Below are 72,089 nucleotides of genomic sequence, written 5' to 3' on the forward strand. Positions count from 1 at the left end.
GTCTCTTTCAATTCTGGTTTCCTCGGTGTGTATGCCCAGCAGTGGGATTGCTGGGTCATAAGGCAGTTCTCAGTTTAATATTTAAAGAATCATGAAAAGAAAGAGAAAAATCCACACACTTCTGTCTCATGTTTTATGTATGAAATAATAAACACGTGTGAGGATACTGAAGATCTGAAAAAAGCAGAGAAATCAACTAACTTGGCCAAATAGAACCATATTCTGCTCAACTGCCATCTCTTCTGAGATTTTTCCAGCACCATAAGATTCCCCAACTTGCACACCTCAGGAGGAGATGCCAAAGGTGAGCAGTGGGGTCCATGACATGGAGATGTGTGAAAATCCTAAAGAAAAGTGTGGTTGTATGAATGCTTACTGATGATTAGTTATGCATAGTCAAGTGCTCATTACAATATTTTCTACTTCTGACTGTGAGGAGTTCATAATAATAAAAAAAAATAGTAAAAACACAGTATCAGTTTTAAAGTGGAAAGCATATTGGTAAAACAACAAACAAAAGTCAAAATAAATAAGTTTTTAAAAAACCTAAAGGAAATTTGGGATTTCTCTCAAAAGTTTTATGACTGAGGATTCCATTACACTAATACTAATATCTACATATATTTCTTAGAATAATAACTTAAGATACCCAATGATCTTAACTGATATATAAGGTGAACAAAGGAAAAAACAACCAAAAGAATCAAAGAAAGGAAAACATTTCTTCCTGATATGGTTGACAGGTTTTGATAAATAGTTTGCAAATTATTAAGCCCTCCAAATCAAACAAATTGTCATTTGGTAAATCTGTCTTTCATAAATTTCTACCATTATGAGTACTATGGGTAGAATTATCTGACATATATTAATTTTACAGAGCAATAGCAATGCTTTATGAATTTCAGCATGGTAGGTGGTGATGGTTTAGTCACTAAGTCCTGTCAAACTCTTGAGACCCCATGGACTGTAGCCTGCCAGGCTCCTCTGTCCATGTGATTCTCCAGGCAACAATACTGGAGTGGGTTGCCATTTCTTTATCCATTCAAGGTTGTAGTCATTTTAATACAGTAAATTAACACAAGCTAATGACTGGAAACATTCTTTCCAGTCTCATAGGTGAATTATAAAAGACAAAGACAAGTCAATCGGAAAAAGTGACTTATTATTTGAAAATTTTCTCTAATTGGTCAAAGAATACAATTATATTACATACCTCTGACTAAATGTGTACCTGATTTGACAAATAATTTCTCTTGAAACACTTTCCTTATTGCTCTTTTAACATCTTTGTTCTGAAGGCTGTAGATCAAAGGGTTTAGCATAGGACTCACAAAGACATAAAAAACAGCTGAATTTTTGGTCTGTTCTACAGATGCCTCAGAAGGCGGCCTCAGATACATCCAGAACAGTGTCCCATAAAACATAGTGACAACTGTCAGATGAGACCCACAAGTAGAGACGGACTTGCACCTCCCTTCTGGAGAAAGACCTTGCAGAATGGCTGTAAAGATGACAATGTAGGAGATGAGGATGATGGTGAGAGCAAACATGAGGTTGGAACCAGCCACCACAAACGTGGCAGTTTCATTGACATAAGTATCTGAGCAGGCCAGGACTAGGAAAAGTGGGTCCATACAGTAAAAGTGGTTGATTTCATTGTGTCCACAGTAGGAGAGGCGGAGCATCAGGATGGTCTGGGTAAGACCATTTGCAAAGCTGCAAGTATAAGTAGCAGCAATGAGAGAGAGGCAGACACCTCAGGACATTTTGCTGCCATATAACAAGGGTTTTTAGTTGGCCATGTAGCAGTCATAAGCCATTGCTTTGAGCCTATAGCTATCTGTGAGCCCCAAGAAAATGGAAAAGTCAAATTGTATAAAGCAACCAAGGAAGGAAATGGTTTTTTTCTTAGATGAGAGATTAACCAGCATCTGAGGAGTGACATTCGTGGTACAACAGAGATCTACAAAGGAGAGGTGGCTGAGGAAGAAATACATTGGAGTGTGAAACTTTGAGTCAGTTTGATTAACAAAATCATGCTCACATTGCCGATGACTGTGATCTGATAGATGACTAGTGAGCGAGTGAGTGAGTGAAGTCGCTCAGTCGTGTCCAACTCTTTGCGACCCATGGACTATCAGGCTTCTCTGTCCACGGGATTTTCCAGGCAAGAGTACTGGAGTGAGTTGCCATTTCCTTCTCCAGGGTATCTTCCCAACCCAGGGATCGAACCTAGGAAGACCACAAAAAGGACAGGCTGCAACTCAGCTCGATCTGTCAGTCCCAGGAGGATAAATTCAGTCACGTCTGTGTAGTTTTCCTTTAACTTTGTGTTTGCTCAGCTTCCAATGATTTTGAAAAGAAAGGAAATAAAAATTAATTGGTCCTTTGTCTTTTTTCCATTACTCACATGGTGTCATCTGATGCTTACCTCTCTCAAACTTCTAAATACATGTCATATAAATGGTTGATTCATGTCAATGTATGGCAAAAACCAGTACAATATTGTAAAGTAATTAGTCTCCAATTAAAATAAGTAAATTAATTTCTTTTAAAGTAACCTAAGAGACATCTCTGGGAATCCAGTGGTGCTACAATGCAAGGGGTGAGAGTTTGATCTCCAGATAGGAAGCTAAGATCCCACATGCCTCATTGACATATTCTATATATAGAACAGAAGCCATATTATCAGAAATTCAGTAAGTACTTTAAAAATTGTCCACATAGAAAAATTCTTTTAAAAAAGCACAGAAATATCCTAGTAAACATGTATTTGATGTTTTCAATAGTTAACTTAATGTAGAATTCCTTTACATAAAATTAGTTATATTTTCCAATGCTTTTGCACAAGTCTTTCCTATATGAAAATCTTTTATCTTTTCTCCAATTCATTCTCATAAATTGGTCACTGACATTTCCTCTTAAACATTGCTTTTCTTTGAAATTTTGATGTTTGTTTTCAGTATAATTTTGGTGCAGTGTCTAAAAAATCAGTCAATAAAGCTCAAGCATTTTCTGAGCTGAATGGACTTAAGGAAGTAGAACAGATACATACTTACAGAAAGAGTGTCTGTCTATCTGCCACTCTAACCTCAGGGACATTTTAAGTTAATCCCTCACATCACAACATAAAGTGATGCCTGTTCACTTCATCCATTCTTGCCTGCCTAAGGTGGCCCTCACATCACCAAAACTTGTTTCACTTTTAAGACATCTCAGGATATCCTTCAGTTCAGTTCAGTCACTCAGTCATGTACAACTCTTTGCAAACCCATGAATCACAGCACGCCAGGCCTCCCTGTCCATCACCAATTCCCGGAGTTCACTCAGAATCATGTCCATCAAGTCACTGATGCCATCCAGCCATCTCATCCTCTGTCATCCCCTTCTCCTCCTGTCCCCATTCGCTCCCAGCATCAGGGTCTTTTCCAATGAGTCAACTCTTCATTGAGGTGATCAAAGTACTGGAGTTTCAGCTTTAGCATCATTCTTTCCAAAGAAATCCCAGGGCTGATCTCCTTTAGAATGGACTGATTGGATCTCCTTGCAGTCCAAGGGACTCTCAAGAGTCTTCTCCAACACCACAGTTCAAAAGCATCAATTCTTTGGCACTCAGCCTTCTTCACAGTCCAACTCTCACATCCATACATGACCACAGGAAAAGGCTTGACTAGACCGATGTTTGTTGGCAAAGTAACATCTCTGATTTTCAATATGCTATCCAGGTTGGTCATAACTTTCCTTCCAAGGAGTAAGTGTCTTTTGATTTCATGGCTGCAGTCATCATCTGCAGTGATTTTGGAGCCCAAAAAAATAAAGTCTGACACTGTTTCCACTGTTTCCCCATCTATTTCCCATGAAGTGATGGAACCAGAAGGCATGATCTTCGTTTTCTGAATGTTGAGCTTTAAGCCAACTTTTTCACTCTCCACTTTCACTTTCATCAAGAGGCTTTTTCGTTCCTCTTCACTTTCTGCCATAAGGGTGGTGTCATCTGCATATCTGAGGTTATTGATATGTCTCCTGGCAATCTTGATTCCAGCTTGTGCTTCTTCTAGTCCAGCATTTCTCATGATGTACTCTGCATATAAGTTAAATAAGCAGGATGGCAATATACAGCCTTGACGTCCTCCTTTTCCTATTTGGATCCAGTCTGTTGTTCCATGTCCAGTTCTAACTGTTGCTTCCTGACCTGCATATAGGTTTCTCAAGAAGCAGGTCAGGTGGTCTGGTATTCCCATCTCTTTCAGAATTTTCCACAGTTGATTGTGATCCACACAGTCAAAGGCTTTGGCATAGTCAATAAAGCAGAAATAGGTGTTTTTCTGGAACTCTATTGCTTTTTCCATGATCCAGCAGATGTTGGCAATTTGATCTCTGGTTCCTCTGCCTTTTCTAAAACCAGCTTGAACATCAGAAAGTTCATGATTCATGTATTGCTGAAGCCTGGCTTTGAGAATTTTGATCATCACTTTACTAGTGTGTGAGATGAGTGCAATTGTGCAGTAGTTTGAGCATTTTTTGGCATTGCCTTTCTTTGGGATCGGAATGAAAACTGACCTTTTGCAGTCCTGTGGCCACTGCTGAGTTTTCCACATTTGCTGGCGTAAGGAGTGCAACAGAATAATCTTTCAGGATTTGAAACAGCTCAACTGGAATTCCATCACCTCCACTAGCTTTGTTTGTAGTGATGCTTTCTAAGGCCCACTTGACTTCACATTCCAGGATGTCTGGCTCTAGGTCAGTGATCACATCATCATAATTATCTGGGTTGTGAAGATGTTTTTTGTACAGTTCTTCTGTGTATTCTTGCCACCTCTTCTTAATATTGCTTATTAATATTGCTTCTGTTAGATCCATACCACTTCTGTCTTTTATCGAGCCCATCTTTGCATGAAATGTTCCCTTGGTATCTGTAATTTTCTTGAAGAGATCTCTAGTCTTTCCCATTCTGTTGTTTTCCTCTATTTCTTTCCATTGATCTCTGAGGATGTCTTTCTTTCTCTCCTTGCTATTCTTTGGAACTCTGCATTCAGATGTTTATATCTTTCCTCTTCTCCTTTGCTTTTTGCTTCTCTTCTTTTCACAGCTATTTGTAAGGCCTCCCCAGACAGCCATTTTGCTTTTTTGCATTTCTTTTCCATGGGGATGGTCTTGATCCCTGTCTCCTGTACAATGTAACGAACCTCATTCCATAGTTCATCAGGCACTGTATCTATCAGATCAAGGCCCTTAAATCTATTTCTCACTTTGGCCTTGAAATACGGAATGAAGCAGGGCAAAGACTAATAGAGTTTTGCCAAGAAAATGCACTGGTCATAGCAAAGATCCCCTTCCAACAACACAAGAGGAGACTCTACACATGGACATCACCAGATGGTCAACACCAAAATCAGATTGATTATATTCTTTGCAGCCAAAGATGGAGAAGCTCTATACAGTCAGCAAAAACAAGACCGGGAGCTGACTGTGGCTCAGATCATGAGCTCCTTATTGCCAAATCCAGACTTAAATTGAAGATAGTAGGGAAAACCCCTATACCATTCAGGATATCCTTAGTTTTGTTTATTATAGCCAAATATTGAGGGCATAATTTGGTACATGGGACACAAAAGTAAGTCAGTTCTTTTTTCTATAAAAATAAGTATACATTACACAAAAATATGTGTAGCTTTTTATACAAACACACATATGTATATAATTGATATTAAATAATAAAGGAGGGCCTAATTAGGGGAAATATTGTATGAAAAGTTTTCTCTTCGGGGAGGAGACAATTATTTTAAAATGATTGTCAGACACATCCCCAAACTGTAATGATTTTGCTGAAACTACCCCTCATTTTAACTCTTACAGAGGGTAAGAATAAATTAGATGATAAAAATTTGTTTCAAGTTTTTTAAAACATGTAAATGGTCACACTGATAATAATAATCATATTACCTACAAAATTGTGATATTATGTGAAAAATCATAAGGTTCACTTTTCAACTTTTGTGAATGATAAAGGAAACCATAAAGGCAGTGCTGGAAGAATCTATATTTTTGTTCAGTAGCAGGAAATGACCAGGTAGGTCATTGTTATAACAACTCTTATTAAAAGCTACAGTACAGGGATGGACACAGATCATGTTTAAAACACTTTGTAAATGAAGAACCACGCCTGCTTTCTCACCCATTTACACTAGTTCATTATCCTACTGAGATATTTGAATTTATTGACCAGGGTGGTAAATTGAAAGTGAAAGTGAAAGTCACTCAGTCGTGTCCAACTGTTTGTGACCCAATGAACTACACAGTCCATGGAATTCTCCTGGCCAGAGTTCTCGAGTAGGTAGCTTTTACCTTCTCCAGGGGATCTTCCCAACCCAGGGATCAAACCCAGGTCTCCTACGTTGCAGGCAGATTATTTACCAGCTGAGCCACAAGGGAAGCCCATGCCAAAGTCATCTAAATCAATGAAATCACAATCATTTGGTTTCCTTTTATAAACACCTATGCTACAATAAACTGTGGGAAATTCTGAAAGAGATGGGGATACCAGACCACCTGACCTGGCTCTTGAGAAATCTATATGCAGGTCAGGAAGCAACAGTTAGAACTGGACATGGAACAACAGACTGGTTCCAAATAGGAAAAGGAGGACGTCAAGGCTGTATATCATCATCCTGCTTATTTAACTTATATGTAGAGTACATCATGAGAAATGCTGGACTGGAAGAAGCACAAGCTGGAATCAAGATTGCCGGGCAAAGTATCAATAACCTCAGATATGCAGATGACACCACCCTTATGGCAGAAAGTGAAGAGGAACTAAAAAGCCTCTTGATGAAAGTGAAAGTGGAGAGTGAAAAAGTTAGCTTACAGCTCAACATTCAGAAAACGAAGATCATGCCTTCTGGTCCCATCACTTCATGGGAAATAGATGGGGAAACAGTGGAAACAGTGTCAGACTTTATTTTGGGGGGTTCAAAAATCACTGCAGATGGTGATTGCAACCATGAAATTAAAAGATGCTTACTCCTTGGAAGGAAAGTTATGACCAACCTAGATAACATATTCAAAAGCAGAGACATTACCTTGCCAACAAAGGTCCGTCTAGTCAAGGCTATGGTTTTTCCTGTGGTCATGTATGGATGTGACAGTTGGACTGTGAAGAAAGCTGAGCGCCGAAGTATTGATGCTTTTGAACTGTGGTGTTGGAGAAGACTCTTGAGAGTCCCTTGGACTGCAAGGAGATCCAACCAGTCCATTCTAAAGAGATCAGTCCTGGGTGTTCTTTGGAAGGAATGATGCTAAAGCTGAAACTCCAGTACTTTGGCCACCTCATGCGAAGAGTTGACTCATTGGAAAAGACTCTGATGCTGGGAGGGATTGGGGGCAGGAGGAAAAGGGGACTACAGAGGATGAGATGGCTGGATGGCATCACTGACTCGATGGACGTGAGTCTTAGTGAACTCCGGGAGTTGGTGATGGACAGGGAGGCCTGGCGTGCTGCAATTCATGGGTTCGCAAAGAGTTGGACACGACTGAGAGACTGAACTGAACTGAATTGATGCTTATATTTATTGTCATAACAAGCAAACATTATTTTTTTTCTGGATTGTTTCTTTAATCTCTATATTTATTAAATCATCAATAAGACCCCCAAATAATTAACATCTCCATTCCATATTTACTGTGAAGAATTGAGATAGTGCAAACAGTCAACATGTTAGATAATTTACTTGAATACTTCATGGTTATGACGTTTCTTCACAAAAACAGAGCACAACATCCTACATGATGGGGCAAGGAAAACTCAGAGAGAAGTGGGCAGAGATGGCTCTGGAGTCTAACAAGCTTTGTACTCTGGACAATCACCCTCATGCTGAGCTCTGCCATGTGGTCTTTGATCTATTTTTCTTTTTCCATTATGATACCACTCCAAGGTACATTTATAAACATTTGTACTATGAGAAAATAGAAAAAAATGTAAACCTGCTTATTTTTTTCATCTGTATGTTAATGAGGGTGGTAATTTTCACTTAATGAGTTCTCACACTTACCTGTCTGAGGTAAGTGTCCAAAACAATTTGTCCAGTACTTAGAAATGACTCCTGAATCTGAGAGTCACATTTTAGCATTTGTCAAACTGAATTGTATCTTACATATGATGTGTGTGCTTATGGCATCCTGTTTTGTGGGGGAAACATAGCATATCACTTGCATCAGGTGAAAGTTAGTGGCAATTAGAGGGGGCAACATAGGAGAATGTGGACTTCACTGGTCGCCCAGATGGTTAAGAAATGCCTGCAATGCAGGTGACATGGGTTCAATCCCTGGTTCAGGAAGACACTCTCCACTCCAGTATTCTTACCTCAATAAGTCATGGACAGAGGAGCCTGGTGAGCTTTGGTCCATGCAAAGATTTGCACATGACTGAGTGATGAGCACATTCACTTTTTTTTTTTCACTTTCATAGTAGAAAGTACTCAATAACAGTAATTACTTAGCTGATGATCTAGGTACCACTAATACATTTTTACCCACATTGCAGAGAAAGAGAAGAAAACTTTTAAAAAAGAACATTGCCTAATTTATAAAATAATAATGATTTTCATACAACTTTCAATGAAGAATGTTTCTCACATTGTATTTATTATAAATATGTGCTGTTATTTTTTATGCAAACTCAGATTTTTTTATTGATTCATTTTATAATTGTTTATAAAAGCATTTTCTAATTTATGAGAGTAGATTTCAGGCCACAATTTTATTTTTATTGATTAAAGTATCTATTTCTAATATCCAAAATATATTTTAACAATACCAAGTCCTACCTGTGAAAGGAGAATGATTTCCAAGGGACAGCACTGATGTGAAGACTCTGAGAAGTTTATACCAGAATGTCACAGAAGAACCAGCTCCTTAAGGTTCAACTATTTTTCATAGAAAACAATTCAGGCTATGAACAAACATAAGTGTTTCACTATTTTTTTAATCTTAAGTTCAGTGAAGACATGAATTCTTGCCATACCCCAATATTATCAAGGAATCAAATCCCGTGAAATGGTAAAGCAATGGGACTCATTGTTTGTTTGAACTTAAGCCTAAATGTCTTGACATTTTGAGCTGATTGGGGGATATATTAAGTTATCCATATTTTGTACATATTCAGTTCAGTTCAGTTCAGTTCAGTCACTCAATCGTGGCCGATTCTTTGCAACCCCAGAATCACAGCACACCAGGCCTCCCTGTCCATCACCAACTCCCGGAGTTAACCCAAACCCATGCCCATCGAGTCGGTGATGCCATCCAGCCATCTCATCCTCTGCAATCCCCTTCTCCCCCTACCCCCAATCCCTCTCAGCATCAGGGTCTTTTCCAATGAGTCAACTCTTCGCATGAGGTGGCCAAAGTACTGGAGCTTCAGCTTTAGCATTAGTCCATCCATTGAACACTCAGGACTGATCTCCTTTAGAATGGACTGGTTGGATCTCCTTGCAGTCCAAGGGACTCTCAAGAGTCTTCTCCAGCACCACAGTTCAAAAGCATCATTCCTCAGTTCTCAGCTTTCCTCACATTCCAACTCTCACATCCATACATTACCACCGGAAAAACCATAGCCTTGACTAGATGGAGCTTTGTGGGCAAAGTAATGTCTTTGCTTTTCAATATGCTATCTAGGTTGGTCATAACTTTCCTTCCAAGGAGTAAGCGTCTTTTAATTTCATGGCTGCAGTCACCATCTGCAGTGATTTTGGAGCCCCCGAAAATATAAAGTCTGACACTGTTTCCACTGTTTCCCCATCTATTTCCCATGAAGTGATGGGACTAGATGCTATGATCTTAGTTTTCTGAATATTGAGCTTTAGGTCAACTTTTTCACTCTCCTCTTTCACTTTCATCAAGAGGCTTTTGAGTTCCTCTTCACTTTCTGCCATAAGGGTGGTGTCATCTGCATATCTGAGGTTACTGATATTTCTCCTGGCAATCTTAATTCAGCTTGTGCTTCTTCTATTCTAGCATTTCTCATGATGTACTCTGCATATAAGTTAAATAAGCAGGGTGACAATATACAGCCTTATACTCCTTTTCCTACTTGGAACCAGTCTGTTGTTCCATGTCCAGTTCTATCTGTTGCTTCCTGACCTGCATATAGGTTTCTCAAGAGGCAGGTCAGGTGATCTGGTATCCCCATCTCTTAAAATTTTCTACAGTTTATTGTGATCCACAGAGTCAAAGGCTTTGGGATAGTCAATAAAGCAGAAATAGATGTTTTTCTGGAACTCTCTTGCTTTTTTCATGGTCCTGCAGTTGTTGGCAATTTGATCTCTGGTTCCTCTGCCTTTTCTAAAACCAGCTTGAACATCTGGAAGTTCGTGTTTCACGTATTGCTGAAGCCTGGCTTGAAGAATTTTGAGCATTACTTTACTAGCATGTGAGATGAGTGCAATTGTATGGTAGTTTGAGCATTCTTTGGCATTGCCTTTCTTTGGGATTGCCTTTCTTTGAGACCTTTTCCAGTCCTGTAGCCACCGCTGAGTTTTCCAAATATGCTGGCATATTGAGTGCAGCACTTTCACAGCATCATCTTTCAGGATTTGAAATAGCTCAACTGAAATTCCATCACCTCCACTAGCTTTGTTCGTAGTGATGCTTTCTAAGGCCCACTTGACTTCACATTCCAGGATGTCTGGCTCTAGATGAGTGATCACACCATCATTTTTATCTGAGTCATGAAGATCTTTTTTTGTACAGTTCTTCTGTGTATTCTTGCCGCCTCTTCTTAATGTCTTCTGCTTCTGTTAGGTCCATACCACTTCTGTCTTTTATTGAGCCCATCTTTGCATGAAATGTTCCCTTGGTATCTCTAATTTTCTTGAAGAGATCTCTAGTCTTTCCCATTCTGTTGTTTTCCTCTATTTCTTTCCATTGATAGCTGAGGAAGGCTTTCTTATCTAGTCTTGCCATTCTTTGAAACTCTGCATCAGATGCTTATATCTTTCCTTTTCTCCTTTGCTTTTCACTTCTCTCCTTTTCACAGCTATTTGTAAGGCCTCCCCAGACAGCCATTTTGCTTTTTTGCATTTCTTTTCCATGGGGATGGTCTTGATCCCTGTCTCCTGTACAATGTAATGAACCTCATTCCATAGTTCATCAGGCACTGTATCTATCAGATCAAGGCCCTTAAATCTATTTCTACCTGAATGGTCTAGTGGTTTTCCATACTTTCTTCAATTTAAGTCTGAATTTGGTAATAAGGAATACATTATCTGAGCCACAGTGAACTCCTGGTCTTGTTTTTGTTGACTGTATAGAGCTTCTCCATCTTTGGCTGCAAAGGATATAATCAATCTGATTTCGGTGTTGACCATCTGGTGATGTCCATGTGTAGAGTCTTCTCTTGTGTTGTTGAAAGAGGGTGTTTGCTCTGACCAGTGCATTTTCTTGGCAAAACTCTATTAGTTTTTGCCCCGCTTCATTCTGTATTCCAAGGCCAACTTTGCCTGTTATTCCAGGTGTTTCTTGACTTCCTACTTTTGCATTCCTGTCCCCCATAATGAAAAGGACATCTTTTTGTGGTGTTTGTTCTAAAAGGTCCTGTAGGTCTTCATAGAACCATTCAACTTCAGCTTCTTCCACATTAGTGGTTGGGGCATAGACTTGGATTACTGTGATATTGAATGGTTTGCCTTGGAAACAAACAGAGATCATTCTGTCGTTCTTGAGATTGCATCCAAATACTGCATTTTGTACCCTTGTGTTGACCATGATGGCTACTCCATTTCTTCTGAGGGATTCCTGCCTGCAGTAGTAGATATAATGGTCATCTGAGTTAAATTCACCCATTCCAGTCCATTTGAGTTCACTGATTCCTAGAATGTCGACATTCACTCTTGCCATCTCTTGTTTGACCACTTCCAATTTGCCTTGATCATGGACCTGACATTCCAGGTTCCTATGCAATATTGCTCTTTACAGCATCGGACCTTGCTTCTATCACCAGTCACATCCACAACTGGGTATCGTTTTTGCTTTGGCTCCATCCTTTCATTCTTTCTGGAGTTATTTCTCCACTGATCTCCAGTAGCATATTGGGTACCTACCGACCTGGGGAGTTCCTCTTTCAGTATCCTATCATTTTGCTTTTTCATACTGTTCATGGGGTTCTCAAGGCAAGAATACTGAAGTGGTTTGCCATTCCCTTCTCCAGGGAAACAAATAGAGGTTAATTAACTTTCCCTGGAACCTACAGTTAATAAACTGTGAGGCTGGGATCCAACAGATTATTAGTCAATATCGTGTTGCTTAGAATAGAAATGTGGCATGTTCACACAATGCTGCACATTATCTGGTTATAAAGGCATTCACTTATCAATTAATCTGTTCATTCATACCATCCACATAGTTGTCAAATATTCAGAGAAAATCTTCTGTTTGCCACTGTGTGGTCAATGCAAAAAGTGTAAGAAAAACATAAAGATAGTTTTTTTCCTTCAAATATTTCTGTTTCATGGTAGAAGCCATGAGGAATGGAAACTGTACAGTAAGATTCTAAATAATTTAGATTGAATAAAAATTATGTTGAAAAGTGAAAGAGAGTAGATCTTTTCACTACTCAAAGAACTATAATGCAAAGGACGTAGTGATAGTTTATTAACTCACGTGATATTTATTCTGAATATCTCTATTCTAGGTTTTGTGATTAATAATCTGACTTTAAATTACTGAGCAAAGCTAGACAAGGATCTTAGACGTGGTCCTCATGACACTGAGAATACTGGGAATAATATGATCATGAGTCAGTTACAATGATAATATTAAATATGCAACTTTAAAATTTCTATGAATTAAAGTTATATGATACTGTAAGAATATATGCTTATAAGAAATGAACCGCCAGTCCCGGTTCGACTCAGGATACAGGAAGCTTGGAGCTGGTGCACTGGGATGACCCAGAGGGATGGTATGGGAAGGGAAGTGGGAGGGGTGTTCAGGGTGGGGAACATATGTACACCCGTGGTGGATGCATGTTGATATATGGCAAAACCGATACAATATTGTAAAGTAAAAAATATATAATAATAATAGTTTTTAAAAAGACACACAAAAAAAGAATATATATCTTAAGAGTATATGACTTTAAGAAATCAGCGAAGATGCACTGAAAATACAAAAACATAAATATAACTAAATCCCAACAAACACTGAAACTGAATATTAGAAATTGAAAAAGATAGTATCTTATCCACAGAGAAATAACAAATAATCTGGTAATACATCCATCTGCATAGCCAAACAAAAAGAAGCCAGAATATAAGATATTTTAAATACTGAAAGCAAGTATCTGTCTTTATACATTCATACACAAATAAAATTCCCTTTGAGAATGGACAAGTGATATTCTCAGATAAGTGGATATAGAGACAGACTTTCAAAGAACTGATGAAGGATATATGTCACACAGGAGAAAACTAAACCAGAAATGAAGAGTGGGTGCCATATAATAGTCAGAAAAAAATTGATAAATGTCACAAAAGTTAAAGGAACACAAACATTGAATCACCAGTTAAAATAATTATAACTGTAATAATATACAATATCAGTTCAGTTCAGTTCAGTCGCTCAGTCATGTCCAACTCTTTGCGACCCCATGAGTAACAGCACACCAGGCCTCCCTGTCCATCAGCAACTCCCGGAGTTAACCCAAACCCATGCCCATCGAGTCAGTGATGCCATCCAGCTATCTCATCCTCTGTTGTCCCCTTCTCCTCCTGCCCCCAATCCCTCCCAGCATCAGGGTCTTTTCCAATGAGTCAACTCTTCACATGAGGTGAATGAAGTATTAGAGTTTCAGCCTCAGCATCAGTCCTTCCAATGAACACCCAGGACTGGTCTCCTTTAGGATGAACTGGTTGGATATCCTTGCAGTCCAAGGGACTCTCAAGAGTCTTCTCCAACACCACAGTTCAAAAGCATCAATTCTTTGGCACTCAGCTTTCTTCACAGTCCAACTCTCACATCCATACATGACCACTGGGAAAACCATAGCCTTGACTAGACGGACCTTTGTTGGCAAAGTAATATCTCTGCTTTTGAATATGCTATCTAGGTTGGTCATAACTTTTCTTCCAAGGAGTAAGAGTCTTTTAATTTTATGGCTGCAATCACCATCTGCAATGATTTTGGAGTCCCCCAAAATAAAGTCAACCACTGTTTCCCCATCTACTTCCCATGAAGTGATGGGACCAGATGCCATGATCTTAGATTTCTGAAAGTTGAGCTTTAAGCCAACTTTTTCACTCTTCTCTTTCACTTATAGATATTTAAAGTTCATTAATAAATAATTTAATATTAATGATTTTTTTTTATACCTGCAAATGAAAGTTTACAAGTTAGAAACAGGATAAATTCATAATTAAAATGTTGTATGTTCCTTTTATTATTTAATAGCAAAGTAGATATACTGATTAATGAAGACTAAGTTAAGACAAATATGCATACACAATTTAAGGGAACTTATTAATAATAGAAAATAGAATGCATCATAATCAAACAAGGATTAAAAAGGAGGGAAAGTTGCAAAATATGATTTAATTCACAGTAGTTAAAGAGGAGAAAAAGCATAAAGAAGTTTATGAAAAGCACAAAGTTGTCAGAAATATTCAAAAGTGTAAATATCCACAATAAAATAAGAAATAGTGATCAAAAGGACTTCAAGCCTGAAAGTAAAAATGTCAAAATAAGCATACTAGACATAACCAACTAAAAACAAACAAAAAGCATCCAAGTATATGTGAATATCAGACAAATCACACTTGTAGACTTTATACATCATAGAAGGGATAGAAAGTATAAATGATAAAAGGAAGAATACTAGTTTAGTACTTGATAAGACCTAATAATATAGTCTCAAGAGTTTTAAAAACTACAAAAGAAAATAAGCAAATCCACATCATCTCTCTCCATTTTCATGTATGAAAATTCAAACATCTGTAAGGACACTGAAGATCTGATAAAAGAAAATTCACTAGACAGACTTGATGGGACCCTGGTCTGCTCAGTTCCCATCTCTTCTAAGCATGTTTCAGTGTCATAATCTCCCCCAGATATGCATCAGGAGGAGATGCCAAATGTCTATGATATGCAGAGATGCAGGATCTGAGTTGCTAAAACAATGAAATAAAAGGATCTGCTGTTATAGCACAGGGAAGGCTGTTCAATATTCTATATTAATTTAAATGGGAAAACAATTTGAAAAATATAGATACATGTATATGTATGACTAAGTCACTTTGCTGTTCAGTTCAGTCGCTCAGTCATGTCCTACTCTTTGCAACCCCATGAATCGCAGCATGCCAAGCCTCCCTGTCCATCACCAACTCCCGGAGTTCACTCAGACTCACATCCATCGAGTCAGTGATGCCATCCAGCCATCTCATCCTCTGTTGTCCCCTTCTCCTGCTGCACCCAATCCCTCCCAGCATCAGAGTCTTTTCCAATGAGTCAACTCTTCACATGAAGTGAACAAAATATTGGAGTTTCAGCTTTAGCATCATTCCTTCCAAATAAATCCCAGGGCTGATCTCCTTCAGAATGGACTGGTTGGATCTCCTTGCAGTCCAAAGTCACTTTGCTGTACACCTGAAACTAACACAATATTGTTAAACAACTATGCTCCAAGATGAAATAAAAATTTAAAAAATGAAGAATGTGGCATTGTGTATTATATTAATTGCTAGTTATCCTGGAACTGGTAGCCTTTATGTTGGTTTATATTTTGTATGTGTACTGGAAATCATTCATAATAACAACAAAAAAATGAAACCTCAAACCTAGTTTTCTGATAGGGATATAAATAGCTTAAAACACTTAAAAGAAATAATAAAAATATTCTCTAGTATATTTAGGATTTACATCAACAATCTTATGAATGAGGATTCTATTGGACCAGTACTAATACCTAAAGATACATCTTGGAGTAATAACCTGAGATTCCTAAAAATCTTCATTCCTATATAATTTGAATGGAAAATACAAAAGAAACAATCCAACAAACAAGTTCACATGTTTGGTGACTATAGGTAATGTAGATAGAATAATCCGTCTTTTGCTAAGTTTATAGAACAATGACAGTGCTGTTTGGTCTCATGTCTTAATATATGTGTGGTATTATTTTAATATACTGAGTCAAAATTAACAATTTGATAACATTCTTCTAAGTCTCATAGGTGATTTACAAAAGGAAAAGAATAGTCAATAGCCAAAATGATTTGTTAATTTAAAGTGCTCACTGATTGATCAGAGAATATGGATATGTTACATACCTGTGACCAAAATGTCTATGCTATTTGGCAAATAATTTATTTTGAATCGCTCTTCTTACTGCTTTTTAAACATTTCCTCTGCCAGTGGATCTTCTCAACCCAGTTCTGAAACCTGTATTTTCTGAGTCGCCAACACTGCAAGCAGATCCTTTATCACTGAGCCACTGGAGAAGCCTCTTTAACAGTTCTAAAAATTGTAAATCACTATGCTGAACACCCAGCTTTCCTGGTGGCTCAGACACCAAGTAATCTGCCCGCAATGCAGGAGACCTGGGTTCAATCCCTGAGTCTGAAAGATCCCCTAGAGAGGGGCAAGTCAACCCACTTGAGTATTCTTGCCTGGAGAATCCCCATGGACAGAGGAGCCTGGCAGGCTACAGTTCATGGGATCACAAAGAGTCGGACATGATTGAGTGACTCTCAAATGTTGTATACCTGAAACTTAAAATTGCAAATCAGTTATAAATCAGTTTAAAAAAAAATCAACTCGATTGACCTAACACAACCAAGTTCTGTTCAACTCTTCTCTCTTCTGAGGAGTTTTCTAGCACTGTGATCTTCCCCAACCTGTACATCCCAGGGGGAGATGCCAAAGGTGTGCAGTCAGGTCCGTGACATGGAGATTTGTGCAAATTTGAAACAAAGTGTCATTGTGTGAAAACTTCATGATGATAAAGTATGCTTCAAAAAGCGCTCTTTATATTATTCACTATTTTTGTCTGTGAGCTGTTAACAGTGCATACTAAAAAAAAAAGTGAAAGCCAATATAAGTTAATGCCAGAGGTATATTGGTAAAAAAAAAAGAAAAGAAATATCTTTTAAAATCTAAAGGAAATTTGGCTTTTCTGTCAAACATTTAATCAATGAGGATTCTGTTTGACCAGTACTAATAAGTAAATATAGTTCTTAGAGTAATAATTTAAGATACCCAAAAAGCTTCTTGGATATGTAACGTGAACAAAGGAAAAAACCAACCATCTAAGCAAAAAACATTCCTCCTTATACTATTGACAAGTTTTGGAAAATAATTTGGAAAATTTTAAACCCCTCAAATCAAACAAATTGGCATTGTCTTAGCATCATTGGTAATTCTGTCTCTTATAACTTTCTACCTTTATGAATACTGTGCACAGAATTATCTGTCCTTTACTAATATTACAAAAATAACAATGCTGTTTGGTCTTGTCATTGAATTTCCATATGGTATTCATTTTATTTTATTTATTTATTTATTTATTGAGTAGTTTTTTGTTTGTTTGTTTAATTTTACTTGGGGCTGGTGCACTGGGATGACCCAGAGGGATAGTATTCATTTTAAATACACTGAAATGACACAAGCTAATGATCTGACAGATTCTTCCACATTTCATAAGTGAATTGCAAAAGGAAAAAAATAAGTCAATGACAAAAAGTGACTCGTTAATTTAAAATTCTCTCTTAAATATATTACATACCTCTGGCCAAATGTGTACCTAATTTGACAAAAATTTTCTCTTGAATCACTCTCCTTATTGCTCTTTTAACATCTTTGTTCTGAAGGCTGTAGATCAAAAGGTTTAGCATAGGACTCAGAAAGATATAAAAAACAGCTGCAATTTTGGTCTGTTCTACAGATGCCTCAGAAGGCAGCCTCAGATACATCAAAGAACAGTGTCCCATTAAAACATAGTGACAACTGTCAGATGAGACCCACAAGTGGAGAAGGACTTGCACCTCCCTTCTTGAGAACGATCTTGCAGAATGGCTGTAAAGATGACAACGTAGGAGATGAGGATGATGGTGAGAGCAAACATGAGGTTGGAACCAGCCACCACAAACATGGCAGTTTCATTGACATAAGTATCTGAGCAGGCCAGGACTAAGAGCAGTGAGTCTGCACCGTAAAAGTGGTTTAATTCATTGGGTCCACAGAAGGAGTGGCCATCAGGATGGTCTGTGCAAGACCATTTGCAAAGCCATAAATATAAGATGTAGCAGTGAGAAAGGCAGACACCTCGGGACATTTTGCTGCCATATAACAAGGGTTTTTAGTTGGCCATGTAGCAGTCATAAGCCATTGCTATGAGCACATAGCTATCGGTGAGCCCCAAGAAAATGAAAAAGTCAAACTGTATAAAGGGGTAGGATTTAAACTGGATCTCAACTTTTCTATGATGTTCTAGGATTTGCTGAGAAACCAAATGACAGAATGATCTCTGTTTGTTTCCAAGGCAAACCATTCAGTATCACAGTAATCCAAGTCTAACTAACTCTGCTAGCCTTTGCCCTGCTTCATTTTGTACACCAGTATTCTTGCTTTGAGAACTGAAAGATGATCTCCCAGGTTGGTAGGTACCTGATATAATACTGGAGAAGAGTGGAGAAATAACTCCAGCAAGAATGAAGAGTTTGAGCCAAAGTGAAAACAACGTCGAGCTATGGATGTGACAGGTGGTGGAAGTAAAGTCTGATGCTATAAAAACTGGTACTGCATAAGAACCTGGAATGTTAGGTCCATGAATCAAGGCGAATTGGAATTGATCAAACAGGAGATGACAAGAGTGAACATCGACATTTTAGGAATCAGTGAACTAAAATGGACCAGAATGGGCAAATTTAATTCAGATGACCATTATATCTACTACTGTGGGCAAAAAATCCCTTAGAAGAAATGGAGTAGCCTTTATAATCAATGAAAGAGTCTGAAATGCAGTACTTGGATGCAATCTCAAAAATGAAAGAATGACCTCTGTTTGTTTCCAAGGCAAACCATTCAGTGTCATGGTAAACCAAGTCTATGCCCCAAACACTAAGGCCAAAGAAGTGGAAGTTGAATGGTTCTATGAAGACCTACAAGACCTTCAAAACTAACACCAAAAAAAAAAAAAAAAAAGATGCCCTTTTTATTATAGGGGAGTGGAATGCAAATGTAGGAAGTCAAGAAACACCTGGGGTAACAGGCAAATTTGGCCTTGGAGTACAGAATGAAGCAGGGCAAAGGTCAACAGAATTTTGCCAAGAGAACACACTGGTCACAGCAAATACCTTCTTCCAACTTTGCTACTCCTGTATATACTCAAAATATTTTCATTTTAACATGAAAGAAATATAAAAATTATTAATATGTTTTAAATTTCTTTTTTTTTTCTTGTTCTGAGGCTTTGAATATAGTATGTATTATATATTTATATAGCCCGCCTCCATTTGACTGGTCACATAGTAAGTGCTCAGTGGCCACACATACATAATGGCTACTCTATTGAGTACTGCAGATCTAAAATATCTATTAATCAATTTTTGAGAGATGTCAAATATGCAATAAAAACTATGACTATTGTTTGTTCTTCTATAAATGATTAACGTGATAGGGGAAGGGAAGATAAATTGAATATCTCAATATGCCAGCATTCTACATACAGGATCTCATGTCTCCTCAAACAACCCATGGAGGCAAATGTCATTATATTACACTATATTTACTGAAGATGAAATTGAACATCAAAAGGTAGATAATTTCCCCAAAGCACACAGAAGCATTTATACATCCAGTGGATGCAACAAAGTTGATGTGCTTCCAAATCTTTTTCTCTGTTAAAACCTTCAGATTTTCACAAAAAAAGGGAAAATCCTAAACAACTTAATCAGAGATGATATGAACTCAGCATCAGCTAAAATACTTTTATTCTCATTTATATTTAATGAGATCATCGAATCTTTAATATATGATGATCAGAGGCAAGCCCCCATAGGAGATGACTTCAGATCTATGACTCTTTAAAATATTAATTGAAGTAGGAACCCTGGGGCCATCCCCCCCAGAACTAAATAGTTTTAGAGCTGAAGTGTTTTTATTTATAAAATAAGTATACTATCTGCCCTACCTATTTCTTATTTTTTTAAAGGAGGACAATAAAAAGAAAGATGGAAAAACATTTCATTTCAATGGCTTTTATTCTTCTTCATTATCATGAGTTGTTTTAGCCTGGAATTTGTGTTCCTGGATAAGATAATTATTTGCTTGTAGGCTTTTAGAACCTCTATCCAATGAATCATTCTGTGACCCAGGAATGGGGTTGGCATGTTCCAGGAATCCATATCTTAATTAAACTTTGGAGATGTAGGCAGAAAACTCTGATTGTTACTATTCAGACGTTAGTCACGTCCAATTCATTGCGACCCCATGAACACAGCACTGCAGCCATGAAATTAAAAGATGCTTAATTCTTGGAAGGAAAGTTATGACCCACCTAGACAGCATATTAAAAAACAGAGACATTACTTTGTTAACAAAGGTCCATCTAGTCAATGCTATGGTTTTTTCCAGGAGTCATGTATGGATGCGAGAGTTGAGCACCAAAGAATTGATGCTTTTGAGCTGTGGTGTTGGAAAAGACTCTTAAGAGTCCCTTGGACTGCAAGAAGATCAAAGCAGTCCACCCTAAAGGAGATCAGTCCTGAGTGTTCATTGGGAGGACTGATGTTGAAGCTGGAACTCCAGTACTTTGGCCACCTGATAAGAAGAGCTGACCCATTTGAAAAGACCCTGATGCTGGGAAAGACTGAGGACAGGAAGAGAAGGGAACAACAGATAATGAGATGCTTGGATGGCATTACCGACTCAATGGACATGAGTTTGGGTAAACTCCAGGAGTTGGTGATGGACAGGGAAGCCAAGTGTGCTGCAGTCTGTGGGGATGCAGAGAGTCGGACACGACTGAGTGACTGAACTCAACACAGCATATCAGGCTTCCCTGTCCTTCACTGGTTCATAAAGTTTGCTCAGACTCAAGTCCATTGAATCGGTGATGCCATCCAACCATCTCATCCTCTGTCATCCCCTTTTCCTCCTGCCCTGAATCTTTCTCAGAATCAGGGTCTTTTCCAGTGAGCTGGTTCTTTGCCTCAGGTGGACAATATTGGAGCTTTGGCTTCAGCCTCAGTCCTTCCAGTGAATATTCAGGGTTGATTTTCTTTAGTTTTAGAAAACTCTGATAATGAAGGATATTTCAGGAGAGAAATCTTGCAGCTAATGAATGTTCTCTTCTCCTCAGGGCCAATGGTGGAATAACCAGCACTTCTCACACCATGTAAAAACAAACATCTACTCCCAAAGACCTAGATATTGATGGAGGCCCACTTTTTGTTACTGGAGATTTACAACCTGTCAAGGTGTGTTTAGAAATCCTAAGCACTAGAGAAATATTCCAGGAACTGGTTCTTGGAAAGGTCTACACCTTTCCAAGGTGTAGAGGAGATCAGGAGATCAGGTGTGAGGAGATCAGGCTGGAAATTCTGGCTTCAAGCATGTTTTCAGATCGTCTCTTCTTCTTTTAAGTCCAGGATATAGATTTGAAATAAGTGAAATTGGTGTTGTAAGAAAAGAAGAAAATATGGAATTAATGACTCCATGATCTTGAAAGTCATTCAGGCTAAACCACTCATAGAAGGCATGGCAGTACATTCAACAAGTGCTAAATCAGGAAACATCTATATATCTAGTTATGTCAACAAATTCTAGCTGTTGGAAGAAACTAAGCTGTTATTTTTAGTTTAGGTTCATTTTGGTTCATTTATACATGAAACTCAGCTCAAATGCCTCATAATACACTTAGGACCTCACCTCTAATTCAGACTTCTTAAGCAACAGAAAAAGGAAGGCAAACTCCAGAATGTCTCAGCTGTTGACTTTCTAAAACTTCAGCTTAAAAACCAGCATGTAAGGATTATTACCAAGATGTTTAGAGTCTGCTTTCAACATAGAAGGTATAAGGATAACCACAGAAAGGTATTTTCCCTCAAGAGGAAATGATGGATCCTGATAATTAAATGCTTAGGAAGAGGCTCTATCTCCTTCTGAAAGAATTTAGGAGCTTTCTAAAAACAAAGGAGTGTAGCTTGGTCAGTTGCTGCTTGGACTTTGTGGTAACCAAAATTGTGCAACTTTCTCAAAATAAGTTTTCCCAGTTTTGGAAGACAACCTTCTTTAAATTAGGGAAAAAAAGTCTCCTGTCTTGATTTAAAGAAAAAAGAAAGAAACTTTGATTGTAGTCTTTAGTCAGTTGTTCTTCACAATGACTCCACAAACAAGTCAGAGCTCTCCAAAGTTTGTGAACTCCTAAATTGAAGTCACTCAGTCATGTCTGACTCTTTGCAACGCTATGGACTGTAGCCCACCAGGCTCCTCCATCCATGGGATTTTCCAGGCAAGAATACTGGAGTGGGTTTTTATTTCCTTCTCCAGGGATTGAACCTGGGTCTCCCATGTTGCAGGCAGACTCTTTACAGTGTGAACCATCCCTGTGAACTCCTAGGCTGATCACTAAACTTATGACATTTTGACTTCTCTCCCTATTCCCTCACAGCAATGGAGCTTTGTCTCACTGGAGTTCATGAGGCAGCCTGGCCCCCTCCAGAAGTGCTTCTATAGAACTGTGTCTAGTTCACATGCTGCCTCTTCACAGAGGATGGAGACATCATCACTTCTCCATCATTCTAGAGACATATCCCTCAAGCCTTAGGTTCCTGTATACTTTAATTTCAAAGCAACTGCACAACACATTACTTAAAATAATTTAATCTCTAAAATTCAGTTGTTTCACAACAAAACTAATCCTGATAAGCCCTAAGCATTTCTGTTCTTCCCATTTTACTGTCAGTCTTTCTACCACTTTCTTCAAACATTTATTCCTTTAACAAGTATTAATTAAATCCTCTAGGGCAAGGTCCTATTCTCATACTATGGAAAAGTTAGACTTCTCTTTTGGAGGCAATACTCAAAAATCAATCCTTCACCTACATTTGCCAACTGTCCAAAGTTTCCCACTGATTCCCTCTTTCAAGTTTCTGACCACTTAAATATCCAGAAGCTTGGGAGTAAGTATCATAATTAATTATGATAACTAATTATCATAACTAAATATCATAAATAATTATCATAAATAATTATCATAACTTTAACACCATGACATATATTTTTATTTATGATAGTAAGAGAAAGAAGGGTCAAGTTTAATATCCAAATAACAGAAGAAATATGTAGAAGTGATGGTATAAAAAGAATGGGAAAAACAAAAAATCAAACACAGCTCACAGTGTTTTAACTGACTGAACATATGGTAAAATTATAGAAGAGGTTTGAATTATCATTCATTCACTAATTCCTTCAACTAAATGTTTATTAAATGCCTCTTAGGAAATAAATATAAACCATTACTTCTATGCCTTCTCTCAAGATATTTGCTGCCTTTGTGCATTTGGGCATAGACTAAATTAATTAAGAAGACCCCTAGGAAATGACTCAAATTCCCAGTGGAAAGATTATATATTATCATGCCTTAAAATGAGTAAATCACAGCATGAGATCCACGATGGAAATAATGGAGAAAAGATGAAGTAGATACTAGAGGTTATGACTATGTGTTTTATAACATAACCATTCAAAAAATATCTGTTAAATGGATGAATGGATACAAACAGACTGGGCTTCAAGCTGAATTCTAAGCACATAGGTTGAAGAAGACCTTGAAAACTTATCAGAAGTATTTCTCTTCCATCATCATTCCAATCCACACCAGGACAAAAAATTCAAAATGGCTCCCATGGGAAGAATAATAAACGATCACAATCTCTGAAGTCAAATGAAATAAACCATCCCTGCAAGAATTGCCCACAATTAAATAAAGAAAAAGACACCACAATATTTCCTCCCTCTTCAATTCTGGTTCTTCAGTGCCTTCAGTTTGACAGTAAATGAACTCTGACCAGATGGCTCTTTCTATAGAGATTCTACACACACACACACACACACACACACACACACACACACACCCTTGAGTATAATAACAGAAGTGTATATTGTTCTTAGTTTTATTCTCTCTTTATTCAGTATGGCAAGAACAAAACAAATACCTCGACTACGAGAAGCAGCACCTGTACTTCCACATGGGTGAGTCACCAGGGAGCCACAATCCTTATCATCCCATTTCCTTGAAGCAAACAGTTGTCAAGCCAGAAGGCATGATTGAAATCCTCCCACAGAGAGACGATCTGATCATGTCTTGTTGTGCCTCAAAAAAGCAGCATGTTTTATTTCAGACTTACTTGGGTGAAATCTGAAAAGGAAAATAGAAGAACAATTAGGCATTCTTAATGGGCATCTCATCATTCTGGCTACTGTACAAGGAAGGAGATGTTCCAAGAAGGATGGGAGGCAGGATGCCAATCAAGGGGTCTGGTAACTCTTGTCCTGGATAAGCTAAATACAATACTTATCAAGAAGAAAAGAATAGTGGTATATGGATAGGAAGGAAAAATAGGAAAAGAATGCTCAAGTACTGATAGTAGGTGCCAGAAAAAGCAGAGTCTCATGAATAAAAGTCACCTGTAGAGCTTCTGTGTGGAAGAAAGTTGACTGTTTCCACAGCTTACATACAACTGTAGAAGATATTTTAGTGGATACACACACACACACACACACATATATATAAAATAAGATAGGTCTGGATATGTTCTAGGCTTGAGAGAAAATAAGGTAGCTGAATAAGGCTAATACCAATAAAAATACTAGAAGCAAAAATGTTTTGCTCTTAATGAAGTCCAACAAAGAAGTCCAACTTCTTTGTTAATGAAGTTCACAAAGAAAAGTTTAGGACCCCAAAATATGCTCATCTAAAACATGCTTACTCATTTGCAAAAGAAATCCAAATTAAGGAAGATTTCAAACATTTCCTATAGATCAGTGGTTCTCACCTAGGAGCATTGTTGCCCCCAGTGGGACATTTGACACCATGCAGATACTTTTTTTGATTATCACAACAAAGAGGGGTAATGGTACTGACATCCATGGGGCACATGCCAGGGATGTTATGAAATGTCTTATAGTACACAGAACAGCCCTGGACAATAAAGAATTATCTGACACTAAAATGCCAACAGTGTTAAGATTGAGAAACTGTTGCAGATGATCTGGTTTGCCCAAACATTGGCCACCAGTGATCATCTGTCTCATGCCTGACCAAGATGGCCTGTGAGTCCATTTTCTGTGACATGGGGATCAACCACCACTGTAGCCTCTTCCAGTGCTAGAATTCTGAGGACTTATCCTAATGTAGTTACCCTCTTTCATGACCAAAAAGGGTGTGGAGGACATTGGTGCCCCAGTTTGAAAGTTAACTATTCCAGCCCAGACAGATGTGTATTCACATAAGAAAAAACTATTGGAGTCTCTTGTCTGAATTCTCCTCCTGTGTGTAGTAAAACAAGACAGCCTTAGCTTATGAGGAATGGATGAATATTGTAGCTTCACTGAAGAATGTTCAGGTTACAAACCACATTGTCCTGAGGAGCTGTTTCATTTTGTCATTTTATTTCAAATGTCTTCAACTTAGTAAGACAGGTACAAATGAGTCATACTCAACCTGTCAAAGAGAAATTAGGCTTGACATTTCATAAAGGTGGAGAGACAGCTTTCATTCAGATTTCTGTAGTAGGGAAAGGTACTTCAGTATAAACTGAGCTCAACTCTCCAGAACACTGGGACATGCTAAAGGAAATTAGGGAAAGAGGATAAAGGGAGGGGAAGCTGGTCCTGTGGTTAAGCCATGTGTGTCATCTAACTGGTGCTTATCAAAGTCAAACTCATACCCTCCCAGAGGCTGCAGGACAGAGCCTGATCTTCAAAGATTGTACTTCAGAGGGATGACTCCCAAGTCCTTGAGAAAGACATTTCTGGGTCAGGGAAGATCCATCCCAGAGGGACAGAGTAAGAATTTTATAATTGTAAGTTTTCTAACAAATGATTGAAGAAAAAGGATGTCAGGAGCCTACTGAACATGCAGTAATTTCTTTGGACAGTCTTGAAATTTCTCAAGAATTTTAAGGGGGCTGGAGTCATCCCAGGAACATAGCCTTAAACTGTTCTTAGAAACTATTTCTAGCATTTGTGTGACTCTTAGCATGTAGGGTGGGCAAAATCATTTGTCCTGACTGTTCGCAGACTTTGAAAGCTTACAGGTCAAGTATGAAGCCTAGTCAGGAAGGGGGCTCCAGAGCATCTAACTAAAATTTGATCAAAAAGGGAGCTGTCAAAATATGAAGGGTCTCCATATGACTCCTACATGCTCCAGGCAACTTCACTTGTCCTGGGGGAGAAGCAGGTAAATAAATATCTGGCCAGACTCAGTATGCCTGCTGTATATCTGCCACCTCAACATATTGTGACAGGGCCCAACACAAAGGATCGTGAAGAACTGAAGGATTCCAGAGACCTTGAGAAAACTTGAAAACTCACAGCAGAAGCTCTTCCAGGATGCTTTCATCAAAAATGACTCAGATCTGCAAAGCTTCCCTAGTCTCCTTAAGGGATCTTGAACCAAAGTCCTGGTTCAGCCTCAGAGACTCTAAAAGCCCAGCAGCATCCAGGATGTGGTTGTGGATCTCCACCTTGCATCCCTTCTCAGGGACAATATTGCAGGAGTAGCATGTTAACGAGATCAACTCTCAATAGCTTCCACAGGAATCATATCAGCTCATTTGTTCACCATCTTTTTTTTTTTTTCTTCAGTCTGGCCCCTCCTTTTCATTCCAGTATATCTGAACCTGCAATCCATTAAAGAGATGTATCACAGAAGGTACTGGGAGGTGAGTAACTCGATTCCTTCTCTAAAACTAGATCAGGCTGGTAGAAAAGGGGAAATGTAAATGCTTGGTCCTTTCCAAATTCAGTTTCCTTCCAGTACTAGGATATACAATTTAGCCAGTTTTATTTCCACTAGCTTAACTTTCAAGCACTTCTACCAGCAGGACATCACCTGGGCCAGCAGCTTTTATATCCACTATTTCATCGCATTTGGTCCTTTCTATGGAATCTTCAGAACCATGGTACTCATATATTTAGTCAAGTAAGGAAACAATAATATTCTCCTACCCTTATTACCTGGATGGTCCTCTTACCTTTCTTATCTGATCTGTTTATGATTAGCAATGATTAGCAGATTATGACGGCTGGCTGCATTCTTGTAACTGAAACATTTCCCCCAAAAAATGTGGTATCAAACATCTGAAATAATTGAATGAGTTTCTTGGAAACTGAATTTGCCCAATTTTGCCTTTTTTCCCACGTGATTCATTCTCAATTGCAGTATAGTAGTCCCTCAGCATCTGAGGAGGATTAGTCCCTGGACCCACCTCAGTTTCCGAAATCCAAAGATATTCAAGTCATCTATCCATATATGTAGTTCCACAACTGTGGATTCAAGCAACCACTAATCTTGTGGTATAGTGTGTTTACTTAAAAATATCCACATTTAACTGGACTTGAGTGTTTCTCAAAGGTCACCTGTATTCTGCCTGATCACCAAGTCCTTCAAACAGTAATCCAGCTGGACATCATAATTCTTACCAAAGATAATAGGAGGCCAGTTTTTTAAAAAGTTATTTTATGATTAGAAATTTTCCCTGAATCAAAATGACTTTAAACTGAATAACCCTCTTCAACTTCCCAGTGTATTCCTTCCTCATTCATTTGCATTACTATTCATGACAATAATGGTAGCTACTATGCATCAGGCAATTTGCTAAAGGCTTTACATTGTGGGCTTCCCTGATGGCTCAGACAGTAAAGCACCTGCCTGCCTTGTGGGAGACCTGGGTTCAATCCCTAGGTCAGAAGCTCCCCTGGAGAAGGAAATGGCAACCCACTCCGGTACTCTTGCTTGGAAAATTCCATGGATGGAGAAGCTGGTGGGCTACAGTCCATGGGGTCGCAAAGAGTTGGACACAACTGAACTACTTCACTCACTTTACATGCATTATCTTATTTGATGTAATAAAACTTGCAAAACCAGACAATGCAGATAGTATCAATTTCATTTTTCTGGTAAGAGAACTAAAGTTCAGAAACATTAAATCACTCATTCAAGAGCAAATAAGGGCCAGTGGCAGTGCCAAATCAGAACTTGTACCCATTTCTATTTGATGACAATAGCCAACTTGTTAATCACATTGCATATATCCTTAAGTTGTTGTTGCTTTAGTCACTAAGTCATGTCTGACTCTTTTGCAATTCCATGGACAGTAGCCTGCCAGGCTCCTCTGCTCTGGGGGTTTCACAGGCAAGAATCCTGGAGTTGGTTGCCACTTCTTTGTCCAGGGGATCTTCATGGCTCAGGAATCAAACCCACGTCTCCTGCATTAGTAGATGGAATCTTTACCACTGAGACACCAGAGAAGCCTGACCTTCAGTTATCTAGGTATCTTCTGAGCCTTGCACCAATGACTAAGGAAAATACTGGGGACACTGCTCTTGTACATTAGGCTGCAAGACAGGTAGTATGACTGAATACCTAGTGTGTCATCTTTAGATACAAAAGGTCTGCAAAGATGAAAAACAAATAACCACCACTATATTGGAGCCTTTGAGTCATTGCCATTTCCTCTAATGCTCAGCCATATCTGCCAGTGGTTATGCAAGCCCAGTAACTGGAACTGAAGCTCCCCAAGGAGTGATCATGTCTTCCTTTTATTCTCTTAAAGTTTGCTTGAAAGTCCCTGGATTGCTTATGTTACCCGGATGAGCCGCATACCAATGAAAAGGAGCAAAGAGAGGAACCAGGACTGGTTCAGCACTCAGGTAATAATGCTGTTCTTGGGAAAGCATCCATCAAATCCATCTGCTTATCTCAAATAATAATTATTGGACGCTTGCCAGGGGCCAGGCACTGTCAACTGTTTTGCATGTTAGACATTTTCATTCCAATCACAAAGAAAGGCAATGTCAAAGAGTGTTCAAAATACTGCACAATTGCACTCTACTCACAAGCTAGTAAAGTAATGCTAAAAATTCTCCAAGCCAGACTTCAGCAATATGTGAACAATGAACTTCCAGACGTTCAAGCTGGTTTTAGAAAGGGCAGAAAAAAGAGAGATCAAATTGCCAACATTGGCTGGATCATCAAAAAAGCAAGAGAGTTCCAGAAAAACATCTATTTCTGCTTTATTGACTATGCCAAAGCCTTTGACTGTGTGGAGCACAATCAACTGTGGAAAATTCTGAAAGAGATGGAAATACCAGACCACCTGACCTGCCTCCTAAGAAACCTGCGTGCAGGTCAGGAAGCAACAGTTAGAACTGGGCTTGGAACAACAGACTGGTTCCAAATAGGAAAAAGAGTATGTCAAGGCTGTATATTGTCACCCTGCTGATTTAACTTATATGCTGAGTACATCACGAGAAATGCTGGGCTGGAGGAAGCACAAGCTGGAATCAAGATTGCTGGGAGAAATCAATAACCTCAGATATGCAGATGACACCACCCTTATGGCAGAAAGTAAAGAATAACTAAAGAGCCTCTTGACGAAAGTGAAAGAGGAGAGTGAAAAAGTTGGCTTAAAGCTCAACATTCAGAAAACTAAGATCATGGCATCTGGTCCCAGCACTTTATGGGAAATAGATGGGGAAACAGTGGAAACAGTGGCTGACTTTTTTTTTTTAAGGCTCCAAAATCACTGCAGATGGTGATTGCAGCCATGAAATTAAAAGATGCTTAGTCCTTGGAAGGAAGGTTATGACCAACCTAGGCAGCATATTAAAAAGCAGAGACATTACTATGCCAACAAAGGTCTGTCTAGTCAAGGCTATGATTTTTCCAGTGTTCATATATGGATGTGAGAGTTGGACTATAAAAAAAAGCTGAGCACTGAAGAATTGATGCTTTTGAACTGTGGTGTTGGAGAAGACCCAGAGTCCCTTGGACTCCACGGAGATCCAACCAGTCCATCTTAAAGGAGATCAGTCCTAGGTCTTCATTGGAAGGACTGATATTGACGCTGAAACTCCAGTACTTTGGCCACCTAATGTGAAGAGCTGATTCATTTGAAAAGTTTCTGATGCTTAGAAAGATTGGGGGCAGGAGGATAAGGGGATGACAGAGGGTGAGATGGTTGGGCAACATCACCAACTCAATGGACATGGGTTTGGGTAGACTCCAGGAGTTAGTGATGGACAGAGAGGCCTGGTGTGCTGTGGTTCATGGGGTCACAAAGAATCAGACACGACTGAGCGACTGAACTGAAGTGAACTGATGAAACTGAAGGAGTACAGTTAAAAAGTTGGCTTAAAGCTCAACATTCAGAAATCTAAGATCATGGTATCCAGTCCCATCACTTCATGGCAAATAGATGGAGAAACAGTGGAAACAGTGGCTGACTTTATTTTGAGGGCTCCAAAAATCACTGCAGATAGTGATTGCAGCCATGAAATTAAAAGGTGCTTACTCCTTGGAAGAAAAGTTATGACCAACCTAGACAGTGTATTAGATCTTCCCTAGTGGCTCAGACGGTAAAGCCTCTGCCTACAATGCAGGAGACCTGGGTTCAATCCCTGGGTCGGGAAGATCTCCTGGAGAAGGAAATGGAAACCAACTCCAGTATTCTTGCCTGGAAAATCCCATGGACGAAGGAACCTGGCCAGGCTACAATCCATGGGGTCTCAAAGAGTCGGACATGACTGAGCTACTTCACTCACTCACTCAGACAGCATATTAAGAAGCAGAGACATTACTTTGTCAATAAAGGTCCATCTAGTCGAAGCTATGGTTTTTCCAGTAGTCATGTATGGATGTGAGAGTTGGACTATAAAGAAAGCTGAGCACTGAAGAATTGATGCTTTGGAACTGTGATGTTGGAGAAGACTCTTGAGAGTCCCTTGGACTGCAAGGAGATCCAATCAGTCCATCCTAAAGGAAATCAGTCCTGGGTCTTCATTGGAAGGACTGATGTTGAAGTTGAAACTCCAATACTTTGGCCACCTGATGTGAAGAGCTGACTCATTTCAAAGGATCTTGATTCTGGGAAAGATTGAGGGCATGAGGAGAAGAGGACGAGAGGGTGAGGTGGTTGGATGGCATCACCAACTTAATGGACATGAGTTTGGGTAAACTCCGGGAGTTAGTGATGGATAGGGAGGTCTGGCGTGCTGCGATCCATGGAGTCGCAAAGAGTCGGACATGACTGAGTGACTGAACTGAACTGACATGGGATGTAGCTACATGCTCAGAGTATTCCCACTTCACAAATGATAAAATTGAAGTATGAAGAAGTTATATAACTTGTATAAGATCACACAGCTAATAAGTTGTAGAAGCAGGTTTTATTTATTTGGTCACACTGTGTGGCATGCAGGTTGTTAGTTCTCCTATTAGGGATCAAACCTGTGTTAAGCACACAGTCTTAACCAGTGGACCACGTAGGAGTTCCCTAGAAGCAGGTTTTAAACCAACAGTTTGATTTAAGAAACTTTTCCCTTAATCAAGGCTAATAAACTATAGTCCAAGGGCCAATCTATCCCAGTCTGTTTTTGTAGTTTTATTGGAACACAGCCACACTCATACATTACATATTCTCTATGATAGCTTTCATCCTAAAACAGCAGAATCGAGTAGCTGTGATGCAGAATTAAAACATTTACTGTGTGGCACTTTACAGGCAAGGTTTACTAAACCTGCCCCAACATGATACAGTCTTCCAACGAATCTCACACTCCTAGAATAACAGAAGGAAGAACCCTGGAATCCCCCTCATTTCATCGTATAGATAGTGGGGCCCGAGAGGAGACTCAGCATTCTCGGCTACAATGCCGTGAACGATTAAAAGATTTGTGACCCATGCAGAATACCACTGCTCCTAAGACTGACACTGGTGTGCCATGATTAACTGGAGAATCCAGTCATCGTACTGCTTCCTTCTCCATGCTCATTTCCAAATTCAGTGGACATTCCACACAGTAGTGGTTCTCAATCTTTTTTGTCAAGAAACCACTCTTAAAACGTATTGAGGACATCAAAGAGCTTTCATTTGTAGAGGTTATATCCACTGATACTTATTGTATTTGAAATTGAAACTGAGAGCTTTAAAATATCTATTAATTAATTTTAAAATAACAAGATAAAGCCAGTAAAAGTTAACATCAGAGTGATGACAGCATCCCATGTTTAATAGCCTCTGGGAAAACCCATGCTATACGCATGCATGAATGAAAATGAAAAAGGCAAATACTGTCTCAGAAGTATTATGGGAATCATTTTGACCTTGAATACCCCCTGAAAGTGTCCTAGGGAACCCTAGGTGCTCTAAAGTACACTTCGAGAAACTTCTGACATAGAGAAACTGCAAAAATAACATTCAAAATGGCAACAACACTAACAAGAATTAAATCTTATAAAGACACTGAATAAAATCACGTCCATAAGCATTGTAAGTAGTCTGGAGAATCCCATGAACCTCTTACCTGTCTGTCTTTGTATAAAATAAAATACATTAGATTAAAAAGGAAGCTACTTGTATATATTAATAAATGTATTTCTATGCACAAAACCCTTGATTAAAGACTTTGTATGCTTTATTCCACATTTAGAAGTCCTTTAAGTCTATTCTGTGGTAATATTATTCAAACTCCTATCATTTCTACCAGAGTCCTACAATCCCATTTCCATCTGCCAAAGTCCTTACTCATGACACCTTAGTCTTCTGATTTTGAGGGCTGATAATGACTTGGTCCTCTCAAATCCTATTTACTTCTTCATATCTATTTCCTTATCTATACTTCTTAGCAAAATGTCTTATTTCCTTTATAATTGTAAGGTCCCTGAGACCTGGGACTAATTTTTATCCCTCATGGTTTGTTACACAAAATGCGTACTCAATCAGCACTTGTTGAATGATGGATTAAAAGAGATTCAGGACTGGGAACACGTATACAGCTGTGGTGGATTCATGTTGATGTATGGCAAAACCAATACAATATTGTAAAGTAATTAGCCTCTGCCGGGGACCAGCCCCAGCTGATCCAGGGTATTCGAAGGAGAGACGGCATAGGCGAGGATCAGGATACAATAGCTTCAATTAGATATTAATTAAAGATATAAAGAGTAATAGAATAAGGATAGCTCAGTAGGAAAATTCAGTGGAGAAAAGAGGCTGAGTAGCTTGGTTTACACGGGAGACCAATAAAACTTCAAGACAAGAAGTTTGCACCACTTACGTAGGCCGCAGGCGTCCTTCCATTCTCCCGAAGGGGAGGAGACACTGAGGCCTCCCTGGTCGGATCTTAGAAGCCCAGGCATAATTAGTAAGCATGGTGGGTTCCGTGCTCCAGATGGAGACTCAGCCAGAGTGAGAGAGAGAGCGACATGGGGAGACCAGTATTTCGAGAAACTGATCCCAATTCTTTATTTTCCATGGTCTACTTTTATACACTGAGATGTTATGCAAAAGTCACGTGGGGTCAGCAGTCCTGACTTTTATCAAAGTCAGGTGCTTCATACAAATGTATACAGAGGTCTTAGGGGTGTTACATCATCTTCTGGCCAGGGGGGCCTGCTGACAATTTACAACCCTCTCCTTGTGACAGCGGTCAGTCAATCAAGACACTTATTTCTCCAGGGCTGATTATTCTCAAAACAGACGTCACCCAAATAAAGTTACATTCCTACAGGGTGAGGGTGTAGAGGGTTTTAGTTAAGGAAAGAATTTACTTAGCCTAAGGTCTAACGTGATTAATATCAAAGGTTAATACTTATTTCTTCTATATATTCATTAACGTGTGTAAGGGCAGGGGATGTGGAGACGTAGCAACAAACATTGGCTCAACAAATGAAAAACCCTTCACCAACACAATTTCTAATTAGCCCACTATACTTATACTTATAGTTTTCTAACTTCTCTAAAGAACCTGTTTTTAGAGGGTTTAAAGCATCTCGTGCCTCTCACGGTTGGGAGGCTGTGAGCAATCACATGTGGCCGGACAAGCCTGTCAGGCAGGCTAGAGAACCTTCAGAGGAGTTTGTAGGTTAAAACACTCTTGTCACACCCAAGAGTTTTTATTGACTGGAGCTCTAGGTTAACTCCTTCTCCGAAAGAGGTGGTGGGGGACAGCCCCCCGTAAAGTCAGAGGTGTAGGTAAGAGCACAAAGTAGTAAAGTAGGCAGGCTCTGGTTATGGGGGTAGACGCTCGAGGATTTCCAGGGGGACTCCTGAGGCTCGATCCCGCCTTTGCGTATGTCGAGCCTCCTTCCTCATGACCTTTGCCATGGGCGGAGTACCTCACTCTGGCCCCCAACATCTCCCCCTTTTTTATTTCTTAAAACAGCCAGATGCAGCTCAGTCACGAGCCTCCGAATGCTCTGCCGGAGAATCCTGACAATACAAGGAAGAATGATTATGAGAAGTAGAATTAGAGACTAGGGATATTAGACAGAATATTTTTTCCAGAAAAAAGTTAGAGAAGGTGTGAAAAAAGTCATTAGCTGCTCCAGTGGCGGTAAAATCCAGTTGAGAGTGTTTCAAGGTCTGTATTTGATTATGAAGTTTCCCTAAGTCCAGGCCAATATCAGAACTGTTACAAACACCTGAGATATGATTTTTAATCTTTTCCCATTCATAATCTGTCTCGTTTACCTTCAAAGATGTCACGCATATCCACCTGTAATCAGCGTGGCACGTCAAAGCCATCTTCACCTTTAAAGCCTGTAACTCAATCCCAATATGCATAATTGCTTCTTCTAAGGCGTCTACTCTCATCTCTAATTTCCTATCTATAGCTTCCTGTGTTGCTAGAGTTAAATAAACATTTTTAGACATGGTATCAACATATTGGGCAGTATGCACTTGTTGAGTCAATGATATTGCTGCCACAGTAACAGAAGTAATTGCTGCTATTAAAGCTGATATTCCTAGGATAAGCAAGACCACAAACCGTCGCGATTGCATTAAATCCTGAAGTTGTTGTAACACAGTAAGACCATAGCTATCATATAGGCACCATAAGATAGGGTGGGCGTTGTAACACCACAAAGGAGCAAACATTACATTGAGGGTTTAAACAAGATGAAAGCATACATTGTTGACAAGTCACTACGTTAGGTCCACCTGAATAATTCATGCCTACATTAAGTTTGTTGGAGTCATTAGTAAAAAGGAAAACATGAGGCGAGGGTGGACAAGCTAAAACAGAATAAGTAGAATTATTTTCTGGTTGGAGTTCATGCTGCAGCAGCCCTGTCAGTCTCGCCGGGATCTCGATGTTTATCTTGTCTCCCCTGCCGGCGGGCTCCTCTTTTGTGATCGAAGCAATGGGGGAACTGGATGTCTGGGGGTCTGCAACATGGCGAATCAACCTGTCCCGGATCTAAATTGGAGAATTTGCATCCTGTGGAAAAATACAAGCACATCCTCGACCGCTAGTTAATAATGGGTCAGGACCCTTCCATTGTCCTGAGAGGAGGTCCTTCCATTTGACTAATGGTTTTGCATTTAATTGCTCCAGGCACCAATGACGAAGCATTGATGTAGTTCCAGCCAGATCAGTATTTAGAATATTTATTACGAAAAGAGCACGTTGCAAGATTTGATGGGGAAAACTATACTTAAACTCCCCTTCTTTTAGTTTTTTAATTTGAAGCTTTAATGTTTGATGTGCTCTTTCCACAATGGCTTGTCCCCGGGGATTATAAGGGATGCCTGTATTGTGTTTAATTTGAAACTGTAAACAAAATTCCTGAAAAGACTTAGAAATGTAAGCAGGAGCATTGTCAGTTTTCAGAGCTTTTGGTAGGCACAAATATGAAAAACAAGTAAAGAGATGTTGTATAACACCTTTAACTGCCTCTCCGGTACGAGAAGTTGCAATAATGACATGAGAAAAGGTATAACAAAGGACAGTTTTCCAAATGAAGAGACATGAGTTACATCCATCTGCCAGAGTACGTTAGGTTTGAGACCATGAGGATTAACTCCCGTAGGTAGACTATATTATAAACAGTGGGGCAATATAAGCAAGAACGCACAATCTCCCTAGCAGTTTCTCTGGGAATTTGGAATTGATATCTTAAGGCAGTAGCATATTGATGATGAAGTGAGTGAGAGGCTCTGGCCTCCTCAATCACAGTAGCCACTGTATTTCTGGTCAGCCAAATCATTAAAGGCATTTAAAGGGCCGGGCAATCCGGAATAAGCCTGAATGTGTCCAGTGAAAAATATTTTATTTCTTTTCCAAATTTGTTGCTGTAATTTAGTTAACAAATGAAATATGGTAGTTTTATTTTCAGACAAAAACCGCAGTTTCAATGTGTGGAAACAACCTGACAATATACTGAGAATCAGAATAAAGGTTAAATTCTTCATCTGCAAACATAGCAAAAGCCTCTATGCTGTTTGAAGTTTCCCATGTTTCTAAAACCTTTTGGTGATTTTTAGTAACTATGGAGGCTTTACCGTCTGCTGACCCATCAGTAAAAACTATTTGAGCATTTGGAATAGGAGATTGTTTACATCTGACAGGAAAAATAACGGGATGTCTGGATATAAAATTCAGCAAAACATGCGAGGGTAAATGATGCAAAAATTTTGACCAAAATAATTTCCTATGGCAATCTGCCAGTCCTCATCAAACATTAGAAGAGCATCAAGTTGTTCCTTATTATATGGAATTACAATTTCTGATGGCTCTTTACCAAATAATTTAATGCTCTGCTTTTTTCCTTTAATATCAAAGTAGCTATCAATCCCGGATAAGAAGCCGCTACTTTTTTAGCTTGGGCGGGGAGATGGACCCATTCTAGGGGGCCGTTTTGCCATAAAACCAATTTTTTGTCTGGCTACCCCAATTACACCTATGGGGGTTTTACGGTAAAAGAATTGTCAAGCAGTTGTCAATTTAATTTTTTAAATTTTTAAAATTTACATTTTAACAACATAAATTTTGGGATATGTTAATTTAGGTGTAATGTTTAGTTTAGGTCTCTGTATAAATTTAAATAATAAATGCATAACCTCCTTATCTCATTTTGGTATACAGATATATCTAAATGCAAAATGTATTTATATATGTATTTATACATGGCAACAAGTATAAACTTATTGACATAATCAATATACTTGAATTAATCTTTATAATTAATATATTAATTAATATATATTACAGCAATACAACACGTACACAGCTAATATCAGCCAACACAAACCAATGTACTGCAATAATACATGTCACACATATATAATTATACAGTATATAGAACATATATCATCACAGCACATCAAACCATACCAATTAATATCAGCCACACACATTATATTACTGCAATATATATTTGATTATACAGTATATATATAATATGCATATACAGTATACATACCAATTTATATACAGAATAATTAAGTATAGATCCATAAATAGAATTAGGTATACCTCTATTATATTTTATTTATACCCATACCTAATTAGGCGAACTGCAATTAGGCAAATATATTTATATTATGTATTTATAATAATATATATAGTACTATTAATTGTACCGCCTGTTGATCACTAAGAAATTGAGAAAACCCTTCTCTGAGTATCTCCTATTTGAGATAGCATGTCCCTCCCCCATAGGGTAAAGGGGAGCGTAGGAACTACATAAGGTTGGAAAGTTCCACAGGTATCCTCAAACTGCCAATCTAACATTTTTGAACTTTTAACTACTGTGGGGGCTTGAGGGCAAATGAAACAAAATTTGACCCCTGAAATCTATCAGGGCAACTTGCCAATCATCACTATTTTGTAAAAGACTTGCAGTTGATCCTTATTGAATGGCATTACTATATTTGCTACTTCTTTTCTAAAAAGTTCCACACTTCTTTTTTCCTCCTTTTATAATTAATTGTGCCACCAAGCTGGGATAAGATAAAACTATTTTTCTTGGGGTCACTGGTAGATGGAACCAATGGGCCTTTTTGTCACAAGCACCCTGTAGGTGTATGTTTTGTGGCAAGAATAATTTAATCTCATCTTTTGGTAATATTAATCCTAATTAACTGATCATTTAAAGTCTCATACACTTCAACAAGAGCTAACTCTGTCTCATTAGTCAACTTTCTCTTAGAACTGGAATTAGGATCAATTTTTAAGCAATCAAATAAAGGCTTTAAATCTGCAGTAGTCAGTTTTAAATGAGGGCGTATCCAATTAATGTCCCCTAATAATTTTTGGAAATCATTTAAAGTTAGTAAACAATCTCTCCACAGCTTCAAAGGGGCATTATCAGTTTTTAAAACTTTTGGCACACCTAAATATGAGAAGCAAGTAAAGAGGTGTTGCACAACATCTTTATAAGCTTCTCCAGTTTTTGTTTTGTAACCTAAATCTGGTCTATAGCTTTTTAGATGACAAGCAACCATCTAATCTTTGCTTGAATACTTCCAGCAACAGGGAACTCACTATTCTTCAAGGTTTTAAACTCTCCCTCACCTTTTTTTTTTTTTTTTCCTACAGCATTCTCACCCCGCATATCACTTTCTCTAATCCCACCAACTCATTTTCAGTATTATACGTGGGCCAGGAACTAGGCCAGTCTTTTCCAGCAATGTTAAGAGATGTCTGTTCTTGTGTCTAATAGCCCTGACATTTTATTTTCTTGAATTAAAAGATCTTTTAAAGGCCTTGGAGCTGTAATTCCCTGCACCCAAAAAGCTAGATCACTAAATCTAAATGCTCTGTGGCTCTTAGCTTGAGAAGTCAAGGTTTTTCTTGTCTGATAATAAGGTAAAAAGCAAAAGCTGTGTTACTCTTTGACCTTTATTAATTTGCACAGTTTTAGTAGGCGGTGAGAACAAAACTTTAATTTCTCAATATAATCAGAATCTACTACACCATGCACCACCGAAATTTTCTTTTTCTTTTTATTTATTTATTTATTCTTTTTCTTTCTTTCTTTCTTTCTTTTTTTTTTTTTTTTAAGAAAGCGAGCTACGCCTTAGCACAAGTCCTACAATGCCCTCAGGTAGGGGGCCAGCCACTCCCGTTGGAATTGGAGTAACCTCGTCAAGAGTTAATATTGTTGCTAAATCCCCTTACGGTTTGGCTTTTCTCTTAGCCTGGGTGAGACCCCCCTGAGGGGGTTTTCTCCAAGGAGCATGCTCTGCATATTGTGCATGCAGTCTGTTTTAAAAGCTCCACTGTTTAAAAAACTTTTTATCTTTTTCAGGCTTAGGCAACACTTTGAGAGGCTTTGGGGGCAAAGTGGGGAACTCTTGGGCCCTGGAAGGCGCAAACGGAGGCGGCGGCTATTGCCCCAAATCAGAAAGTGGTGGATAAGTTTTTTTAAAAGTTTGCGCAGAGTGGGAGGTAGCTCGCCAGGGTGTCTGGCCACAGTGTCCTGTAAGTCCTCTCCTCTCTCCTCTGCTGATTTTTTCTTCCTTCTTCTCTTTAAATCTTTCTCAAGTTTTCTTTCCCTCACTCTATCTTTTTTCCTTCCTCTTCTCTTCTCTTTTACTTTCTATCATTTCCTTCTTGTTTCCCTCTTTCATTCTCCCTTCTTCCTTCTCACTACCTTCTCTTTCTTTCGTTTCTTTTCCTTTACCCTCTTTCTCTCTAACTTTTTCTTTCTTCCTCCCTCTCTTTCTCTGTGTCTCTTTTTCTAACTTCCTTTTTTCCTTTTTCTATCTTGCTGCATTCCCTGATTTCTTCCTCCTCCGTTCCTCTCTCCTTTTCACTCTTTAGTTCTTTTTCTATCTTTAGATCTTTCTCTATTTTCTTTCCTTTTTTCTTTTTCACTTTTTTTCTTTTTTCTTTTTATTTTTCTCTCTTTTTTTGCTTGGGTGAGGCCCCCCCAGAGGGGGTTTTCTGCAAGGAGCAGGCTCTGTATATTGTGTATTTTTTAAAAGCTCCTTTGTTTAAAAGAAAACTTTTTTATCTTTTTCAAACTTAGGCAATGCTCTGGGAGGCTTTGGAGGTAAACTGGGGAATTCCTAGGCCCTGAGAGGTGCAAGCGGAGGTGGGGTAGTCGCCTTAAATCAGAAATTGTTGGATAAATTTTTAAAGGTTTGTGTAGAGGGAGAGGGGGCTCGCCAGGGCGCCCGGCTGCAGCGTCCTGTAAGCCCTCTCACTCCTCGGGAGGTAGAGCACAGTGTCCCTCCTCTTCCTCGTCAATGGCAGAAAATATGATCTGCACAGAAGGTGGAGACCCACTACCATCCACGGCTATAGCCTCTCCCATAGGTCATCCCACAGCCTCATGATGAGGGTCCAGAACATTTTTAATCATATTTATAGGATAAGTTTTTAGTTGTTTTTTCACCTTCACCCAAGTATCTAAATTAACAGTAGCTTCATTAACAGTTTCAAGATTACTTGTATAAAGAGTTGTCATTTTTAGTTTCAGTGTTATCCATGTCAGAAAATTAAGTATAATAGAAGATAAAGCTTTTAGCTTTCAAAAGATCAGGCTTTTCTTTGGCCTTTTAACTTCAGAAACCATTTTTTCTCTCTAACTCTAACTCTTTAACACTTTCAACACTTCCCACTCCTCTCGCCCTGTCTATCCTACAGGGGGGTCCGCGGCACCCTTGAGTGGGGTCCTAGCCGTCCCGAACATTGGAAGAACAATAGGGCTGATGACCCAGATTGTTCCGGGGGAGGAACAGTAGGCTGGTGACCCAAACTGTTCCAAGGGAGGAGCAGTAGGGCTGGTGACCCAAACTGCTCCGTGGGGGAACAAGAGGGCTGGTGACCCAGTTGTTCCGAGAATGGGGAGCAATAGGGCTGATGGCCCTGATTGCTTTGGGGAGCTTACCTTCGAATCGTCCCTGTTCGGGCACCACCTGCCGGGGACCAGCCCTGGCTGATCCAGGGTATTCGAAGGAGAGACGGCATAGGCGAGGATCAGGATACAATAGCTTCAATTAGATATTAATTAAAGATATAAAGAGTAATAGAATAAGGATAGCTCAGTAGGAAAATTCAGTGGAGAAAAGAGGCTGAGTAGCTTGGTTTACGCGGGAGACCAATAAAACTTCAAGACAAGAAGTTTGCACCACTTACGTAGGCCGCAGGCGTCCTTCCGTTCTCCCGAAGGAGAGGAGACACTGAGGCCTCCCCGGTCGGATCTTAGAAGCCCAGGCATAATTAGTAAGCATGGTGGGTTCCGTGCTCCAGATGGAGACTCAGCCAGAGTGAGAGAGAGAGCGACATGGGGAGACCAGTATTTCGAGAAACTGATCCCAATTCTTTATTTTCCATGGTCTACTTTTATACACTGAGATGTTATGCAAAAGTCACGTGGGGTCAGCAGTCCTGACTTTTATCAAAGTCAAGTGCTTCATACAAATGTATACAGAGGTCTTAGGGGTGTTACATCATCTTCTGGCCAGGGGGGCCTGCTGACAATTTACAACCCTCTCCTTGTGACAGCGGTCAGTCAATCAGGACACTTATTTCTCCAGGGCTGATTATTCTCAAAACAGACGTCACCCAAATAAAGTTACATTCCTACAGGGTGAGGGTGTAGAGGGTTTTAGTTAAGGAAAGAATTTACTTAGCCTAAGGTCTAACGTTATTAATATCAAAGGTTAATACTTATTTCTTCTATATATTCATTAACGTGTGTAAGGGCAGGGGATGTGGAGACGTAGCAACAAACATTGGCTCAACAAATGAAAAACCCTTCACCAACACAATTTCTAATTAGCCCACTATACTTATACTTATAGTTTTCTAACTTCTCTAAAGAACCTGTTTTTAGAGGGTTTAAAGCATCTCGTGCCTCTCACGGTTGGGAGGCTGTGAGCAATCACATGTGGCCGGACAAGCCTGTCAGGCAGGCTAGAGAACCTTCAGAGGAGTTTGTAGGTTAAAACACTCTTGTCACACCCAAGAGTTTTTATTGACTGGAGCTCTAGGTTAACTCCTTCTCCGAAAGAGGTGGTGGGGGACAGCCCCCCGTAAAGTCAGAGGTGTAGGTAAGAGCACAAAGTAGTAAAGTAGGCAGGCTCTGGTTATGGGGGTAGATGCTCGAGGATTTCCAGGGGGACTCCTGAGGCTCGATCCCGCCTTTGCGTATGTCGAGCCTCCTTCCTCATGACCTTTGCCATGGGCGGAGTACCTCACTCTTGCCCCCAACAAGCCTCTAATTAAAATAAATAAATTTAAATTAAATAAAAGAGAACTAAATATCTTGTTTGACATGGGTTCATTTACATCTAATGTAATCTTTTTCTTTGTAGGTCTTGGCCACCTATAATGTTGAACAGTCCTTTTTCAATGACTGGTTCACTGGGCACTTGAACTTCCAAACTGAGCACCAGTGATTAAGAGAAATAGTTCACAATAAAGGGCAAGGGCTGTCACTAATAACTGCCCTCCACATAGTCCAGAGTGGAGTACTAGACTCGCAATCTTAAGGCAGAACAATGAACCAGGACTCTCTAAAGGATGCTATTTTTAAATTAACAACAATGATAAAGAAGAGAAGAAAGAAATGAAGTGTCACAATTATGAGTAAATGGAGTGAAATCTTGGAAAAGTATCAGTGACTCAGTTTCCAGATTCCTATGGGCTTAGGAATTGATTTCTTTGCATTTGCTTTGTTGGCAAAACTTAAGAAAAATCAGGACACTTGGGTAACCAACTTGTGTTCAAACTTAACTATGCTATAATTCAAATATCTACTTATCTGTCTTTAGAGCCAAGTTTACAAAATAAATAATGAAGTGGAATCCCTGCTGCAATTTCTAAATGGTATCTGGAAATACTTTACCAATGGGTCAGTTACAGAGAGGAAATGGGTAGTTCATGCCTTGATGCAAGTTAAAACATTGAGAGTCAATTTCTCCAGAGTGTCAGGGCAAAGGCCTTCCACATTCTCTTTGTCTAAACCATGAGTCTATGATAGTCAAAGAAGGAACAAGACCTTTATTTGTTCAAGGAATTTTTTTCATTCTATTTCTCATATTAGGGCTTGAAAATTTCAGCAAAACAAACAAAAAATATTATTACTCATAGTTTTATTAAAGGAGAGGTTTACATCCAAGACGGTCATCTGGCTGACTAAAGAAAACTTGGAATTAAAAATCCATCTCTCCTCACTTCTTATTCCTTTCCTGGGACTTTTAGCTATTTACCATGACTTAATATAAAGACTGCAGTCCACAGGGTCACTGAGGGTTGGACACGACTGAACAACTTCACTTTCACTTTTCACTTTCATGCATTGGAGAAGAAAATGGCAACACACTCCAGTGTTCTTGCCTGGAGAATCCCAGGGACGGGGGAGCCTGGTGGGCTGCCGTCTATGGGGTCACACAGAGTTGGACACAACTGACTCGACTTAGCAGCAGTAGCAGCAGCAATATACATTCATCTATTCTTGCTCAGGAAGTTAGAAAAACAGAGACTAAGACAGAGATTAGTAGGGGTAGAGTGGGCAGTTCAGTATCTCCAGTTCTCTGGGTAGTTCTAAATGGTATAAAGTTCTAAAAGGTATACTTTCATTTTATCAGGACAAAAATAAACAGTTGATGGAGCTAAAACATATTCTCTTAGTTCTTCCTAAACGTCTTCCACCACAAGATTTGTAGTGGGTTGAGGGATAAGATGAGTCTGCCAGCAAGTTTTTTAACTTCCCAGAACAAAAGTATTGTGCAAGGTCAAGGTTGGGTTTGCATGACTGATACCATTTTATTTTGTAAAAGGGGAATGGGAACTTTGGGTTTCTCCTTAGGTCTGAAAGTTTTTTTTTAATCTATTTTCTCTGTTGCCCTAGTCTATTTCCCACAATGCCATGCCATAATTATCACAAGATGGCACCTCTGGTGAAAGCCTCTTGGTGAAAGTGAAAGTGGAGAGTGACAAAGTTGGCTTAAAGCTCAATATTCAGAAAACAAAGATCATGGCATCCGGTCCCATCATTTCATGGGAAATAGATGGGGAAACAGTGGAAACAGTGTCAGACTATTTTGGGGGGGCTCCAAAATCACTGCAGATGGTGATTGCTGCCATGAAATTAAAAGATGCTTACTCCTTGGAAGGAAAGTTATGACCAACCTAGATAGCATATTGAAAAGCAAAGACATTATTTTGCCAACAAAGGTCCATCTAGTCAAGGCTATGGTTTTTCCAGTGGTCATGTATGGATGGTGAGAGTTGGACTGTGAAGAAGGCTGAGCTCCAAAGAATTGATGCTTTTGAACTGTGGTGTTGGAGAAGACTCCTGAGAGTCCCTTTGATGGCAAGGAGATCCAACTAGTCCATTCTGAAGGAGATCAGCCCTGGGATTTCTTTGGAAGGAATGATGCTAAAGCTGAAACTCCAGTACTTTGGCCACCTCATGCGAAGAGTTGACTCATTGGAAAAGACTCTGATGCTGGGAGGGATTGGGGGCAGAAGGAGAAGGGGACGACAGAGGATGAGATGGCTGGATGGCATTACTGATTTGATGGACGTGAATCTGGGTGAACTCCGGGAGTTAGTGATGGACAGGGAGGCCTGGCGTGCTGCGATTCATGGGGTCGCAAGGAGTCGGACACGACTGAGCAACTGAACTGAACTGAACTGAGCATGAATCCAACCTGGGAAAAGTTCACTTTCCCTATGGCTTTTCTCTGATACTCTATTTCCTTGAACTAGCCTCCCTCCTTTTGATAAAATCAGGTAGTGAAAAATTGCCTACATTTTCAGTCACGCATTAGATAAGGGTGACTGATTGGATTAAAATCAGGAACCTCAGTCCTAATTTCAGTTCCTCAATACCATACCATGAAATTGGCCATGTCTCTCACACATTGCCTGATCTGTAAAATAGGCGGGTGCATAATATTACCTGGCCTATTTGCAACATAGCATTGTTGGGACAACCAAATAAAGTAAGGCAAATAGAATACTTTCATAAGCCAGGAACACTCATTCACATGCTGGTTATTGTTATTAATGTAATGAGGGTTCCTCCCATCCGGAACCATCAAAAGCAAGAGCAGCCATAAGGTCAAATAGATTCACAGGACAGAAAGACACTGAAGTATCTTAATGATGCCAAGGGCACATTTCCTTAGATGAGAGAAGTATGAGTAACAAGTGAGACAATGATTTCTCCTGTTACAACAGGTAACACGTGGGAGTCACCTTTCACTTCTGACTTTACTCAAGCCCCTGGAATCAGCAGCCAGATCTCAAGCCAGAGGACTAGTGAGCCATGGGCTCTAGTTTTCCCAACTTCCAATTAACCATATGAGTGCACAACTCTCTTCTGGAAATCATACCAAATATATCACTTGTTGCTTAAACAATATATTGTAAAGGATTTTCTTGACTATTTCCCTGCTAATCATCCACCTGAAGGACACAGAAAGTGTAAATTAAACATAAGCTCTACTCAGAGGAGGAATATACTTGGGTGCTTTTTCTTTCCCACATTCATTTATGAAAATTTGCCTAAAGACAGTCGTGTTTAAAGAATTTATCAGTGAACATCAATCTGTTTAGCTATAATCAAAATTTTGATGTTATATTTTAGTAAACTTGTTTTATTTTATATCTATCTATCTGTCTATCCATTAATCTATCTTTTTTATGTGCTTCAAAGTAAATTTCTAGGGGCTTATTTACAAAACTAAATCTCAGATTATGCAAAATTCATTTCTCATCTTCAATAAAGGATTGTGCAGCAGCTTCATCTTTAAGGGAGTTTTATTGGAATTTTGCTAGGTGAAGGGAATATAACATGATTAACATCGTGCAAAATAAATTAACTTAGTATAAACCTTCTTGTGCAAACTTTTATCCTTCATTATTTATTCAGCACTTCAATATTTATTGAGCACTTACCATGTGTCAGACTTGGGCCTGATGATGTGACCCAGAGATCCAGGAGCCCAGGTTCTTGAAGCTTACAATCTAGTAGAAATAAATAAATAAATGGAAGAAAAAGATCATCACATTTGAAGAAAATGAAAGGGTGTTTCGAGAGCAATAAGCAGGGACTAATCAAAATAAGGAGGGTCATGGAAAAGTGACCATAAGAAGAATATGAAGGAGGCTGCAATCAGACTAAGGAGCAGCAGCATCAACCAAGTGCAAAGGCCTTAAGGCATGAATGAGCTTCTGTTAAAAGAACACTGGGCATATACACCGAGGAAACCAGAATTGAAAGAGACACATGTACCCCAATGTTCATTGCAGCACTGTTTATAATAGACAGGACATGGAAGTAACCTAGATGGCCATCAGCAGATGAATGGATAAGAACGCTGTGGTACATATACACAATGGAATATCACTCAGCCATTAAAAAGAATGCATTTGAATCAGTTCTAATGAGGTGGATGAAACTGGAGCCTATTATACAGAGTGAAGTAAGCCAGAAAGAAAAACACCAATACAGTATACTAATGCATATATATGGAATTTAGAAAGATGGTAATGATAGCCTTATATGCGAGACAGCAAAAGAGACACAGATGTATAGAACAGTCTTTTAGACTCTGTGGGAGAGGGCAAGGGTGGGATGATTTGGGAGAATAGCATTGAAACATCTATATTATCATATGTGAAATGAATTGCCAGTCTAGGTTTGATTCATGAGACAGGGTGCTTGGGGTGGTGCACTGGGATGATCCAGAGGGATGGTATGGTGAAGGAGGTGGGAGAGGGGTTCAAGATGGGGAACACATGTACACCCATGGCAGATTCATGTTGGTGTATGGCAAAACCACTATAATATTGTAAAGTAATTAGCCTCCAATTAAAATAAATAAATTTATATTTTTAAAAAAGAACACAGCAGGAGGCCTGATGACAGTGGAATAGTATCCCAGTTTTTTCCTCAATATTACTTCAACTTCATTTCTTTAGTGTATTTTGCCTTAGGTTTTCAGAGGCATTCAAAAATAATTTTCTAGATAAGCAACAAGGATAAATTGTAGAGCACAGGAAATTATAGCCATTATCTTATAATAATTTTAGTGGGGTATAAACTTTCAAAATGCTGAATCATCATGATGTACACCTGAAACTAAAATTAATATTGTGAATCAACTATACTTCAATAAAAAATAATAAAAGTGTTTTCTATTATTTGTACAAGCATAGTTTTCTCTGGGAAATCCTCCCAGATTTAACTGACTAGGTTAAATCTCCCTTCATGAGCTCTGTGTCCTGTGTGCCTCACTTATACAATTTATTTCTGCCTATACAACCATTGAAAATGGAAAACTCCATGTGGGTAGTGACCACCCTGTATGTTGTTGCCATTTTATCACCAGGCCCAGTCAAATTTTTGGCACTGACCACGTATTCAATAAATGTTTTAAAGAATAATTAGTTAATCGTTCTTCTCATGACAAGCATTCCCAAAATTCCTTGTAATTGCTGCCTAGAATCCAGCTGCAACCCTGATGTTCTCTGTTCCATATGGAGATTAAATAATAATAACACTCCTAAGTTAAAGGAATTGTTAAAGCCTGATACATGGAACCCTTTGCTTAATCAATTGAAAAAGGCTGCACAAAAGTGACTTGGGTCTATATCTCAGTGGAACAAACCCGAATACTGACTCACACCAACTGAATTTGCATTCTGACACACTTTTTTGGGGGGGAGGGGATAAGCAGAGCTGAAGGCTGCCCTAAAAACAATGTGGAGTTTCTAGCCCTGGACTTGAGTTCTGTTAATAGTTATACATCTATACCTCACTTACTCTCTGATCATGAGCTTGCTCCTTACTTTCTAGAGATTGCCTCTTATTCATAGATAATCGATTGAAATACAAGGAATTATTTGAGGTTATAAATAGGCAATATATGTTAGAGAGTTCAGTTTTGCCTGGCACTGGTCTGCTCTCATGGGCTACTGCATCAGCTTTCTAACTGTTCTCATTGTTTACCCTTTTCTTCCCCTCACCAACAGCTTTGAACTCGATGTCCTAGCTATCTGGATCTCCCAGATATTTGCACAATACCTGTTTATTATCCCAGTACCCTTCTATCTAATCGAACTGATGCACGAAATCCCTGTTCCCTCTCTCCCTAGGAGAGTCTGTCATTCCCTAAGCACTAACCTCTTTTATTTCCTTCTCAGTATTCAACACCATCCAAAATCATTTGCTATCTCATCTCATTGGGATACAAATTTTAACACAGAAACCTGGCAAATGAATAAGTATATATCCTTGCTCTTCATAAAATTTAAGGAGAACAGGAAAATAACATCAGCTCCTTGCCAGCAGTGGTTTTGTTATATCTCTAGCACCAGAGTTGCCCTGAGGTCCTGTTCAGTAAATACCTGTTTTTCAAGGGCTGCTTTTTTTTTTTCTTTTCTTTCTCTTCAAGCCACCAAACACATCTCAGAGCGGTCCTGCAGAGGGTACAAGGTCCAGGCCTGGCTGGGATTTCTGAGCGAAAAGGCCACCAATGTAGTGGTGGCCGCCGTATCCCGACCCCGAGACATGATGGGCTTTTGCCTCCACTGCACCGTCCTACTCATCTCTGCTGAGGCCAAGGTCACTCCCTGCACCTCTCTGCCTGCAGCCGCCCTTGCCACCAGGCAGGCCAGCTGCTCTTGCTGCCCATCCGGGGCCACCCTGGCGGTCACAGGCTGGCTGTGGTGTGAGCCCCTGGCGCTGGCCGCCTCAGATGGTGATCCCAGTTGATGGTACCTCCGCTGTCTCTACGCGGCCACTGTCGCCTCTCCCGCCTGCACCACTTGCTCCACTGAGAGCTGGAGAACGACTGCTGGAGCGGTTGGTGCTTCTGACTGGCTGCTTTCTGCTGTGGCACTTTTCTGCTCTGGGTGCAGAGGCCAAGAGACCAGCACAAGCTGGGGCAGCCCTGATCCACCGTTGGCCGGTGCCACGGGAAACCTCTGCCCCAGGCAGGAGGCCGTTAGTGAGTAACTGACAACCAGCGACAGTTAGTGGCCCCTTCAGCCATTGGTTAGTGCCACAGTAAGCCCTGCCCCCTTCTATAAATAAAGGCGCCCACATTCGGACAAATGGAAGATGGCTCTTGACAGGTGAGGCTGCCGTTTCTGTCAGCTAGCTTTCTGACGAGAGTCTTTATCCCTTGTTCCAACAACTTGTCTCCAGACTCCTTGGCCTGGATCAACAAGCAGAATGAGTTTGGGCTCCTTAATCCCAGCCCTGGCCAAGGGAGTAGAACTTGGAAGACTTTCCAGTCCCACTTCAGAGAAGCCAACATGCAACCATGGAGAACCTTGTATCGTGGCCAAGGTGCACTGCAGGCACATGGACTGTGGACATGCTAGTGTTCCGCCCTCAAAGAGCAGACAGCTTTATTAACAAGACTAAAATAAATTTAATAGAAAGATAAAATTAACACGCCAGAGCAACGTCGGGCACACCAAAGAGAAGGGTGGGAGGCAGCACCTGTGCAGTACCTGCCAACATGGAGGGTCCGGAATTCCATCCCCAGGAGGCAGGGTGAAGAGAAGCCACCTGAGGCCATGGTGCGCAGCCAGAGCCTGGCTACCTCTCACTGGTCCTGGAGAAGCTACTGGAGAAGACCTGGCCTGAGGCATGCCGCGATAAAGAGAAGGAAAAGCTGTTGGAAGAACAGGCCGAGACAGCCAAAGGCAAGTCTGGAAGCAGACCTTGCCAGGTGACTGCGAGATGTTCCACCTGCTGTCCATGGACCCGGATGGGTTCCTGCTGGAGAAAGGCCTCCCCACCGGCCACAGCCACCTGGCTGAGAACCTGCTGCTATCCCTGGCTGAGCTGGAAGGGAAGGAGTCTGTTCCAGGGTGTCGCCACTGCTCCTCCATCACTCTCTTCAGCCCTTGGAATTCTGTCCAGCAGAGGTTGGAGCTGGGTCTTTGGGCAGGACAACCTCCCTTACAAGGAAGCCCGCTGCCTATGGTGGACTGCTAGTGACCACATACCCAGTGAGGTCCGGCTCCAGGGGGTTGCGGGGAGGTCCCAGTGGGGCTACAGTGGGGAGAAACCATCTGCTCCTCACCCTGCAGCGCAGCCCTCCCCTCCAACCTGGGGACTCCAGCATATGTCAAGGCCAGGGCAGCAGAAGTCAGAGCCTTTGTGTTGGTTACTCTGCTACAGGTGGTCAGGACAGGGTGGTGAGCTGCATTTTCATGGATGCTCTTTACTCCCACGTGTGCTTTGACTCCAATTTTTGGTAAGCTCTATTCCTTTCCAAAACAAACCATTCAATATCACAGTAATCCAAGTCTATGCCCCAACCAGTAATGCTGAAGAAGCTGAAGTTGAACAGTTCTATGAAGACCTACAAGACCTTTTAGAACTAATACCCAAAAAAGATATCTTTTTCATTATAGGGGACTGGAATGCAAAAGTACGAGGTCAAGAAACACCTGGGGAAACAGATAAATTTGGCCTTGGAATACGGAATGAAGCAGGGCAAAGTCTAATAGAGTTTTGCCAAGAGAACGCACTGGTCAGAGCAAACACCCTATTCCAACAACACAAGAGAAGCGTCTACACATGGACATCACCAGATGGTCAACACCAAAATCAGATTATATTCTTTGCAGCCAAAGATGGAGAAGCTCTATACAGTCAGCAAAAGCAAGACCGGGAGCTAACTGTGGCTCAGATCATGAACTGCTTATTTCCAAATTCAGAATGACACTGAAGAAAGTAGGGAAAACCACTAGATGATTCGGGTATGACCTAAATCAAATCCCTTATGATTATACAGTGGAAGTGAGAAATAGATTTAAGGGACTAGATCTGATAGATAGAGTGCCTGATGAACTATGGATGGAGGTTTGTGACATTGTACAGGAGACAGGGATCAAGACCATCCCCATGGAAAAGAAATGCAAAAAAAAAAAAAAAAAAGCAAAATGGCTGTCTGGGGAGGCCTTACAAATAGCTGTGAAAAGAAGAGAAGTGAAAAGCAAAGGAGAAAAGGAAAGATATAAGCATCTGAATGCAGAGTTCCAAAGAATAGCAAGAAGAGATAAGAAAGCCTTCCCCAGCAATCAATGCAAAGAAATAGAGGAAAACAACAGAATGGGAAAGACTAGAAATCTCTTCAAGAAAATTAGAGATACCAAGATAACATTTCATGCAAAGATGGGCTCGATAAAGGACAGAAATTGTATGGACCTAACAGAAGCAGAAGATATTAAGATGAGATGGCAAGAATACATAGAAGAACTGTACAAGAAAAGATCTTCACGACCAAGATAATCATGATGTTGTGATCACTCACCAAGAGCCAGACATTCTGGAATGTGAAGTCAAGTGGGCCTTACAAAGCATCACTATGAACAAAACTAGTGGAGGTGATGGAATTTCAGTTGAACTATTCCAAATCGTGGAAGATGATGCTGTGAAAGTGATGCACTCAATATGCCAGCAAATTTGGATAACTCAGCAGTGGCCAAAGGACTGGAAAAGGTCAGTTTTCATTCCAATCCCAAAGAAAGGCAATGCCAAAGAATGCTCAAACTACTGCACAATTGCACTCATCTCACATGCTAGTAAAGTATTGCTCAAAATTCTCCAAGCCAGGCTTCAGCAATACATGAACCATAACCTTCCTGATGTTCGAGCTGGTTTTAGAAAAGGCAGAGGAACCAGAGATCAAATTTCCAACATCTCTGGGATCATGGAAAAAAAAAAAAAGAGAGTTCAGAAAAACATCTATTTCTGCTTTATTGACTATGCCAAAGCCTTTGACTGTGTGGATCACAATAAACTGTGGAAAATTCTGAAAGAGATGGGAATACCAGACCACCTGATCTGCCTCTTGAGAAATTTGTATGCAGGTCAGGAAGCAACAGTTAGAACTGGATATGGAACAACGGACTGGTTCCAAATAGGAAAAGGAGTTCGTCAGGGCTAACAACAAGTTATATTGTCACCCTGTTTATTTAACGTATATGCAGAGTATATCATGAGAAACGCTGTACTGGAAGAAACACAAGCTGGAATCAAGAATGCCTGGAGAAATCTCAATAACCTGAGATATGCAGATGACACCACCCTTATGGCAGAAAGTGAAGAGGAACTCAAAAGCCTCTTGATGAAAGTGAAAGTGGAGAGTGAAAAAGTTGGCTTAAAGTTCAACATTCAGAAAACGAAGATCATGGCATCCCGTCCCATCCCTTCATGGGAAATAGATCGGGAAACAGTGGAAACAGTGTCAGACTTTATTTTTCTGGGCTCCAAAATCACTGCATATGGTGACTGCAGCCATGAAATTAAAAGACGCTTACTCCTTGGAAGGAAAGTTATGACCAACCTAGATAACATATTCAAAAGCAGAGACATTACTTTGCCAACAAAGGTCCGTCTAGTCAAGGCTATGGTTTTTCCTGTGGTCATGTATGGATGTGAGAGTTTGACTGTGAAGAAAGCTGAGCACCGAAGAATTGATGCTTTTGAGCTGTGGTATTGGAGAAGACTCTTGAGAGTCCCTTGGACTGCAAGGAGATCCAACCAGCCCATTCTGAAGGAGATCAGCCCTGGGATTTATTTGGAAAGAATGATGCTGAAGCTGAAACTCCAGTACTTTGGCCACCTCATGTGAAAAGTTGACTCATTGGAAAAGACTCTGATGCTGGGAGGGATTGGGGGCAGAAGGAGAAGGGGACGACAGAGGATGAGATGGCTGGATGGCTTCACTGACTCGATGGACGTGAATCTGAGTAAACTCCAGGAGTTGGTGATGGACAGGGAGGCCTGGAGTGCTTCGACTCATGGGGTCACAAAGAGTCAGACACTACTGAATGACTGATCTGATCTGAAGGCTAATGAGTAAAATGCTATAACCATATATTGTGTATTGTGGAGGCAATCAACCAATACTAAGCTTTTTTTTTTTTTTTTGGCCATGCCAGCAGCTTGCAGAGTATTGTTCCCCAATCAGGAACAGCCCAGGTTATGGCAGTGAAAGCACTGAATCCTGATCACTGGACAATCAGGTAATTCCCAGTCAGTACTAAACTTTAAGGGCAATTTTAAAATGTATTTTAATACCTCTGAAATGAATAAACCCTTATAAAGATAAATCAAAGTATAAATAACTTTGCATTCAAAATATAAAATTAAGGTGTGGTCCTAAGATGGCAGAGGAATAGGATGGGGAGACCACTTTCTCCTCCACAAATTCATCAAAAGATCATTTGAACACTGAGAAAATACCACAAAACAACTTCTGAATGCTGGCAAAGGACACCAGGCACCCAGGAAGGCAGCCCATTGTCTCTGGAAGTAGGTAGGACAAAATATAAAAGATAAAAATAGAGACAAAAGAGTTAGGGATGGAGACCCATCACAGGGAAGAAGTTGTAAAAGCGGATAAGTTTCCAAACACCAGGAAACCCTCTCACCGGCTGGTCTGTGAGGAGTTTTGGAATCTCAGAGGGCAACATAACTGGGAGGAAAAATAAACAAATAAATGAAACCCACAGATTATATGCCTAACAGCAACTCCCAGCAGACCAGTAGCCCAGACACTGGCTTCCACCACCAGCAAGCGGGGGCTGAACAGGGAGGAGCAGGCTGCATTGCTTAGGGTAAGAACCAGGCCTGAATGCCCTGAGGGCAACCTGAGGGAGCTAACGTGAGACAGCAATGCAAACTGGAATAGCCAGAGAAAGAGAGAGAGAAAAAGAGAGAGAGAGAGAACTTTCCCTCAAAAAGCTCTAACCTAAGGCACTGCTGGGCCGCTCACAGAACAAAGGACTGAGCAAATACCAGATGAGAGCTGCCAGCTGCAGACTGGCCCATTCCTTGCCAGAGGCAGAGAGGCATGCGGGTGACAGCCAGAGCCAGAATGTGAGGGGCAAACTCGACCCCTAAGAGGGCATCCTCCACCAAACTGCGAACAGGCTCCTAGTTGCTAACTAAGTCTTCCTGGGATCCTGGACGGTTGACATCCACCAGGAGGGCAGCCAGAGATCAGCTCCCCAGAGGAGATATATGGCACACCTGAGACAGTATTCCCACTATGCACCCAGGAAACCAAGCGGCTGGGAAGCGGGGGAGGAGGTGATAAGACGCACCGCCCCACCTGGGGAGTGTCCTCGCCAAGCACCTGGTCGCCTGAGCTGCTCAGACCTGGGAAAGGCACAAAACGCAGGCCCAACCAAGTCTGTGCCTTTGTGGAGAACTCGAGAAACTGAACCTGAGCAGCTTAGACCTGGGAAGTGCACACAACCCAGGGCCTGCCTTAGACAGTTCCCTTACAGAGCAACCTGGAGCCTGATCAGTATAGACTGGGAAAGCACACACGCCTTAAGCGGAAACCTTGACAAGTCACTCATCCAACCCCACCCACAGGGAGGAACTTCCACAATAAAGAGGAACCACAAACTTCCAGCATACAGAAAGGCCACCCCAAAACAATAACAATAAACTCGAACCCAAAACAGCAAAGTAAATAGCAACAGGATCATACTTATCAATAACTACCTTAAATGTAAATGGGTTGAATGTCCCAACCAAAAGACAAAGACTGGCTGAATGGATGCAAAAGCAGCACCCCTATATATGCTGTTTACAAGAGACTCACCTCAAACCTAGGGACACATACAGACTGAAAGTGAAGGGCTGGAAAAAGATATTTCACACAAATGGAGACCAAAAGAAAGCCGGAGTAGCAATACTCATATCAGATAAAATAAACTTTAAAACAAAGGCTGTGAAAAGAGACAAAGAAGGACACTACATAATGATCAAAGGATCAATCCAAGAAGAAGATATAACAGTTATAAATATATATGCTCCCAACATCGGAGCACTGCAATATGTAAGGCAAATGCTAACAAGTATGAAAGGGAAAATTAACAGTAACATAATAATAGTGGGGGACTTTAATACCCCACTCACACCTATGGATAGATAAACTAAACAGAAAATTAGCAGTGAAACACAAACTTTAAATGATACAATGAACCAGTTAGACCTAATTGATGTCTATAGGACATTTCACCCCAAAACAATGAATTTCACCTTTTTCTCAAGTGCACATGGAACCTTGTCCAGGATAGATCACATCTTGGGCCATAAATCTAGCCTTGGTAAATTAAAAAAAAAGAAAGAAAAGAAAACAAATCATCTCAAGCATCTTTTCTGATTACATTGAGATAAGATTACATGTCAACTACAGGAAAAAAAAAAACTATTAAAAATACAAACATATGGAGGCTAAACAACAGACTTCTGAATAATCAACAAATCACTGAAGAAATCAAAAAATAAATCAAAATATGCATAGAAACAAATGAAAACACAACAACCCAAAACCTATGGGATTCAGTAAAAGCAGTGTTAAGGGGGAAAGTCAGCAATACAAACTTATCTCAAGAAACAAGAGAGAAATCAAATAAATAACCTAACTCTACACCTAAAGCAACTAGAAAAGGAAGAAGTGAAGCATCCCAGGGTTAGGATAAGGAAAGAAATTAGGGCAGAAATAAATGCAAAAGAAACAAAAGAGATAGATATATTCCTAAGTATTTTATTCTTTCCGTTGCAATGGTGAATGGAATTGTTTCCTTAATTTCTCTTTCTGTTTTCTCATTATTAGTGTATAGGAATGCAAGGGATTTCTGTGTGTTGATATCTACCTAAAGAAACTAAAGACCTGTATATAGAAAACTATAAAACACTGGTGAAAGAAATCAAAGAGGATACTAATAGATGGAGAAATATACCATGTTCATGGATTGGAAGAATCAATATAGTGAAAATGAGTATACTACTCAAAGCAATTTATAGATTCAATGCAATCCCTATCAAGCTACCAACAGTATTCTTCACAGAGCTAGAACAAAAAATTTCACAATTTGTATGGAAATACAAAAAACCTCGAATAGCCAAAGTGATCTTGAGAAAGAAGAATGGAACTGGAGGAATCAACCTACCTGACTTCAGGCTCTACTACAAAGCCACAGTTATCAAGACAGTATGGTACTGGCACAAAGACAGAAATATTGATCAATGGAATAAAATAGAAAGCCCAGAGATAAATCCACGCACATATGGACACCTTATCTTTGACAAAGGAGGCAAGAATATACAATGGATTAAAGACAATCTCTTTAACAAGTGGTGCTGGGAAATCTGGTCAACCACTTGTAAAAGAATGAAACTGGACCACTTTCTAACACCATACACAAAAATAAACTCAAAATGGATTAAAGATCTAAATGTAAGACCAGAAACTATAAAACGCCTAGAGGAGAACATAGGCAAAACACTCTCCGACATACATCACAGCAGGATCCTCTATGACCCACCTCCCAGAATATTGGAAATAAAAGCAAAAATAAACAAATGGTACCTAATTAACCTTAAAAGCTTCTGCACATCAAAGGAAACTATTAGCAAGGTGAAAAGACAGCCTTCAGAATGGGAGAAAATAATAGCAAATGAAGCAACCAACAAACAACTAATCTCAAAAATATACAAGCAACTCCTACAGCTCAACTCCAGAAAAATAAACGACCCAATCAAAAAATGGGCCAAAGAACTAAATAGACATTTCTCCAAAGAAGACATACAGATGGCTAACAAACACATGAAAAGATGCTCAACATCACTCATTATCAGAGAAATGCAAATCAAAACCACTATGAGGTATCATTTCACACCAGTCAGAATGGCTGCGATCCAAAAGTCTACAAATAATAAATGCTGGAGAGGGTGTGGAGAAAAGGGAACCCTCTTACACTGTTGGTGGGAATGCAAACTAGTACAGCCACTATGGAGAACAGTGTGGAGATTCCTTAAAAAACTGGAAATAGAACTGCCTTATGATCCAGCAATCCCACTGCTGGGCATACACACTGAGGAAACCAGAAGGGAAAGAGACACGTGTACCCCAATGTTCATCGCAGCACTGTTTATAATAGCCAAGACATGGAAGCAACCTAGATGTCCATCAGCAGATGAATGGATAAGAAAGCTGTGGTACATATACACAATGGAGTATTTCTCAGCCATTAAAAAGAATACATTTGAATCAGTTCTAATGAGGTGGATGAAACTGGAACCTATTATACAGAGTGAAGTAAGCCAGAAGGAAAAACATAAATACAGTATACTAACGCATATATATGGAATTTAGAAAGATGGTAACAATGACCCGGTGTACGAGACAGCAAAAGAGACACTGATGTATAGAACAGTCTTATGGACTCTGTGGGAGAGGGAGAGGGTGGGAAGATTTGGGAGAATGGCAATGAAACATGTAAAATATCATGTAGGAAACAAGTTGCCAGTCCAGGTTCGATGCACGATGCTGGATGCTTGGGGCTGGTGCACTGGGACGGCCCAGAGGGATGGTATGGGGAGGGAGGAGGGAGGAGGGTTCGGGATGGGGAACACATGTATACCTGTGGCGGATTCATTTTGATATTTGGCAAAACTAATACAATTATGTAAAGTTTAAAAATAAAATAAAATTAGAAAAAAAAAAAAAGAAACAAAGGAGATCATAACCAAAATCAATAAAGCTAAAAGCTAGGTTTTTTTTGAGAATATAAATAAAATAAACAAACCATTAGCCAGACTCATCAAGAAAAAAAGGGAGAAAAATCAACATAATCAGAAATGAAAATGGAGAAATCACAACAGATCATAAGAGACTACTATCAGCAACTATATGCTAATAAAAGGAAGAAATGGACAACTTGGAAGAAATGGGAAAATTCTTTTAAAAAAAAAAAAAGTATAACTTTCCAAAACTGAACCAGGAGAAATAGAAAATCTTAACAGACACATCACAAGCACAGAAATCAAAACTGTAATCAGAAATCTTCCAACAAATGAAAGTACAGGACCAGATGGCTTCACAGCTGAATTCTACCAAAAATTTGGAGAAGAGCTAAAACCTGTCTTATTCAAACTCTTCCAGAAAATTGCAGAGGAAAGTAAACTTCCAAACTCATTCTATGAGGCCACCATCACCCTAATACCAAAACCAGACAAAGATGCCACAAAAAAAACTACAGATCAATATCACTCATGAACATAGATGCAAAAATCCTTAACAAAATTCTAGCAAACATAATCCAACAACATATTAAAATGAAACATCATGACCAAGTGGGCTTTATCCCAGGGATGCAAGGATTCTTCAATATTCACAAATTGATCACTGTGATGCACCACATTAAAAAATTGCTAGATAAGAATCATATGATTATCTCAATAGATGCAGAGAAAGCCTTTGACAAAATTCAGCATCCATTTATGACAAAAACCCTCCAGAAAGAAGGCATAGAGGAACATACCTCAACAAAATAAAAGCCATAAACCCACAGCAAACATTATCCTCAACGCTGGAAAATTGAAAGCATTTCCTCTGAAGTCAGGAACAAGACAAGGATGCCCACTCTCATCAGTACTTTTCAACATAGTTTTGGAAGTTCTGGCCACTGCAATCAGTGCAGAAAAAGAAATAAAAGGAATCCAGATTGGAAAAGAAATAAAACTCTCACTGTTTGCAGAAGACATGATCCTCTACATAGAAAACCCTAAAGACTCCACCAGAAAATTACTAGAGCTAATCAATGACTACAATAAAGTTGCAGGATATAAAATTAATACACAGAAATCCCTTGCATTCCTATACACTAACAATGAGAAAACAGAAAGATAAGGAATCAATTCCATTCACCATTTCAAAGAAAATAATAAAATACTTAAGAATATATCTACCTAAAGAAACTGGAGCCTATTATACAGAGTGAAGTAAGCCAGAAAGAAAAACACCAATACAGTGTATTAACACATATATATGGAATTTAGAAAAATGGTAACATAAACCTGTATGAGAGACAGCAAAAGAGACACAGATGTATAGAACAGTCTTTTGGACTCTGTGGGAGAGGGCGAGGGTGGGATGACTTGGGAGAATGACTTTGAAACATGTATAATATCATATGTGAAACGAATCGCCAGTCCAGTTTTGCTGCATAATACAGGATGCTCGGGGCTGGTGCACTGGGATGACCCAGAGGGATGGTATGGGGAGGGAGGTGTGAGGGGGTTTAGGATGGGGAACATGTGTACACCCATGGTGGATTCATGCTGATGTATGGCAAAACAAATACAATATTGTAAAGTAATTAGCTTCCAATTAAAATAAATAAATTTATATTTAAAAAGAGAAAACTATAAAACACTGATTTAAAAAAATCAAAGATGACACAAATAGATGGAGAAATATACCATGTTCTTGGATCAGAAGAATCAATATAGAGCAAAAGAGTATACTACCCAAAGCAATCTATAGATTCAATGCAATCCCTATCAAGCTACCAAAGGTATTTTTCACATAACTAGAACAAATAATTTCACAATTTGTGTGCAAATACAAAAAGCCTCGAATAGCCAAAGCAATCTTGAGAAAGAAGAATGGAACTGGAGGAATCAACCAACCTGACTTCAGACTATACTACAAAGCTACAGTCATCAAGACAGTATGGTACTGGCACAAAGACAGAAATATAGATCAGTGGAACAAAATAGAAAGCCCAGAGATAAACCCATGCACCTATGGACACTTTATCTTTGACAAAGGTGGCAAGAATATACAGTGGAGGAAAGACAATCTCTTTAACAAGTGGTCCTGGGAAAACTGGTCAACTGCTTGTAAAAGAATGAAATTAGAACACTTTCTAACACCATACACAAAAAATAAACTCGAAATAGATTAAAGACCTAAATGTAAGACCAGAAACTATAAAACTCCTACAGGAAAACATAGGCAAAACGTTCTCCGATAGATATAAATCACAGCAGGATCCTCTATGACCCACCTTCCAGAGTAATGGAAATAAAAGCAAAAATAAACAAATGGGACCTAATTAAATTTAAAATCTTTTGCACAATGAAGGAAACTCTAAGTAAGGTGAAAAGACAGCCTACAGAATGGGAGAAATTAATAGCAAATGAAGCAACTTACAAAGAATTAATCTCAAAAATATACAAGCACCTCCTGCAGCTCAATTCCAGAAAAATAAATGACCCAATCAAAAAATGGGCCAAAGAACTAAACAGACATTTCTCCAAAGAAGACATACAGATGGCTAACAAACACATAAAAGATGCTCAACATCACTCATTACCAGAGAAATGCAAGTCAGAGCCACAATGAGGTACCATTTCACGCCAGTCAGAATGGCTGCTATCCAAAAGTCTACAAGCAATAAACGCTGGAGAAGGTGTGGAGAAAAGGGAACCCTCTTACACTGTTGGTGGGAATGCAAACTAGTACATCCACTATGGAGAATAGTGTGGAGATTCCTTAAAAATTGGAAATAGAATTGCCTTATGACCCAGCAATCCCACTGCTGGGAATAAACACACCAAGGAAATCAGAATCGAAAGCAACACATGTACCCCAATGTTCATCGCAGCACTGTTTATAATAGCCAGGGCATGGGTGCAACCTAGATGTCCATCAGCAGATGAATGGATTAGAAAGCTGTGATACATATACACAATGGAATATTACTCAGCAATTAAAAAGAAAGCATTTGAATCAGTTCTAATGATATAAGTATACACACACATGTTTGTATATATGTGTGTGTATACTCCTTAGTGCGCCGGCGGCTGCGACCGGTGCACTAAGCGTGGCTGAGAGGAGCTACCCCACGTCCGAGGTCAGAGGCAGAAGCCGGGAGGACACCATGCACGAAAGCCGGCAGCCAAGAGGAGTTACCCGCGTCCGAGGTCAGGGGCAGCGGCCGAGAGCACCAGGCTGCAACGGCACAGGAACGGCCAAGAAGAGCTGCCCAAGTTCAAGGTCAGGGGCGGCAGCCGAGAGGAGCTACCCAGCATCGAAGGTCAGGGGCAGTGGCCCAGGAGGACCAACTCCACGTCCAAGGAGTGGTGGCTGCATGGGCACAAGAGGGCCTAGAAGAGCTATCCCACGTTGAAGGTCAGGAAGGGCAGCGGTAAGGAGATACCCCTCGTCCAAGGTAAGGAGCAGCGGCTGTGCTTTGCTGGAGCAGCCCTGAAGAGATACCCCAAGTCCAAGGTAAGAGAAACCCAAATAAGATGGTAGGTGTTGCAAGAGGGAATCACAGGGCAGACACACTGAAACCATACTCACAGAAAACTAGTCAATCTAATCACACTAGGACCAGAGCCTTGTCTAACTCCATGAAACTAAGCCATGCCAGCGGGGCAACCCAAAATGGGCAGGTCATGGTGGAGAGATCTGACAGAATGTAGTCCACTGGAGAAGGGAATGGCAAACCACTTCAGTATTCTTGCCTTGAGAACCCCATGAACAGTATGAAAAGACAAAATGGTAGGATACTGAAAGAGGAACTCCCCAGGTCAGTAGGTGCCCAGTATGCTACTGGAGACCAGTGGAGAAATAACCCCAGAAAGAATGAAGGGATGGAGCCAAAGCAAAAACAATACCCAGCTGTGGATGTGACTGGTGATAGAAGCAAGATCTGATGCTGTAAGAAGAATATTGCATAGGAACCTGGAATGTCAGGTCCATGAATCAAGGTAAATTGGAAGTGGTCAAACAAGAGATGGCAAGAGTGAATGTCGACATTCTAGGAATCAGCGAACTGAAATAGACTGGAATGGGTGAATTTAACTCAGATGACCATTATATCTACTACTGCAGGCAGGAATCCCTCAGAAAAAAATGGAAGCCATCATGGTCAACAAAAGATTCCAAAATGCAGTACTTGAATGCAATCTCAAAAACGACAGAATGATCTCTGTTCGTTTCCAAGGCAAACCATTCAATATCACAGTAATCCAAGTCTATGCCCCAACCAGTAACGCTGAAGAAGCTGAAGTTGAACGGTTCTATGAAGACCTACAAGGCCTTTTAGAACTAACACTCAAAAAAGATGTCCTTTTCATTATAGGGGACTGCAATGCAAAAGTAGGAAGTCAAGAAACACCTGTAGTAACAGGCAAATTTGGCCTTGGAATATGGGATGAAGCAGGGCAAAGACTAATAGAGTTTTGCCAAGAGACTGTACTAGTCATAATAAACACCCTCTTCCAACAACACAAGAGAAGACTCTACACACGGACATCACCAGATGGTCAACACCGAAATCAGACTGATTATATTCTTTGCAGCCAAAGATGGAGAAGCTCTATACAGTCAAAAAAACAAGACCAGGAGCTGACTGTGGCTCAGATCATGAACTCCTTATTGCCAAATTCAGACTTCAATTGAAGAAAGTAGGGAAAACCACTAGACCATTCAGGCATGACCTATATCAAATCCCTTATGATTATACAGTGGAAGTGAGAAATAGATTTAAGGGCCTAGATCTGATAGATAGAGTGCCTGATGAACTATGGATGGAGGTTAGTGACATTGCACAGGAGACAGGGATCAAGACCATCCCCATGGAAAGGAAATGCAAAAAGCAAAATGGCTGTCTGAGAAGGCCTTACAAATAGCTGTGAAAAGAAGAGAAGTGAAAAGCAAAGGAGAAAAGGAAAGATATAAGCATCTGAATGCAGAGTTCCAAAGAATAGCAAGGAGAGATAAGAAAGCCTTCCTCAGCGATCAATGCAAAGAAATAGAGGAAAACAACAGAATGGGAAAGACTAGAGATCTCTTCAAGAAAATTAGAGATACCAAAAGAACATTTCATGCAAAGATGGGCTCGATAAAGGACAGAAATTGTATGGACCTAACAGAAGCAGAAGATATTAAGAAGAGATGGCAAGAATACACAAAAGAACTGTACAAAAAAGATCTTCATGACCCAGATAATTATGATGGTGTGATCACTGACCTAGAGCCAGACATCCTGGAATGGGAAGTCAAGTGGGCCTTAGAAAGCATCACTAGGAACAAAGCTAGTGGAGGTGATGGAATTCCAGTTGAACTATTCCAAATCCTGAAAGATGATGCTGTGAAAGTGCTGCAGTCAATATGCCAGCAAATTTGGAAAACTCAGCAGTGGCCAAAGGACTGGAAAAGGTCAGTTTTCATTCCAATCCCAAAGAAAGGCAATGCCAAAGAATGCTCAAACTACTGCACAATTGCACTCATCTCACATGCTAGTAAAGTAATGCTCAAAATTCTCCAAGCCAGGATTCAGCAATATGTGAACCGTGAACTTCCAGATGTTCAAGCTGGTTTTAGAAAAGGTGGAGGATCCAGAGATCAAATTGTCAACATCTGCTGGATCATGGAAAAAGCAAGAGAGTTCCAGAAAAACATCTATTTCTGCTTTATTGACTATGCCAAAGCCTTTGACTGCGTGGGTCACAATAAACTGTGGAAAATTCTCAAAGAGATGGGAATACCAGACCACCTGACCTGCTTCTTGAGAAATTTGTATGCAGGTCAGGAAGCAACAGTTAGAACTGGACATGAAACAACAGACTGGTTCCAAATAGAAAAGGAATACGTCAAGGTTGTATATTGTCACCCTGCTTATTTAACTTATATGCAGAGTACATCATGAGAAATGCTGGACTGGAAGAAACACAAGCTGGAATCAAGGTTGCCGGGAGAAATATCGATAACCTCAGATATGCAGATGACACCACGCTTATGGCAGAAAGTGAAGAGGAACTAAAAAGCCTCTTGATGAAAGTGAAAGTGGAGAGTGAAAATGTTGGCTTACAGCTCAACATTCAGAAAACGAAGATCATGGCATCCTGTCCCATCACTTCATGGGAAATAGATGGGGAAATAGTGGAAACAGTGTCAGACTTTATTTTGCCGGGGGGCGGAGGGGCTTCAAAATCACTGTATATGGTGACTGCAGCCATGAAATTAAAAGACGCTTACTCCTTGGAAGGAAAGTTATGACCAACCTAGATGGCATATTCAAAAGCAGAGACATTGCTTTGCCAACAAAGGTCCGTCTAGTCAAGGCTATGGTTTTTCCCGTGGTCATGTATGGTTGGTGAGAGTTGGACTGTGAAGAAGGCTGACCACTGAAGAATTGATGCTTTTGAACTGTGGTGTTGGAGAAGACTCTTGAGAGTCCCTTGGACTGCAAGGAGATCCAACCAGCCCATTCTGAAGGAGATCAGCCCTGGGATTCTTTGGAGGGAATGATGCTAAAGCTGAAACTCCAGTACTTTCGCCACCTCATGCAAAGAATTGACTCATTAGAAAAGACTCTGATGCTGGGAGGGATTGGGGGCAGGAGGAGAAGGGGACGACAGAGGATGAGATGGCTGGATGGCATCACTGACTCGATGGACATGAATCTGAGTGAACTCCTGAAGTTGGTGATGGACAGGGAGGTCTGGCGTGCTGAGATTCTTGGGGTCGCAAAGAGTCGGACACGACTGAGCATCTGAACTGAACTGATTCTCCTTAGATCTATACAATTTGGTTTTGTCAATTATACCTCAATAAATCTAAAAAAATAAAATTATAAAGTATACTTTAAGAAGATAAATAGTTATTAAATAGCCAACATAAATTTTGCTGTGACTTTTTATATCCAACATATTTGGAGTCTATGGGAATGATTATGGAGCATAGGGAGAAGACATTTAAGCTTTTAACTTTCATATATAAATGTTTCTAAAGCTGCTGTTAAATTTTTCTTCAGCTTTTCCAAGAAAATAGAATTACATGAGGAAGCAGTAATTAATTATAATTGCTTCCTTTGAGGTGTCTGAAGAATGAGGCAAGAGATTTTCTCCAGGGCTCTTATGCCATAGGAGGTGGATAGACATGAGTCTCAACCTCTTCCCCAAACTACTGAAGCCTCCAGAGGCTGGAAGGCAGGGTGCTTTTCCACTGGCAGGTCTGTCTGTAGGTCTGAAAAAATATGGATATTCTTTACCATGTAATGTATCTAAAAGATACCTCACATTCACACGTTCCTTCCTGAGAAAAAGACATTTGAAGGAAATTTAGAGTCATTGCCAAAATTAAGTTAACAGGGACAGGAAGTGCATATTTTCTAGCAAGCTTTGTAGAGGAAACCTGGCTTAGCTGAGCTCCTTTGTAATAGTGTCCTCAACAAGTGTTTCCTGGGAGTTGGGGAGAAGACGGTCCTTGAGAGTTTTCAGGTACATGTTTCTCTCCTTCTGTGAGTTTTTGGAAGAACTGTGCAAGGGAACAGAGGTAGGTATTTAAACAAAACTGAATTGAAGAGAATAAAATGAACATTCTGGAGACACATAATCAACAGGTTCAGCTCCATATCAAATTTTAGAGCATGGGCAAAACAAATGCTTACAAGAGCAAAAAGAAAAAAAAAAAGAATGTGAAAAAATTACAAGGATAAAGATTATAGATACCAGTGCATTCCAGATTCAAAAATCATACAGTTTAAACTATACAATAACATCATTTGGGAGATAAGAAACTAGATGTTTAATTTGGACATAATTCAGACAGAATAACCTGAAAATCTCCAAGGAAATAAGGGAATAGTTTTCAACTACAGATGATTATGAACCTCCCCTCCCCTCCCACATGGACATTTGACAATATCTGAAGGCATTTTTGATTGTCATAATTAATGTACCAGAGTGATTGGACAGAGGTCAGAGATGCTGCTATACATGGTAGCACACACAGGGTAGCTCCCTATAAAAATTAAAATCCAACACGAAATACCAATAGTACCAAGCTTGAGAAACTCTGAAAATTATAATCAATAAATGATTTTATAATAATGAGAATTGCCTTGGTAAGATTTACTTCTGATTCATCCTTAAATCCTTGAATATCTGAACACACAGAGCCATCAAGAATTCTGTTATGTGGGACCTCTTGCCTTTAATGCTGAAACATCTAGAACCAGTTGGTTCTAGGTTTGAGAAATAGCAATGACCTTACCAGAAATGTTAGTCTGAGAAAGAAGTCTTATTTATAAAGAAAGACAATTAAAAGAAGTTAATTATCTGATATGTATGACTTACAGTTCTAAAGAAAGGACAGTTCCAGGTGAGCTAAGATGTGCCACATTGTTAATACCTTACACCATTGCCATGATGTATTTGTCAAAACCTTCTGCACAGAAAAGGAAATAATCAACAGAAAGAAGAGGCAGTAGAATGGGAGGAAATATTTGAAATGCATGTATCTGATAAAGCAGGGGTCCCCAAATTCCAGGATTTAATACCTGACAATCTGAGGTGGATCTGAAAATAATAATAATAGAAATAAAATTCACAATAAATGCAATGTGCTTGAATCATCCCAAACCCACTATCATCCTGGTCCATGGAAAAATTGTCTTCTATGAAGCCAGTTCTTGGCACCAAATACACTGAAGGTTACTGCAAAGGATTAATCTCTAATAAATGCATAAAAAGCTCATGCAATTCAATAGCAAAAAGCACAAAAGCTAATAGGCCTGCTTAAAAATTAGCTAAGGACATGATTTAGACATTTATTTTTTTGGAAAATATATAAATGGCCAATAGGTATTTTAAAAGAAGAAAAACATGTTTAATGTCCTAATCATCAGGGAAAGGCAAATCAAAACCCAAATGAAATATTACCTTATATCTGTCAGGATGACTATTATCAGAAAATATAAAAAGACAAAGTCAGCAAGGATATGGAGAAATTAGAACCCTTGCATGCTGTTGGTAGAAATGCAAAATGGCATGGCTGCTATGGAAAACAGTATAGTGGTGTTTCACAATATAAAAATTAAATAGTTATATGATCCAGTAATCCTGTTTTTAGATTTTCATCCAAAAAGGGTGAAATTATGATTTCAAAGGGATGTTAACATTTCTGTGTTCATTATAGAACTATTCACAGTAGCCAAGATGTGGAAACATCTAAATATGAAAAAATAAGTAGATAAAGAAAATGTGGCATATACAAAAAATGGAATACAATTCAACCTTTAAAAAAAAAAGATGGAAATTCTGCAATATGTGACCACATGGATGAATATTGAAGATATTATGCTTAAGTGATATAAACCAGTAACTGAAAGGCAAATATTATATGATTTCCCACTTATGTATGTATTTAACATAATGAAATTCATAAAATCAAAGAGTGTTATGATAATTGTCAGAGTTAGGTGGAGGGGTAAATGGGAAGTTACAAATCAATGGGCATAAACTTTTACTTAAGCAAGTTGAATAACTTCTAGAGATGTAATATACAAAAACACATCCATAGTCAGCAATGCTGTATGGGTACCCTAAAATCTAAGAGGATGTCATGTTGTGTTCTTACCACAATAAAAGAAATATATATATATATATATATATATTTTAAAAAAGAAATATAGGTGTATTATTATTTAAAAAGAACAATTTTATTGCATTTCATCAATTTCTTGCTCCTCCCCCCCACCGCCCACCCCATTAATGCCAGCTTACTTGTCTTGAATCCAGTCCAGGTACCACATTGCATTAAGTCATCATGTCTTCCAAATCTCCTCTGGTCTGTGACACTTTTTCAATTTTCTTTTTCTTTTCTTTTCTTTTTTGGTTTTTTTTTTTTTTTGGCTCTTACAATTATAAGGGATACTGGTGAGGTATCCTGTAGAATACTTTAAAATGTGGGCTTTCCTAATAATTCTTCTCACATTGGATCAAGGGAAAGAATATCACAGAAGTAAAGCTTTTCTCACCACATCATACCAGGGGATAAATGAGAGCCACATTACACCACTATGGTGATGGTCACCTTTTTCTTTTACTTCAGGTAGAAAGGTAATGGAGAAGGCAATGGCAACCCACTCCAGTCTTCTTGCCTGGACAATCCCATGGACAGAGGAGCCTGGTGGGCTGCAGTCCATGAGGTCACTAAGAGTTGGACATGACTGAGCGACTTCACTTTCACTTTTTGCTTTCATGCCTTGGGGAAGGAAATGGCAACCCACTCCAGTCTTCTTGCCTGGAGAATCCCAGGGACAGGGGAGCCTGGTGGGCTGCTGTCTATGGGGTCGCACAGAGTCAGACACGACTGAAGTAACTTAGCAGGATCAGCAGCAGCAGTCAGGTAATATCAGTCACATTTCTTTAAAGTTGAAAGCAAGATTTCCAATGTAGTTGAATTGATAACAATTATTTCTAGAGTGCTATTTTTTTATTATTTAAATTCTATAGTTCATGGGTTTTTTTTTTTTTTCAAGAAATATGTGCTATTTCAATATCTAAAAGTAGTTAATGGAGTGGATGTGGTGATGTAATAAAAGCGATATTTAAAAGGGACTAGATCATTTTCCTAACTTAATATTTAAGTTTGTAAATATTTCTGCTTTAACTCAATAAATCATGATATCAGATATTCATTCTTTTCTATTTCTGTGTAGTATTCCATTGCAAAACTATATTACTACCTGCTTATCAAACCTTATTGATATTTGGGTTATTTCCACCTTTGGGAAACAGTAAATAAAGCTTCTGTGAATACTGATGTGTGATCCCTTTTGTAGAAATGTGTTGTCATGCCCCTTGCATAAATAGAGTTGAGATTTGTGGTTAAAGGCCGGATACATATTTATCTAAGTAAAATCTTCCATATCAAAAAATAAATAAATCATGAAGAATTCTTCATTCTACTCCCATTTGGTTATAGTGAAAGCTTGGAAGAAGAGGGTTATGCTTGGCATATTGTAGTCATTCAATTAATATTTGATAATGTTGACTTCTATAATTCAGTTCAGTTTAGTCACTCAGTCGGGTCCGACTCTTTGCGACCCCATGAATTGCAGCACGCCAGGGCTCCCTGTCCATCATCAACTCCCGGAGTTCACTCAGACTCATGTCCATCGAGTCAGTGATGCCATCCAGCCATCTCATCCTCTGTCGTCACCTTCTCCTCCTGCCCCCAATTCCTCCCAGCATCAGAGTCTTTTCCAATGAGTCAGCTCTTCACATGAGTTGGCCAAAGTACTGGAGTTTCAGCTTTAGCATCATTCCCTCCAAAGAAATCCTAGGGCTGATCTCCTTCAGAATGGAATGGTTGGATCTCCTTGCAGTCCAAGGGACTCTCAAGAGTCTTCTCCAACACCACAGTTCAAAAGCATCAATTCTTCGGTGCTCAGCTTTCTTCACAGTCCAACTCTCACATCCATACATGACCACTGGAAAAACCATAGCCTTGACTAAACAGACCTTTGTTGGCAAAGTAATGTCTCTGCTTTTTTTTTTTTTTTTTTAATTAATTTTATTCTATTCTCAAACTTTACATAATTGTATTAGTTCTGCCAAACATCAAAATGAATCCACCACGGGTATACATGTGTTCCCCATCCTGAACCTCCCTCCCTCCTCCCTCCCCACACCATCCCTCTGGGTCGTCCCAGTGCACCAGCCCCAAGCATCCAGTATCGTGCATTGAACCTGGACTGGCATCTCGTTTCATACATGATATTTTTACATGTTTCAATGCCATTCTCCCAAATCTTCCCACCCTCTCCCTCTCCCACAGAGTCCATAAGACTGTTCTATACGTCAGTGTCTCTTTTGCTGTCTCGTATACAGGGTTATCGTTACCATCTTTCTAAATTCCATATATATGCGTTAGTATACTGTATTGGTGTTTTTCCTTCTGGCTTACTTCACTCTGTATAATAGGCTCCAGTTTCATCCACCTCATTAGAACTGATTCAAATGTATTCTTTTTAATGGCTGAGTAATACTCCATTGTCTCTGCTTTTGAATATGCTATCTAGGTTGGTCGTAACTTTTCTTCCAAGGAGTAAGTGTCTTTTAATTTCATGGCTGCAGTCACCATCTGCAGTGATTTTGGGACCTAAAAAAATAAAGTCTGACACTGTTCCACTGTTTCCCCATCTATTTCCCATAAAGTGATGGGACCAGATACCATGATCTTCGTTTTCTAAATGTTGAACTGTAAACCAACTTTTTCCCTCTCCACTTTCACTTTCATCAAGAGGCTTTTGAGTTCCTCTTCACTTTCTGCCATAAGGGTGGTGTCATCTGCATATCTCAGGTTATTGATATTTCTCCCGACAATCTTGATTCCAGCTTGTGTTTCTTCCAGCCCAGCGTTTCTCATGATGTACTCTGTGTATAAGTTAAATAAGCAGGGTGACCTTATACAGCCTTGACATACTCCTTTTCCTATTTGGAACCAGTCTGTTGTTCCATGTCCAGTTCTAACTGTTGCTTCCTGACCTGCATACAAAATAATTACATACATTTGATAACTGTAAAAAAGTATTGGAGTGATGAAAAGTCTGAGAGGAGTAACTTTAACATATAAATTTTCATATCAAATGCCCCTAACAATGTTTCAGTTTTTCTGGGACACAGAAATTGCATCAGAGAATGGTGATTAATTATAAATGTTTATTTAATGGTTTTAAGAGAATGAGGCAACAGATAGTCTCTTGGGTTTATGCCCCAAAGGCTGTGACTCTGCATATAAGAATATATCCATTACTTCCAAATAGGGCAGATCCTTCTTTCAACATCAGCAGGTATGAATTAGACTCTAAAGACAGATTAATATTAATTTCAATATTGGGAATCTAGGGAAAAAAGTGTGGAGTGGAAATTTACCATTTCGATATAGACATTCTTGAGAATTATGTAGTCATTGAAAATTGCCTTTCTGAGGTTTCAAGGAAGAGGAACTGCACTTAGCCTACAGAACTCTTTATTAAAGCTGGCTCAGCTGAGCTCCTGAGTGAGTGTGTGTGGGTGCTCAGTGCTTCAGTCCTGTATGATGCTGTGCCAGGCTCCTCTGACCATGGGATTATCCTGGGAAGACTACTGAACCAGGCTGCCATTTCCTCCTCCAGGAGATCTTTCCAACCCAGGGATCAAGCCGAGGTTTTCTGTGACTCCTGCATCCTCAAGCAGGAGGATTCTTTGCCATGGAGCCTCCTAGGAAGTCCTAGCCCCTGAATAACAGCTCCTTAAACAAGAGATGCCTGGAATGTGGGGTTAGGAGAGTTCTGAGAATCTGGGGAATGTGCATTGTCTTGCTACTACAAATGTTTGAAGTTGCAGTCAAAGTAGAAAGGACAAGTATTTTTAAAAAGAGAGCGAGATCAAACAAACTCTATAATGAAAAAAGGAAAATAGGACCATTTTTACTTAAGATTATAAAGTGGCTCTAAGACTAAATATTACAACAAAATAGGGAAAAAATGTAGGGAACCTATATCAAAAGTAACATTAGTTTAAAATGAGTGTTTAGGAAATTCCCTGGTAACTCAGTGGATAGAAGTTGACCAATGCAGGAGTGCAGATTTGATCCCTGGTCAGAGAATTGTAGTCCCACGTGCCTCATGGCCAAAAAAACAAAACATAAAACAGAAGCAGTATTGTTGCAAATTCAATAGAGACTTTAAAAATTGTCCATATCAAAAATAAATAAATAAAATAAAATGAAGTTTAAACACCTTGCTGCTGCTGCTGCTGCTGCTGCTGCTAAGTCGCTTCAGTCGTGTCTGACTCTGTATGACCCCATAGACAGCAGCCCACCAGACTCCCCCATTCCTGGGATTCTCCAGGCAAGAACACTGGAGTGAGTTGCCATTACCTTCTCCAATGCAGGAAAGTGAAAAGTGAAAGTGAAGTTGCTCAGTCATGTCTGACTCTTAGCGACCCCATGGACTACACACAGGTATATGCTATAGTGATGCTTTTACATGCAAAAAACTGAATCAATGACAACAACAAAAGGAACCCACAGTTTTTGGGGGGTTCCTAAATGCTGCTGGGGGACTGGTTCCATTTCAGATGTAAGAATGAAAGCTGCAAACGTATTTTCTCACTGTGCATGCACATCTCAACTTCCAAACATTATAAATTAATTATATCTAGAACATCCAGCTTTGTGATAGGCTGTCTTGAATACTCAAATTTATGAGTTTAGGAAGAGATAGGGATCTTGAGTTCTTTGTTTTGCATATGATCTGATCTCTTCATTGCTGGCCATCTGAAATCAGTTTCTTGAGTTGTGGAATTAGAGAGAACTACCAGAAATGATAGAGAAAGAGCTCCTGGTTCTGGTTCTGGTTCAATAGGATCTTAGAGGTATTGGTCACCAATTAAAGAAATAAAATTATTTTATATTACTTTTTTTTCTCATGAAATGTCTCCATAG

At 39.6% G+C, this 72,089-nt stretch overlaps 1 long non-coding RNA gene and 1 pseudogene across 1 annotated transcript; both read right to left on the reverse strand.

Moving 5' to 3' along the window:
- Positions 1 to 1,205: 1,205 nt before the first annotated feature.
- On the reverse strand, positions 1,206 to 17,954 carry LOC133239068 (olfactory receptor 5M5-like; annotated as a pseudogene).
- Positions 17,955 to 24,117: 6,163 nt separating this feature from the next.
- LOC133239645 (uncharacterized) lies at positions 24,118 to 49,019 on the reverse strand. The gene is made up of 3 exons (XR_009733917.1): positions 48,373 to 49,019; positions 45,919 to 45,987; positions 24,118 to 24,403 (listed from the first exon to the last, which is right to left on the reverse strand). It is a non-coding gene; the product is annotated as an uncharacterized LOC133239645 (long non-coding RNA).
- Positions 49,020 to 72,089: the final 23,070 nt, after the last annotated feature.

The sequence above is a fragment of the Bos javanicus genome, chromosome 26 (genome assembly GCF_032452875.1).
Source record: "Bos javanicus breed banteng chromosome 26, ARS-OSU_banteng_1.0, whole genome shotgun sequence".
Classification (NCBI taxonomy): Eukaryota; Metazoa; Chordata; class Mammalia; order Artiodactyla; family Bovidae; genus Bos; species Bos javanicus.